The sequence below is a fragment of the Zea mays genome, chromosome 4, assembly GCF_902167145.1.
Source record: "Zea mays cultivar B73 chromosome 4, Zm-B73-REFERENCE-NAM-5.0, whole genome shotgun sequence".
Classification (NCBI taxonomy): domain Eukaryota; kingdom Viridiplantae; phylum Streptophyta; class Magnoliopsida; order Poales; family Poaceae; genus Zea; species Zea mays.
In genome coordinates this window covers 233,035,795-233,107,883 of record NC_050099.1, presented here as the reverse complement: position 1 = coordinate 233,107,883, position 72,089 = coordinate 233,035,795, and positions in this window count along the sequence as shown.

The window sequence follows — 72,089 nt, the reverse complement described above, 5'->3', positions numbered from 1 at the left end:
TTTGTGTGGTGTTTTACTTGAGTGGACATAAACACCATCTAAGGATGCCATGAATAGACGGGATTATTGGAAACCAAGTATCACAAAAGGTCATTAGCTAGCCCAATAACGTCTTTGTTGGGGACTTGTTCTCAAATACTATGAATTAAGAACAAGGCAACATAAAATGTTAAATGCTAACATCCTTCGTCCATGAAACAATATTCCCATGAGGATAATGAACCATGGACGAAGGTTGATGAGAACATAATTACGAAGGTTAAGTCTTCGTAATTAAATTCTAATAGATGATATAAGATAACATAAAATAAATGGTATTAAAAGATAAATGAATCATAAACGGGTTAAATTATATTTATTGAATTATTGAATACAATTATACCTCTGCCTTGGCAAAGATGGATTCCCGAAAGATATGATTACAAATTGCCAGAATTCGTGAACAGTAAAGGAATACTGTTCACTATTTATAGGCACAGGACACAGCCTGCGAGGAATTACAATTATGCCCCTTATAAAAGTTTACAACATTGATTCAGACCTTTATGGACTAAAAGGTCATTCTATCTTTATGTCGGTTTGTGATACCGAAGCTTTATGAAGAGGAACCTTTGGCCATCTCATACAAACAGCTTCAGCCGAAAGCCGCTTCTTCCTAGAAGACCTTCGGCGACGAAGCATAGACCCAACAGTAGCCCCTTTCGCGGTGCTAGATCGTTTTTCGTAACGAGCTTGATCCGTGAAAAGAGTCTCTTAAGCTTCGGGGAGCCGAAGGTCCGAAAAACACCTTCCCTGAGCTCGTTGTCGAGAAACGATTCAGTTTCCCAGCGCGTAATGGTCCCACCTTGCAGAGTTACTGTTTGTCCCTGCGGTCCACCGCGCAGCGAGTGCAAGCGGGTGTCCGCCTGGTGTAAAAATCCTGGCGCTTCGCCTTCTTACCTGCAGTACTATATAAACAGACGAGTAGGTGTGAAGTTACCACAGCATTCATTGCTATTTGCATTGTTCTGCTGCCAAAATTTTTAACCATCGCCGAAGCTTGACTCTCGGAAGCGAACGAAGCTCCAACTTGAAGCCTGCTTCGTCAAAAGAAAAAACTTCGGGAGAAAAAAGTACTTAATTTCCACAAACTCAGATTTAAATGGCCAGAGTACGTTCTACCGCTAGGGTTGAGCATGAGGGGGGCGAAGCTGAAGGTTCGGAGACTGTTCCCATCTCCGAAGCGATGCAGAGATCCGGACTGGTAACTTCGGAAAAGATCCCTAGTGATGATGCGGAACAAGCAGAACAAGCAATTGCCGAAGCAGAAGAAGAAGATATTGAGGAAACTGATCCCGAAGATGATTATCGCATTGCCATGCCAAGCAAGCCCAGCCACTTGGACTTCGGAAAGTCTACTGTTTCGAAGGCTGATCTCTCCAAGATGGTAAAGTCGGGCTTTTTTAATGAAAATCAGAAGAAGCTATTACACTTCGGGGGAGAAGAGACTACCCCAAAGCCGGAGAAGGATGAAATTATTATTTTCAAAAGCTTTCTAAAGGCTGGATTAAGGTTCCCCCTACATGGGATTATTGCAGAGGTACTGAAGAGGTTCGGTATCTTTTTTCACCAGCTGACTCCTAACGCTATCGTTAGGCTTAGTGTTTATATCTGGGCACTCCGAAGCCAAGCAGTGGAGCCATTTGCAGACAGCTTTTGCCGAGTTCACGAACTGCACTATCAGACGAAGGCTAGAAAAGATGGATTGCATGACAATTTTGGTTGCTATAATTTCGCCTATCGGAAAACCACAAAGTTTCCCGTAATCAGCTACCGGAGCAAATGGGCAGCAGGCTGGAAGTCGGAGTGGTTCTATGTCAAGGTTGATGACGACAAGGAGAAGCTTGTGCAAAGTCCACTCGAACTAATCTTCGGAGAAACCGACCTCGCTGCAACATGACACCCGAAGGTCCAACACAACAAGCAATGAATGAATTCAGAATTATTGCAGAGCATATCAGTACAAGGGACCTGGTTCAGGAGTTTTTGGCTTTCAAAGTTTTTCCCAGTTTGAAAGAATGGGAAATGTCGAAGCTAAAGGGGGAGAAGAAAGAAGGTGAACTTGTACGTTTACCTTACTATTTCAAGTTTAAGAAATACTTTAAAACGCCTTGCCAAGAGTGGCTAGACACAATTGAAGTAATGTGCAATGAAATACTTGGCAATTATTCCAAAAAAGAAGATCAATTGATGACTGCAGCCTTCGGCACCCGTCCGAAGCGAAGACTGAACCGAGTGCTGGACGCCTTGGGTTTTGAATACCCTGACTATGAAAATCTGAACAAAGGTGCCGGAGGCCAAAAAAGGAAAAGGATAACCGAAGCCTCAAATGAAGATGAAAAAGAGACACCAAAGAAGAAAATTCCAAAGAAGAGGAAAGCGTCTTCTCCGAAACGAAAAATATCCGACGAAGAAGAATCCCCCGCGTCACCCTCTGCTACTGAAGTGGAGGCAATTTTGAAGGTAATGACTGAATCCCTGCCTGCGAAGCTAAGTCCATTGAGGCCCCAACTGACAAAGTTTTTTCAGAAGGAACAGGAGCCCGAAAAAATGAAGAAAACGACTAAAGTAAAGAGACAGAGGATCATCGGTGTGACAGAGGTAATTGACAAGACACCGCCAAGAGCTTCAGCTCAGAAGACACCAGCGGCTGAGGAAGGGACAGATATTGAAATCATACCTTCGGAGGTCGCGGCTGCCGAAGCTGCCTCAGCTGAAGATTTGAACCTGGAGAGCACAATCGAACACATTGACAAAATACTACTAGACATGGCTGCAGAAGAAGCTACCACCGCCGCCGAAGAGGCCGCGACCGCAGCGTCGGGGAAAAGGAAGGAAATTGCTGATGAAGCTTCAGAAAACGAAGCCTTCATGTTCCAGAATTTAGTTAGAGAAAAACTGTCAAAAGCTAAAATAGAAGAGCTTAGAGAGTATGCCAAATTCTGCGGATACAAACCTGGAGCACTCCTCTTCGGAGGCATTGATGATGAAAAATTAGATTGTATTCGAGATCAAACTGGAGCCAAAGTTATCGGTACTCTGTCAAAGAGTATCGGTTTTCCGAAGCTAGAAACAGACATCAGCCGCTACCGACGACAACATATCGTTGGTAGTTTATTTTATTCCAATTTCAAGGTGAACTACTTTTCCCTTAACTTTTATTGTTCTTAAAAATGAAAACATGTCTGACGAAGGATGTTTTCGTGCAGAGTATGATGTTGAGCAAAGCCTTGAAAATGCAGCAAGATTTTGAAGACAAGAAGCACGAAGTTATAATTGAAAATTTGGAAAGCAGAATAAAGGAGCAATCAGATGCTATCGAGAAAAAGAACTTTGAGCTCCAGGCAACCGAAGGTTTATTGGCGGAAGCCGAAGCAAAAATAACAGAACTGAACACGAAGCTTCTCCGCCAATCTGAGCAGTTCGAACGAGAAAAGCAAGATCTTAATGCAAAACTTGAAGCCGAAGCTCAACAAAATTCAGATTTGAGAAAACTATTGACAAGCCTTCAAGAAAAATGTTTGGAATTTAGCAACAAATGCATTCAACGATTAAGAAAAATTTTCCACTCAGTTGGAGCCAGCAGTGAGAAATTCACCCCCTCAGCTGAAGATCTACCGAAGACCTTCGAACATATTGAGGGTGAGATTGACGAGCTCGACGAAGTCATAGCTGGGCACGGTGACTTCTATGCCTGGGTAGCTTCTCGGGGCACTGCTGCAGCTTTCCTAAAAGCTGGCTGCGATCATGGAAAGATTGTCAATAGGCCAAATTTCACTTTATCACCATCAATCCTAGATGACATTCCTGATCTCGCCTGAAGTATCTCTAATAGATTTGTAAAAATGATATGGACAAAAGGTGGGCGAGAAAAGGCTGGAGACGAAGCTCGGAGTCATCTTGAACCAGTAAGAAATCATACCTTGTGCTTACCTCTTCCTTCAAGCTCGATTTTGACTTACAACAACCTTATTCATGTAGGATGACGAAGCCGAAGCCGATGATTAAAAAATGATGCCGAAGCTGAAGCTCCTTGGAGATTAAATAGTAGACTGTAGACAGTACTTGAGAAACTTTTTAGATAACTTTTGTAAATGTAACTAAAACTTGTCTTTAATGAATTCTGTTCATACCTTGTAATATATTCTTATCCTTCCATTGATGTATGAGAAGTGCTTTGATGTGGACGAAATTTTCTTTTTTGAGCCGAAGGCGAAAAAACACCTTCCCTTCTTTTCGTACGCAGCGAAGCATAGAAAACAACATTTCCCTTCTTTCCGAAGCTCTCCTTTTGGTACACGAAGCTCTTTCTTTCTTTTTTTTTCTTTTTGCCGAAGCAACCACTTATGCCATGATGATGATTATCCTACATATGCCTGGATGAATGTTTATGAATGCAAATGCTATGATGTAATGTGATGTGCAAATAAATGCCCAAACGCGTATCTGAAGCCATACTCATAGCCATTATTTCCTTAAAAACAATCACACCTCAGCTCTGCATTCCCTTAGGAACGACTTTGGAGCTTCTTCGCCTTTACTTTTGGCGGAATCAGCGTTGACTTTTCGCTGTAAGCTCTGCATTCCTTTAGGAACGACTTTGGAGCTTCTTCGCCTTTACGTTTGGCGGAATCAGCGTTGACTTTTCGCTGTAAGCTCTGCATTCCCTTAGGAACGACTTTGGAGCTTCTTCGCCTTTACTTTTTGGCACTCGATGGTGCGTTCTCAGCTTTTACATTTACAACCTTGGGGGATTTTGCTCTTATAGAACTAAAAAAGGAAATTACATGTGATGGCCCCATTAAAAACCTTTCTCCCCCTTCAGAAAGGAAAAGGGTGCCATGAAAGAAAAATAAAAAATAAAAAAATATGAAAAATTTCATCGAGTTATACATAATATCGCCGAAGCTCATCCGCATTCCAAGATCTAGGAATGTCGTTGCCGTCCATATCCTTCAATCTGTATGAACCGGGTCTTGACGAAGATGCTACTAAGAAAGGTCCATCCCATTTCAACTGCAACTTGCCCACTGTTTCTGGGTTGGCCACTCTCCGAAGCACCAAGTGTCCTGGCTCAATATTCTTTAGCCGAACCTTTCTATCTCGCCATTTGATTGTTTCGGCTTGATATTTATTGATGTTCTCCACGGCTTGCAGTCTGATCCCTTCTAAAGCATCTTTTTCCACAGAATAAGCAGCTTCGGAACCTGATTCTGCCGAAGCCACTACTCTTAGTGATCCGGTTTTAGCTTCCTCCGGAGTTATTGCTTCGTCACCGAATAATAACTTGAATGGAGTAAAGCCTATAGACCTTGATGTTGTTGTATTGTGGCTCCACACCACTTTGGTTAACTGATCTGGCCACTTTCCCCTGGGTTGATTGAAGGTTAACTTCATTATTCCTGTCATTATAATGCCATTGGCTCTTTCAACGAGTCCGTTTGACTCCGGATGCCTGACTGATGCAAAATGGATCTTCGTACCAATTTGATCACAGAAATCCCTGAAAGCTTCGGAGTCAAACTGTGTTCCATTATCCACAGTGATAGCCTTTGGTACCCCGAAACGACAAACAATATTCTGCCAGAAAAACTTTTGGACGGTGGCCGAAGTTATTGTGGCTAAAGGCTTTGCCTCAATCCATTTAGAAAAATATTCCACCGCCACTACAACATATCTTAGGTTCCCTTGGGCCGGTGGTAACGGACCTAACAAGTCAAGGCCCCACCTTTGCAATGGCCAGATGGGTTGTATGAGCTGTGTTAAGGACGAAGGTTGTTTTTGATCTCTTGCACATTTCTGACAACCTTCGCACTTTTGAACTAATTCCGCCGCATCCGAAGCTGCCTTCGGCCAATAAAACCCCTGACGGAAAACTTTTCCAAGTAACGACCTAGACCCAATGTGAGATCCACACAGGCCCGCATGTATTTCTTTCATCAATTCTACGCCTTCGGTTCTAGATAGACACTTAAGTAGCGGAGCACAAACTCCATGCTTGTACAACTCCCCTTCTATCATGACATATGGACGAGCTCTTGCCTCTATCCTCCTGTTATAAGCTTCGTCATCTGAAAGGAATTTACCCTGTAGGTAAGAGATGATCTCAGTTCTCCAATCTTCGCTATAAACAGGAGATATATTGAGGACTGCTCTTTCAAGAAGTTCCACCGAAGGTGCTTTTATTGTTTCGAAGAACACATCCGAAGGTAAGGGCAGCCCCTGTGCTGCTGACTTAGCTAACAAATCAGCATGCTCATTTTGTCCTCGAGGGATACTTTTGACAGAAAATCCTTCGAAGGAAGCTTCAACTCTTCGAACCATATCCAGATATTTTTCAAGCTTCGGATCTTTAGCCTTGCAACTCTTGTCAATATGACCCGAAACAACCTGGGAATCAGTTTTAAGTATGGCCCTTCTGATCCCCATTGCTTTTAGCTTCCGAAGACCCAGAAGCAGGGCTTCGTACTCGGCAATGTTATTTGTGCAACTAAAATCAAGTTTTGCCGCATAGCAAGTTTTAACTTTGGAAGGTGAAACCAACACAGCAGCTGCTCCCGCTCCGAAGGTTCCCCAAGACCCATCGCAAAACACTATCCATGCTTCGGCGTCTTTATTTGTTTCTTCCTCCTGAGCCCCTGGCGTCCAATCAGCAATGAAGTCTGCTAAGGCCTGGGACTGAATCGAAGATCTATGAACATATTCAATACAAAATTCGTTGAGCTCTGCAGCCCATTTTCCAATCCTTCCAGTAGCTTCTCTATTTCTCATAATATCCTTCAACGGCTGTGAAGAAGGAACAACAATATTGTATGCTTGAAAGTAATGCCGAAGCTTCCTGGATGCCATCAAAACAGCATATAACACCTTCTCTAATTCTGTATAGTTTTTCTTTGATATACTAAGAACTTCAGATACAAAATACACTGGGACCTGCTTCTTGACTTGGCCATCAAGCTTCTCCTGGACAAGTGCTGCACTCACCGCTGAGTGCGAAGCTGCCACATATAATAACAAAGGAGCCCCTGGCGTTGGTGGAGTTAATGTTGTTAAATCTATCAGATATTGCTTCAACTCCTCGAAGGCTTTTTGTTGGCTTGGTCCCCATTGAAAGACTTCGGCTGATTTCAGCACTTCGAAGAATGGTAGATTCCTTTCTGCTGATCTGGATATAAATCTATTAAGAGATGCCAACCTCCCTGTTAATCTTTGGGCCCCCTTTTTTGTGGATGGTGGCTCCATTCGAAGTATAGCTTCAATTTTACTTGGATTAGCTTCAATTCCCTTTGTTGAAACCAAGCATCCAAGAAATTTCCCCTTCTTTACTCCGAAGACACATTTTTCTGGATTCAACTTTAAGCCAGCTTGTCTGAAACTGGCGAAGGTCTCCTGCAAATCAGCAATATGATTTTCCTGTTTCGTGCTTTTTACAATGATGTCATCAACATAAGTTAGCACATTTCTGCCTATCTGAGACTGGAGAACCTTCGCAGTCATTCTGCTGAAACTTCCTCCGGCGTTTTTGAGCCCCTCAGGCATCCGAAGATAGCAATATGTGCCACTTGGGGTTATGAAGCTAGTCTTCGGCTCATCTTCCTTCTTCATCCAGATTTGGTGATAGCCTGAGTAACAGTCTAACAGACTCATGAGCTCTGAAGAAGCTGCTGCATCAACTAAAGAGTCTATTCTTGGCAATGGGAATTCGTCCTTCGGACAAGCCTTGTTGAGATCTGTAAAATCGATACACATTCGCCACTTGCCATTGGCCTTTTTTACCATGACAGTGTTAGCTAGCCATTCTGGGTATTTTACTTCTCTGATAACTCCTGCACTGAGGAGTCTTTTGACTTCGTTACGAGCACCTTCGGCCTTATCATCTGACATTTTCCGAAGCCTCTGCTTTCTGGGTCTGAAGGATGGATCAACATTGAGCGAGTGCTCAATAACATCCCTATTAACTCCGCAGAGATCATTGGCTGACCATGCAAAAACATCTTTGTTGTTGAACAAAAACCTTACCAAGGTTTTCTCTTGTTCTTCGGATAATTGAGAGCCCAACAGCACCTTCTGCTCTGCTATGTCTTCACATAAGAGCATGGGCTTCGGCTGATCTACTGAAGCTGCTTTCTCCCTTCTGAATTTGTATTGTTCACAAGCTTCAGCTCCATCTATGTTATGGATTGCTTTTGAGTCAGTCCAGTTTCCTTCGGCCCTTCTGGCAGCTTCCTGACTTCCATGAATAGCGATGGGTCCTTGATCCGAAGGTATCTTCATGCAGAGATAAGCAGGATGAAGAATTGCTTCAAAAGCATTGAGGGTGCCACGACCAATAATTGCATTGTAAGGGTATTCCATGTCAACAATGTCAAACACAACTTGCTCAGTTCTGGTGTTGTTGATGAACCCGAAGGTCACTGACATGGTGACCTTGCCCAGTGCTATAATCTGTCTTCCTCCGAAGCCACAGAGAGGATGTGTAGCATCATGAATCTTGACTTCTGGCTCTTGCATTTGTCTGAAGGCCTTAGCAAATATGATATCAGCTGCACTACCTGTGTCAACCAAGACATTGTGGACCAGAAATCCTTTGATAACACAAGAGATAACCATGGCATCGTTCTGTGGGTAATCCTTGAGCTGAAGGTCCTCTTGGGAGAAGGTAATAGGAATGTGAGACCATCTTGACTTGATGAAGGGTCCTTGCACCCCAACATGTTGTACCCTTCTCTGTGCTTCTTTCTTCTGTTTCTTGTTGGCTGGCTCTGAGGACGAACCACCTGTAATCGGGAGCACCAGCTTCGGGTCCGAAGCAGCTCCAGCTTGATCATTGAACGAAGCCATTAGCTCAAAAAGTGGAAGTGAGTTCACCGGAGGTGGGCGCCAATGTTGGGGACTTGTTCTCAAATACTATGAATTAAGAACAAGGCAACATAAAATGTTAAATGCTAACATCCTTCGTCCATGAAACAATATTCCCATGAGGATAATGAACCATGGACGAAGGTTGATGAGAACATAATTACGAAGGTTAAGTCTTCGTAATTAAATTCTAATAGATGATATAAGATAACATAAAATAAATGGTATTAAAAGATAAATGAATCATAAACGGGTTAAATTATATTTATTGAATTATTGAATACAATTATACCTCTGCCTTAGCAAAGATGGATTCCCGAAAGATATGATTACAAATTGCCAGAATTCGTGAACAGTAAAGGAATACTGTTCACTATTTATAGGCACAGGACACAGCCTGCGAGGAATTACAATTATGCCCCTTATAAAAGTTTACAACATTGACTCAGACCTTTATGGACTAAAAGGTCATTCTATCTTTATGTCGGTTTGTGATACCGAAGCTTTATGAAGAGGAACCTTCGGCCATCTCATACAAACAGCTTCAGCCGAAAGCCGCTTCTTCCTAGAAGACCTTCGGCGACGAAGCATAGACCCAACAGTCTTCATCCACTAGTTGTACTCTAATACCCTCTAGTGTGAATACAGTGCCCACAATATCATAGAAACGTCATTTGAGGTTTAAAAGGTGATCTATTGTTTTGAATTCTTTATATTCCAACTTTTTAGAAACTGTATGGTGGAAAAAGGTGTCTTACAACCTTAACCTATGTTTGGACAGTTCTCTCGTGCAATTTGGCTAAATTTCCCATGGTCTTTATTTTATTTTGAGAAACGATGTGGTATAATGATGTGCGATGTTTTACTTGAGTAGACATAAACACCATTTAGGTATGCCTTGAATAGAGGGGATTATTGGAAACCAGGTATCACAAAAGGTCATTAGCTAGCCCAATAACGTCTTCATCCACTAGTTATACTCTAATACCCTCTAGTGTGAATTCAATGCCCACAATATCATAGAAACGTCATTTGAGGTTTAAAAGGTGATCTATTGTTTTGAATTCTTTATATTCCAACTTTTTAGCAACTGTATGGTGGAAAAAGGTGTCTTACAACCATAACCTATGTTTGGACAGTTCTCTCGTGCAATTTGGCTAAATTTCCCATGGTCTTTATTTTATTTTGAGAAACGATGTGGTATAATGATGTGCGATGTTTTACCTGAGTGGACATAAACACCATTTAGGTATGCCTTGAATAGAGGGGATTATTGGAAACCTGGTATCACAAAAGGTCATTAGCTAGCCCAATAACGTCTTCATCCACTAGTTGTACTCTAATACCCTCTAGTGTGAATACAATGCCCACAATATCATAGAAACGTCATTTGAGGTTTAAAAGGTGATCTATTGTTTTGAATTCTTTATATTCCAACTTTTTATCAACTGTATGGTGGAAAAAGGTGCCTTACAACCTTAACCTATGTTTGGACAGTTCACTCACGCAATTTGGCTAAATTTTCCATAGTCTTTATTTTATTTTGTGAAATGATGTGGCAAATTGATGTGTGGTGTTTTACTTGAGTGGACATAAACACCGTCTAAGGATGCCATGAATAGACGGGATTATTGGAAACCAGGTATCACAAAAGGTCATTAGCTAGCCCTATAATGTCTTCATCCACTAGTTGTACTCTAATACCCTCTAGTGTGAATACAATGCCCACAATATCATAGAAACGTTATTTGAGGTTTAAAAGGTGATCTATTGTTTTGAATTCGTTATATTCCAACTTTTTAGCAACTGTATGGTGGAAAAAAGTTGTCTTACAACCTTAACCTATGTTTGGACATTTCACTCACGCAATTTGGCTAAATTTTCCATAGTCTTTATTTTATTTTGAGAAACGATGTGGTATATTGATGTGTGGTGTTTTACTTGAGTGGACATAAACACAGTCTAAGGATGACATGAATAGACGGGATTATAGTTAACATATTATCACAAAAGGTCATTAGCTAGCCCACTAATGTCTTCATCCACTAGTTGTACTCTAATACCCTCTCGTGCGAATACAATGCCCTCAATATCATAGAAACACTATTTTTGTGTGGTGTTTTACTTGAGTGGACATAAACACCATCTAAGGATGCCATCAATAGACGGGATTATTGGAAACCAGGTATCACAAAAGGTCATTAGCTAGCCCAATAACATCTTCATCCACTAGTTGTACTCTAATACCCTCTAGTGTGAATACAATGCCCACAATATCATAGAAACGTCATTTGAGGTTTAAAAGGTGATCTATTGTTTTGAATTCTTTATATTCCAACTTTTTAGCAAATGTATGGTGGAAAAAGGTGTCTTACAACCTTAACCTATGTTTGGACAGTTCTCTCGTGCAATTTGGCTAAATTTCCCATGGTCTTTATTTTATTTTGAGAAACGATGTGGTATAATGATGTGCGATGTTTTACTTGAGTGGACATAAACACCATTTAGGTATGCCTTGAATAGAGGGGATTATTGGAAACCAGGTATCACAAAAGGTCATTAGCTAGCCCAATAACGTCTTCATCCACTAGTTATACTCTAATACCCTCTAGTGTGAATTCAATGCCCACAATATCATAGAAACGTCATTTGAGGTTTAAAAGGTGATCTATTGTTTTGAATTCTTTATATTCCAACTTTTTAGCAACTGTATGGTGGAAAAAGGTGTCTTACAACCTTAACCTATGTTTGGACAGTTCTCTCGTGCAATTTGGCTAAATTTCCCATGGTCTTTATTTTATTTTGAGAAACGATGTGGTATAATGATGTGCGATGTTTTACTTGAGTGGACATAAACACCATTTAGGTATGCCTTGAATAGAGGGGATTATTGGAAACCTGGTATCACAAAAGGTCATTAGCTAGCCCAATAACGTCTTCATCCACTAGTTGTACTCTAATACCCTCTAGTGTGAATACAATGCCCACAATATCATAGAAACGTCATTTGAGGTTTAAAAGGTGATCTATTGTTTTGAATTCTTTATATTCCAACTTTTTATCAACTGTATGGTGGAAAAAGGTGCCTTACAACCTTAACCTATATTTGGACAGTTCACTCACGCAATTTGGCTAAATTTTCCATAGTCTTTATTTTATTTTGAGAAATGATGTGGCAAATTGATGTGTGGTGTTTTACTTGAGTGGACATAAACACCGTCTAAGGATGCCATGAATAGACGGGATTATTGGAAACCAGGTATCACAAAAGGTCATTAGCTAGCCCTATAACGTCTTCATCCACTAGTTGTACTCTAATACCCTCTAGTGTGAATACAATGCCCACAATATCATAAAAACGTCATTTGAGGTTTAAAAGGTGATCTATTGTTTTGAATTCTTTATATTCCAACTTTTTAGCAACTGTATGGTGGAAAAAAGTTGTCTTACAACCTTAACCTATGTTTGGACAGTTCACTCACGCAATTTGGCTAAATTTTCCATAGTCTTTATTTTATTTTGAGAAACGATGTGGTATATTGATGTGTGGTGTTTTACTTGAGTACACATAAACACAATCTAACGATGCCATGAATAGACGGGATTATAGTTAACATATTATCACAAAAGGTCATTAGCTACCCCACTAATGTCTTCATCCACTAGTTGTACTCTAATACCCTCTCATGCGAATACAATGCCCTCAATATCATAGAAACACTATTTTTGTGTGGTGTTTTACTTGAGTGGACATAAACACCATCTAAGGATGCCATGAATAGACGGGATTATTGGAAACCAGGTATCACAAAAGGTCATTAGCTAGCCCAATAACGTCTTCATCCACTAGTTGTACTCTAATACCCTCTAGTGTGAATACAATGCCCACAATATCATAGAAACGTCATTTGAGGTTTAAAAGGTGATCTATTGTTTTGAATTCTTTATATTCCAACTTTTTAGCAACTGTATGGTGGAAAAAGGTGTCTTACAACCTTAACCTATGTTTGGACAGTTCTCTCGTGCAATTTGGCTAAATTTCCCATGGTCTTTATTTTATTTTGAGAAACGATGTGGTATAATGATGTGCGATGTTTTACTTGAGTGGACATAAACACCATTTAGGTATGCCTTGAATAGAGGGGATTATTGGAAACCTGGTATCACAAAAGGTCATTAGCTAGCCCAATAACGTCTTCATCCACTAGTTATACTCTAATACCCTCAAGTGTGAATACAATGCCCACAATATCATAGAAACGTCATTTGAGGTTTAAAAGGTGATCTATTGTTTTGAATTCTTTATATTCCAACTTTTTAGCAACTGTATGGTGGAAACCTGTTATCACAAAAGGTCATTAGCTAGCCCAATAACGTCTTCATCCACTAGTTGTACTCTAATACCCTCTCGTGCGAATACAATGCCCTCAATATCATAGAAACACTATTTTTGTGTGGTGTTTTACTTGAGTGGACATAAACACCATCTAAGGATGCCATGAATAGACGGGATTATTGGAAACCAGGTATCACAAAAGGTCATTAGCTAGCCCAATAACGTCTTCATCCACTAGTTGTACTCTAATACCCTCTAGTGTGAATACAATGCCCACAATATCATAGAAACGTCATTTGAGGTTTAAAAGGTGATCTATTGTTTTGAATTCTTTATATTCCAACTTTTTAGCAACTGTATGGTGGAAAAAAGTTGTCTTACAACCTTAACCTATGTTTGGACAGTTCTCTCGTGCAATTTGGCTAAATTTCCCATGGTCTTTATTTTATTTTGAGAAACGATGTGGTATAATGATGTGCGATGTTTTACTTGAGTGGACATAAACACCATTTAGGTATGCCTTGAATAGAGGGGATTATTGGAAACCTGGTATCACAAAAGGTCATTAGCTAGCCCAATAACGTCTTCATCCACTAGTTATACTCTAATACCCTCAAGTGTGAATACAATGCCCACAATATCATAGAAACGTCATTTGAGGTTTAAAAGGTGATCTATTGTTTTGAATTCTTTATATTCCAACTTTTTAGCAACTGTATGGTGGAAACCTGTTATCACAAAAGGTCATTAGCTAGCCCAATAACGTCTTCATCCACTAGTTGTACTCTAATACCCTCTCGTGCGAATACAATGCCCTCAATATCATAGAAACACTATTTTTGTGTGGTGTTTTACTTGAGTGGACATAAACACCATCTAAGGATGCCATGAATAGACGGGATTATTGGAAACCAGGTATCACAAAAGGTCATTAGCTAGCCCAATAACGTCTTCATCCACTAGTTGTACTCTAATACCCTCTAGTGTGAATACAATGCCCACAATATCATAGAAACGTCATTTGAGGTTTAAAAGGTGATCTATTGTTTTGAATTCTTTATATTCCAACTTTTTAGCAACTGTATGGTGGAAAAAAGTTGTCTTACAACCTTAACCTATGTTTGGACAGTTCACTCACGCAATTTGGCGAAATTTTTCATAGTCTTTATTTTATTTTGAGAAACGATGTGGTATATTGATGTGTGGTGTTTTACTTGAGTGAACATAAACACAATCTAAGGATGCCATGAATAGACGGGATTATAGTTAACATATTATCACAAAAGGTCATTAGCTAGCCCACTAATGTCTTCATCCACTAGTTGTACTCTAATACCCTCTCGTGCGAATACAATGCCCTCAATATCATAGAAACACTATTTTGTGTGGTGTTTTACTTGAGTGGACATAAACACCATCTAAGGATGCCATGAATAGACGGGATTATTGGAAACCAGGTATCACAAAAGGTCATTAGCTAGCCCAATAACGTCTTCATCCACTAGTTGTACTCTAATACCCTCTAGTGTGAATACAATGCCCACAATATCATAGAAACGTCATTTGAGGTTTAAAAGGTGATCTATTGTTTTGAATTCTTTATATTCCAACTTTTTAGCAACTGTATGGTGGAAAAAGGTGTCTTACAACCTTAACCTATGTTTGGACAGTTCTCTCGTGCAATTTGGCTAAATTTCCCTAAGACAACTTTTTTCCACCATACAGTTGCTAAAAAGTTGGAATATAAAGAATTCAAAACAATAGATCACCTTTTAAACCTCAAATGACGTTTCTATGATATTGAGGGCATTGTATTCACACTAGAGGGTATTAGAGTACAACTAGTGGATGAAGACGTTATTGGGCTAGCTAATGACCTTTTGTGATACCTGGTTTCCAATAATCCCGTCTATTCATGGCATCCATAGATGGTGTTTATGTCCACTCAAGTAAAACACCACACAAAAATAGTGTTTCTATGATATTGAGGGCATTGTATTCGCACGAGAGGTTATTAGAGTACAACTAGTGGATGAAGACATTAGTGGGCTAGCTAATGACCTTTTGTGATAATATGTTAACTATAATCCCGTCTATTCATGGCATCCTTAGATTGTGTTTATGTCCACTCAAGTAAAACACCACACATCAATATACCACATCGTTTCTCAAAATAAAATAAAGACTATGGAAAATTTAGCCAAATTGCGTGAGTGAACTGTCCAAACATAGGTTAAGGTTGTAAGACAACTTTTTTCCACCATACAGTTGCTAAAAAGTTGGAATATAAAGAATTCAAAACAATAGATCACCTTTTAAACCTCAAATGACGTTTCTATGATATTGTGGGCATTGTATTCGCACTAGAGGGTATTAGAGTACAACTAGAGGATGAAGACGTTATTGGGCTAGCTAATGACCTTTTGTGATACCTGGTTTCCAATAATCCCGTCTATTCATGGCATCCTTAGATGGTGTTTATGTCCACTCAAGTAAAACACCACACAAAAATAGTGTTTCTATGATATTGAGGGCATTGTATTTGTTGGGGACTTGTTCTTAAATACTATAAGTTAAGAACAAGGCAACACAAAAAATGTTAAACGTTAAAGTCCTTCTTCGTTCAAAGCATTATTTCCCTTGGGATATAATGATTTTCAGACGAAGGTTATGAAGGGTATACCTTCATAAATACAACATACCATAATGAAGAAAGAATCATATGTAATATAAAGGATAACATAAACAATTATGTATAATTATCAACTCATTTCTATCTTATTATTATAGAAAAATAGAAATGATATCAAATTACAAATGTACCTTCTGCTCGAAAGAAGGTAAAAGTACAAGCGTAACGCAAAAGTAAATGCCAAGTCAGCGTGAACAGTACGGGGGCACTGTTCACCTATTTATAGGCACGGGACACAGCCCATGTAAAATTACACCTATGCCCTTTACATTTGGTAGTAATTCTATAGTAATCCACCGAGGTCTGAATAGCCTTTTCATCTTTAAGTCAGTTTCCTTTTCTGCTATCACACCGAAGCTTTCCTGCTCACAGCTTCGGCGCTGTGTCAACCTTCGTATTCTTTGAGCTTCTCCTACTATGGTACCGATTCGAGTCCGAAGATATCTGTTCACACATTATACTCCAGAAACATTGTTAAATCATGTTTTTGAGGACCTTCGGAAGCCGAAGGCCCCCAACAGTAGCCCCTCGCAATATTAATTTGCTAGAGTGATAAATTTAGATTGCGACATGGACGAAGGCCTTAAGCCGAAGGTCCAAAAAAACACCTTCCCTTTGCTAGAATACCAACATTCACTGACAAGCGGGGTCTTCCAATTTTCAATGCACTGGGCGTATAAATAAGAGCATACCACGAGCTCAGTTGGTACGCTTTCTTGCCATCTGCTCTTGCTTACTCGATTTTTAGCTCTTGCGCACCAACACTTGCTTAGCTTTTTAAGTTTTTAAGCTTCGGCTTTGAAAACAGTTTTTTAGCATTTTCGAAGATGTCTGAAGATAAAAAGGCTGCTATCGAGATGAAGCTGAGTCTCTCTGAAGAGAAAAACCTGGGGTTTCTTGAAGCAATGTCGAAAACCAATACAGAAAAGATCACCAAAGAGATTTTAGAAGGTTTATCTGAAGATACTGATGACAGCGATAGTTATGATGCGGATAGTGGTGGTGAAGACTCCGAAGATCGCCCATGGCGACCAAGCCATGCGGTTTTCGGCAAATCAAGTATCAAAGAAAATCATCTTGTCAACATGAGGGGAAGATATTTCCAGGACTTGTCCGTTGTGAGGGCCGACGAAGGAGAGAAGACTTGTCCGACCCCTGAGGAAAATGAAGTTGTAGTATTCCGAAGCTTTTTGAAAGCTGGACTACGATTTCCCCTGAGCAGCTTTGTCGTAGAGGTGCTGAAAATATTTCAAATCTATCTTCACCAACTTACCCCCGAAGCAATCATAAGGATTTCATATCTTCGTGTGGGCCGTGAGAAGCCAAGGTCTGGAACCCGATGCGAAAAGTTTCTGCAACATACATGAATTGTTATATGAGACAAAACCCTGGGGTAAGGAGCAGTATCATAATAATTTTGGCTGCTACAGTTTCGTCTCTCGGTCTGGGTCAAGCTGTCCCGTGCCAACCTTTCGGAAGAGATGGCCCGGGGACTGGATGACAGAATGGTTTTATGTGAAGAATGACCTGAAAACACGGGAGGATATTAAAGGTATAATTATGCGCCCTATTTGGCAACGCTTCGGCCTACAGAGGCCGAAGGTTGAAATGAATGAAGCTGCCGAAGAATGCCAGAGAGCCTTCGGAGTTATTTGCTCTTTTATTGGAACGAGGGATTTGGTCCAAGAGCACATTGCCTTCAGGGTATGGCCGCTCGCGGAAAAATGGGAAATGCCGCAAGAGAGCATAAAGGAGACTGACGAAGGTGGACTTATTAGGCTGAAGTATGCTTTCAAGTTCGGAGATAGATTCGTTGAGCCAGATGATGACTGGCTAAAAAGCATTGAAAATTTAAGTGATGAACTACTTGGGGTTTATTCAAAGGCCGAAGATACTGCATTGTCAGCAGCCTTCGGAGGCCGGAAAAAGAAAAGACTGAACCGAGTGTTTGACGCAATTGGGTTCGTGTACCCCGACTACCACTATCCAGCGCGGGGCCAAAAAAGAAGAAGCGCAACTTCTGCACAGAAAGCTGCTTCAGCCGCTCCCGGCGAGCCAGCGCCGAAGAGACAAAGGGTAAAGGTTCTCACACACCGGCCACGCTACATTGAACCGGCTACAGTGCCTAAGTTTGCCGGTGAAACCTCTTCGGCCATCGAAATTAAAGAACCAACTTTAGTGCCGAATATCGAAGAAAAAACTGAAGCACTCTCAGGAGAGAAAGCAGAAAAACCGAGAACTGAAGGAACAAAAATATTGGAAATTTTAAGTCCTTCAGCAAGTGTTGAGACAATAAAAAACCAAAAGGGCCCGGCAATGACCCCGAAGAGAAAAAGAATGGTCAATGTGCTAGATGTACTGGAGACAATTATGTCCTCAAGCACGACTCCGAAGAAGACTGTTGAAACTTCCGAAGCGGAAACTGAAATTGTTGATACTAAAGCTCCAAAGCAACAAACTGAGACTGAAGCTGGGCCCTCAGAGCTCGCGAAGGTAAAATCCTTGGAAACCGAGGAGGAAAAAATGACGGAGCCAATTCTTGTTGAAGAAATCAGTACTGTTGCCCCCGAAGCATCCCCCAAAGTCCTTGATTATATTGTTCGACATGCTTCGGGGAAAAAGTTATCAGAAGAAGAAGTTTTTGAAGCTAATCATTATGCTAAAGAATTGAAATATCCGAAGGGGGCACTAGTGTTCAATGGTACAAATGAAGAAGATTTCCTATACTGCCTTCCGGATAACAAGAAATTAATCGTCTGCCGGGAAATGGCCCGAAGCATGGGGTTTCCGAAGCTGGAGGCTGGCCTCTGCGCGATGTCAAAGGACGATCTTGCGGACAGCCTTGCGTATAATAGCCTGAAGGTACGAGATCTGCACATTTGGAAACTTTATGATTTGAAATCTTATTCTTTTATTCTTATACTAACTGTTTTACATATAGGGTTTAATACTAAGCAACGCACTGAGAGCGCAAAAGAATGCCGAAGACGAGAGCTATGAAATTGCTTTCAACAACCTTCGAACAGAGGTTATCAAACTAAGAAACGAAGCCTTGAAAAAGGACAAAATTCTAGTTACATTGGTGGATAAAATAAAGGAGGACGAAGCTGCCTCTAAAGCACAAGCTGCAGCTCAAAAGCACGAGATTGACGATCTTCGGAAGCAGTTAGCCCAAGCTAAAGAAGAACGCATACTTGAAGAAACGAAGCGAGAACTTAGCGACCAATGGGCAAATCATTTAGAAGGAACTGTCGAAGAGCTTCGTTCGTCCAAGAAAAGATGCTATGACAAATCTATGGAGTGTGTTAAGAAAATGAAAGCTAGCTTCGCCAGCGTTGGCGCATTCTCGAGCGAAGAAAACTTTACAAGAGGCAACCCCGAAGGTGCCATCGAATGGATTAATCACGAAGCTGAGGCTTTCGAAGAGATTTTAAATAGCCGCGGAGACATATGCGCTTTTTGGGTGCCAGGGGGATTGCCACCATTTTGGAGAGAAAGGGCTGCGAACATATAAAGATTTTAGCGCAATCCGAAGCTACCTTGTCCTTCGAAGATGCAAAAGATCCTTCAGCCGAAGCTAGTATGGCTGGTGGAAAATTTTTCACCGATATCTGGGACAATGGTGGTCGAGAAATGGCCCGAGAAATTATCCAAAAAAGCGAAAAAGGCATCCATGACGCTAGAAAAGTAGCAGAGGCTTTTGAAAAAAGCGCAGAGCCCGAAGGGCAAATAGGTATTAACTAATGGTTTTTATTGTATTGTAATTTTTGATTTTAAACTTCGTTCGCAATTTGTAATAGCAGTGTAGCCGTTTCCTGTCCTCCCTCAGATCCTACTAAAGCGTCTCCGGGCCCTCACCCGAAAGGAGACGATGAGATTAAAAAGATGGCTGAAGCTATCATGGATCAAGTTGTCAATCAACTCCTGAACGAAGCTGCGGAAGTAGTACTTAGGGAAGACTAGGTGCTTATTGTAAAAACATCTGAAATGTAATATGTGTAATATCTTGTAACTCTATATGTAATATACTTGTTTTTTATGGTTTAATTCTTTATGATGCATGAAATTTTACATATGTACCGTTTTTGAGTCTTTGACGAAAAAAACACCTTCCCTTCTTTTCATGCTTCGTGAAGAAGAATTTTCATTTATCACAACGATATCCATAGTGGTCTGATGAAGAATATCCAAGCTTCGTGAATATATTTTCCGAAGCTACACTCCGAAGATCAATATTATATATCTTTGTGACTTAGCACGATTTTCCCTTTTTCAAAGCATTCTTCCGAAGATCGATATTGTGTCCCCTTCTTGTGCCATATGCAGCATGATGTATGATGCTTATGCCATGCGAAATGATGTGATGATGTTATGCTATGTAAAATGGTATTTATTCTGAAGATACACGCACATCCCCGCAATAAAACACATAATCTATTTAGATCAGCGTTGACTTTTCGCTGTAAGCCTCCCTTAGGAGCTTCTTCGCCTTTTACTTCAGCGGAATCAGCGTTTATTTTTCGCTGTAAGCCTCCCTTAAGAGCTTCTTCGCCTTTTACTTTCTGCGGTATTCGCGTTGACTTTTCGCGCTTCGCCTTTTACTTAGGCGGTATCATCGTTTATTTTTCGCTGTAAGCTCTGCATTCCCTTTGGAACGACTTTTGAGCAGAAAACTTACACTGCGCTCTCTTTGGAACGGCTTTTTGTAACTTCAGCAAACTTACTCTGCGTTCCTTGGAACGACTTTTTGTTGATTCGAAGAATTCATGCCATGCCTTTTTAAAATATATTTTTAATAATTCGAAGGTCCTTCTTGCTATCACAAATCTTTAAGCTTCAACATGTTAAGCCTGTAGAGAAGATATATTTTCCTTGCGGCAGACAACGAAACTATTACATGAGATTTAAAAAATGTCCTTTATTACACAGAAAATAAAACTGAATGGAAAAGATTACTATTAAGGTAGGATATTTGTCAATAAATGTGCTTCGACTCTGGCACAGTGCTATTGACTGTGCGAGCTTCGGACTGTTCTCTGAAGTCCCTTTGGTGTTGAGCATATTGGCCCCCTTCTGGCTGCTGGCCTTGTTGCAGCGTTGGTGGAGGCGGAAGCTGTTGCCAGGAAGCTTGAGGTTGACTCGCCGAAGCAACAGAAACTGCAGGGTGGTTGCCTACATATTCTGGGATATAAGGCGAATGATACGAAGCAATGTGCATGATCTGCTTTAGCTGACCCTGTTGTGCTGCAGCTTCGGCTATCTCCTTTTGCTTCTGGATGGTAACATGGCACATCCTGGTGGTATGGCCCTTGTTTTCACCACAGAACAAGCAAAATGTTCTCCTTGGTTGATCTCCAAATCTTCCGCCGAAGCCCCTGGCGCCTCTGCCTCTTAGAGCTGGCGGCCGGAAGGAGCTTTGCTGTTGCCCCGAGGCCTGTGAGGAGCACTGTGGCCTTTGCTGCTGACTCCCCTTATCATCATTTTGAGTAGAGTTGTGAATTGACCTGACATGCCTCGGATAAAATCTTCCTTCGAAGCCCCTGGTCATTTCGGAAAACCTGAAAGCCTCCTCCCTTCTTTGACGAAAATCATTGTCGGCCCGAATATACTCGTCCATCTTCTGGAGCAGCTTCTCCAAAGTTTGAGGAGGCTTCCTAGCAAAGTACTGAGCTGAAGGTCCTGGCCGAAGTCCCTTGATCATGGCCTCAATGACAATTTCGTTGGGCACTGTTGGCGCTTGCGCCCTCAAACGCAAGAACCTCCGGACATATGCCTGAAGGTATTCTTCATGATCCTGGGTGCACTGGAATAGAGCTTGAGCAGTGACCGGCTTCGTCTGAAACCCTTGGAAGCTGGTTAACAACATGTCCTTTAGCTTTTGCCATGAAGTGATCGTTCCTGGTCGAAGGGAGGAATACCAGGTTTGAGCAACACTCCTGACAGCCATAACAAAAGATTTTGCCATGACTGCAGTATTGCCACCATACGAAGATACTGTTGCTTCGTAGCTCATCAAAAACTGCTTCAGGTCTGAATGTCCGTCAAATATGGGAAGCTGGGGCGGCTTGTAGGACGGAGGCCAGGGTGTAGCCTGCAGCTCAGCGGACAAAGGAGAAGCATCATCAAAAGCAAAATTTCCATGGTGGAAATTCTCATACCAGTCGTCTTCGTTGAAGAAATCCTCCTGATGAAGGTCTTTGTGCTGAGGCCTTCGGTTCTGCTCATCCTGAGTAAGATGACGAACTTCTTCAGAGGCTTCGTCTATCTGCCTTTGCAGTTCAGCTAGCCTGGCCATCTTTTCCTTCTTCCTCTGCACCTATTGATGAAGCATCTCCATGTCTCTGATTTCTTGGTCTAGCTCATCCTCTTGCGGTGTCGGGCTGACAGCCTTCCTCTTCTGGCTCCTAGCTTCACGTAGTGTCTCCTGATTAGTGTCCAGTGGCTGCAATGCAGTCCCTGGCGCTGCTGTCTTCTTTGGCGGCATGACGAAGGTCGATGCTTGCCAAAGGTGGTCGAATGAGTTCACCGGCGGTGGGCGCCAATGCTGGGGACTTGTTCTTAAATACTATAAGTTAAGAACAAGGCAACACAAAAAATGTTAAACGTTAAAGTCCTTCGTCGTTCAAAGCATTATTTCCCTTGGGATATAATGATTTTCAGACGAAGGTTATGAAGGGTATACCTTCATAAATACAACATACCATAATGAAGAAAGAATCATATGTAATATAAAGGATAACATAAACAATTATGTATAATTATCAACTCATTTCTATCTTATTATTATAGAAAAATAGAAATGATATCAAATTACAAATGTACCTTCGGCTCGAAAGAAGGTAAAATTACAAGCGTAATGCAAAAGTAAATGCCAAGTCAGCGTGAACAGTACGGGGGCACTGTTCACCTATTTATAGGCACGGGACACAGCCCATGTAAAATTACACCTATGCCCTTTACATTTGGTAGTAATTCTATAGTAATCCACCGAGGTCTGAATAGCCTTTTCATCTTTAAGTCGGTTTCCTTTTCTGCTATCACACCGAAGCTTTCCTGCTCACAGCTTCGGCGCTGTGTCAACCTTCGTATTCTTTGAGCTTCTCCTACTATGGTACCGATTCGAGTCCGAAGATACCTGTTCACACATTATACTCCAGAAACATTGTTAAATCATGTTTTTGAGGACCTTCGGAAGCCGAAGGCCCCCAACAGTATTCGCATGAGAGGGTATTAGAGTACAACTAGTGGATGAAGACGTTATTGGGCTAGCTAATGACGTTTTGTGATAACAGGTTTCCACCATACAGTTGCTAAAAAGTTGGAATATAAAGAATTCAAAACAATAGATCACCTTTTAAACCTCAAATGACGTTTCTATGATATTGTGGGCATTGTATTCACACTAGAGGGTATTAGAGTATAACTAGTGGATGAAGACGTTATTGGGCTAGCTAATGACCTTTTGTGATACCAGGTTTCCAATAATCCCCTCTATTCAAGGCATACCTAAATGGTGTTTATGTCCACTCAAGTAAAACATCGCACATCATTATACCACATCGTTTCTCAAAATAAAATAAAGACCATGGGAAATTTAGCCAAATTGCACGAGAGAACTGTCCAAACATAGGTTAAGGTTGTAAGACACCTTTTTCCACCATACAGTTGCTAAAAAGTTGGAATATTAAGAATTCAAAATAATAGATCACCTTTTAAACCTCAAATGACATTTCTATGATATTGTGGGCATTGTATTCACACTAGAGGGTATTAGAGTACAACTAGTGGCTGAAGACATTATTGGGCTAGCTAATGACCTTTTGTGATACCTGGTTTCCAATAATCCTGTCTATTCATGGCATCCTTAGAAGGTGTTTATGTCCACTCCAGTAAAACACCACACAAAAATAGTGTTTCTATGATATTGAGGGCATTGTATTCGCACGAGAGGGTATTAGAGTACAACTAGTGGATGAAGACATTAGTGGGCTAGCTATTGACCTTTTGTGATAATATGTTAACTATAATCCCGTCTATTCATGGCATCCTTAGATTGTGTTTATGTCCACTCAAGTAAAACACTACACATCAATATACCACATCGTTTCTCAAAATAAAATAAAGACTATGGAAAATTTAGCCAAATTGCGTGAGTGAACTGTCCAAACATAGGTTAAGGTTGTAAGACAACTTTTTTCCACCATACAGTTGCTAAAAAGTTGGAATATAAAGAATTCAAAACAATAGATCACCTTTTAAACCTGAAATGACGTTTCTATGATATTGTGGGCATTGTATTCACACTAGAGGGTATTAGAGTACAACTAGTGGATGAAGACGTTATTGGGCTAGCTAATGACCTTTTGTGATACCTGGTTTCCAATAATCTAGTCTATTCATGGCATCCTTAGATGGTGTTTATGTCCACTCAAGTAAAACACCACACAAAAATAGTGTTTCTATGATATTGAGGGCATTGTATTCGCACGAGAGGGTATTAGAGTACAACTAGTGGATGAAGACGTTATTGGGCTAGCTAATGACCTTTTGTGATAACAGGTTTCCACCATACAGTTGCTAAAAAGTTGGAATATAAAGAATTCAAAACAATAGATCACCTTTTAAACCTCAAATGACGTTTCTATGATATTGTGGGCATTGTATTCACACTAGAGGGTATTAGAGTATAACTAGTGGATGAAGACGTTATTGGGCTAGCTAATGACCTTTTGTGATACCAGGTTTCCAATAATCCCCTCTATTCAAGGCATACCTAAATGGTGTTTATGTCCACTCAAGTAAAACATCGCACATCATTATACCACATCGTTTCTCAAAATAAAATAAAGACCATAGGAAATTTAGCCAAATTGCACGAGAGAACTGTCCAAACATAGGCTAAGGTTGTAAGACACCTTTTTCCACCATACAGTTGCTAAAAAGTTGGAATATAAAGAATTCAAAACAATAGATCACCTTTTAAACCTCAAATGACGTTTCTATGATATTGTGGGCATTGTATTCACACTAGAGGGTATTAGAGTACAACTAGTGGCTGAAGACGTTATTGGGCTAGCTAATGACCTTTTGTGATACCTGGTTTCCAATAATCCCGTCTATTCATGGCATCCTTAGAAGGTGTTTATGTTCACTCCAGTAAAACACCACACAAAAATAGTGTTTCTATGATATTGAGGGCATTGTATTCGCACGAGAGGGTATTAGAGTACAACTAGTGGATGAAGACATTTGTGGGCTAGCAAATGACCTTTTGTGATAATATGTTAACTATAATCCCGTCTATTCATGGCATCCTTAGATTGTGTTTATGTCCACTCAAGTAAAACACTACACATCAATATACCACATCGTTTCTCAAAATTAAATAAAAACTATAGAAAATTTAGCCAAATTGCGTGAGTGAACTGTCCAAACATAGGTTAAGGTTGTAAGACAACTTTTTTCCACCATACAGTTGCTAAAAAGTTGGAATATAAAGAATTCAAAACAATATATCACCTTTTAAACCTCAAATGACGTTTCTATGATATAGTGGGCATTGTATTCACACTAGAGGGTATTAGAGTACAACTAGTGGATGAAGACGTTATTGGGCTAGCTAATGACCTTTTGTGATACCTGGTTTCCAATAATCCCGTCTATTCATGGCATCCTAAGATGGTGTTTATGTCCACTCAAGTAAAACACCACACAAAAATAGTGTTTCTATGATATTGAGGGCATTGTATTCGCACGAGAGGGTATTAGAGTACAACTAGTGGATGAAACGTTATTGGGCTAGCTAATGTCCTTTTGTGATAACAGGTTTCCACCATACAGTTGCTAAAAAGTTGGAATATAAAGAATTCAAAACAATAGATCATCTTTTAAACCTCAAATGACGTTTCTATGATATTGTGGGTATTGTATTCACACTAGAGGGTATTAGAGTATAACAAGTGGATGAAGACGTTATTGGGCTAGCTAATGACGTTTTGTGATACCTGGTTTCCAATAATCCCCTCTATTCAAGGCATACCTAAATGGTGTTTATGTCCACTCAAGTAAAACATCGCACATCATTATACCACATCGTTTCTCAAAATAAAATAAAGACCATGGGAAATTTAGCCAAATTGCACGAGAGAACTGTCCAAACATAGGTTAAGGTTGTAAGACACCTTTTTCCACCATACAGTTGCTAAAAAGTTGGAATATAAAGAATTCAAAACAATAGATCACCTTTTAAACCTCAAATGACGTTTCTATGATATTGTGGGCATTGTATTCACACTAGAGGGTATTAGAGTACAACTAGTGGATGAAGACGTTATTGGGCTAGCTAATGACCTTTTGTGATACCTGGTTTCCAATAATCCCGTCTATTCATGGCATCCTTAGATGGTGTTTATGTCCACTCAAGTAAAACACCACACAAAAATAGTGTTTCTATGATATTGAGGGCATTGTATTCGCACGAGAGGGTATTAGAGTACAACTAGTGGATGAAGACATTAGTGGGCTAGCTAATGACCTTAATATGTTAACTTTAATCCCGTCTATTCATGGCATCCTTAGATTGTGTTTATGTCCACTCAAGTAAAACACCACACATCAATATACCACATCGTTTCTCAAAATAAAATAAAGACTGTGGAAAATTTAGCCAAATTGCGTTAGTGAACTGTCCAAACATAGGTTAAGGTTGTAAGACAACTTTTTTCCACCATACAGTAGCTAAAAAGTTGGAATATAAAGAATTCAAAACAATAGATCACCTTTTAAACCTCAAATGATGTTTCTATGATATTGTGGGCATTGTATTCACACTAGAGGGTATTAGAGTACAACTAGTGGATGAAGACGTTATTGGGCTAGCTAATGACCTTTTGTGATACCTGGTTTCCAATAATCCCGTCTATTCATGGCATCCTAAGATGGTGTTTATGTCCACTCAAGTAAAACACCACACAAAAATAGTGTTTCTATGATATTGAGGGCATTGTATTCGCACGAGAGGGTATTAGAGTACAACTAGTGGATGAAACGTTATTGGGCTAGCTAATGTCCTTTTGTGATAACAGGTTTCCACCATACAGTTGCTAAAAAGTTGGAATATAAAGAATTCAAAACAATAGATCACCTTTTAAACCTCAAATGACGTTTCTATGATATTGTGGGTATTGTATTCACACTAGAGGGTATTAGAGTATAACTAGTGGATGAAGACGTTATTGGGCTAGCTAATGACGTTTTGTGATACCTGGTTTCCAATAATCCCCTCTATTCAAGGCATACCTAAATGGTGTTTATGTCCACTCAAGTAAAACATCGCATATCATTATACCACATCGTTTCTCAAAATAAAATAAAGACCATGGGAAATTTAGCCAAATTGCACGAGAGAACTGTCCAAACATAGGTTAAGGTTGTAAGACACCTTTTTCCACCATACAGTTGCTAAAAAGTTGGAATATAAAGAATTCAAAACAATAGATCACCTTTTAAACCTCAAATGACGTTTCTATGATATTGTGGGCATTGTATTCACACTAGAGGGTATTAGAGTACAACTAGTGGATGAAGACGTTATTGGGCTAGCTAATGACCTTTTGTGATACCTGGTTTCCAATAATCCCGTCTATTCATGGCATCCTTAGATGGTGTTTATGTCCACTCAAGTAAAACACCACACAAAAATAGTGTTTCTATGATATTGAGGGCATTGTATTCGCACGAGAGGGTATTAGAGTACAACTAGTGGATGAAGACATTAGTGGGCTAGCTAATGACCTTAATATGTTAACTTTAATCCCGTCTATTCATGGCATCCTTAGATTGTGTTTATGTCCACTCAAGTAAAACACCACACATCAATATACCACATCGTTTCTCAAAATAAAATAAAGACTGTGGAAAATTTAGCCAAATTGCGTTAGTGAACTGTCCAAACATAGGTTAAGGTTGTAAGACAACTTTTTTCCACCATACAGTAGCTAAAAAGTTGGAATATAAAGAATTCAAAACAATAGATCACCTTTTAAACCTCAAATGATGTTTCTATGATATTGTGGGCATTGTATTCACACTAGTGGGTATTAGAGTACAACTAGTGGATGAAGACGTTATTGGGCTAGCTAATGACCTTTTGTGATACCTGGTTTCCAATAATCCCGTCTATTCATGGCATCCTTAGATGGTGTTTATGTCCACTCAAGTAAAACACCACACAAAAATAGTGTTTCTATGATATTGAGGGCATTGTATTCGCACGAGAGGGTATTAGAGTACAACTAGTGGATGAAGACATTAGTGGGCTAGCTAATGACCTTTTGTGATAACAGGTTTCCTATGATCCCGTCTATTCATGGCATCCTTAGACGGTGTTTATGTCCACTCAAGTAAAACACCACACATCAATTTGCCACATCGTTTCTCAAAATAAAATAAAGAACATTAAAAATTTAGCCAAATTGAGAGAGAAAACTATCCAAACATAGGTTAAGGTTGTAAGGCACCTTTTTCCACCATACAGTTGATAAAAAGTTGTAATATAAAGAATTCAAAACAATAGATCACCTTTTAAACCTCAAATGACGTTTCTATTATATTGTGGGCATTGTATTCACGCTAGAGGGTATTAGAGAGTAACTAGTGGATGAAGACGTTATTGGGCTAGCTAATGACCTTTTGTGATACCTGGTTTCCAATAATCCCCTCTATTCAAGGCATACCTAAATGGTGTTTATGTCCACTCAAGTAAAACATCGCACATCATTATACCACATTGTTTCTCAAAATAAAATAAAGACCATGGGAAATTTAGCCAAATTGCACGAGAGAACTGTCCAAACATAGGTTAAGGTTGTAAGACACCTTTTTCCACCATACAGTTGCTAAAAAGTTGGAATATAAAGAATTCAAAACAATAGATCACCTTTTAAACCTCAAATGACGTTTCTATGATATTGTGGGCATTGTATTCACACTAGAGGGTATTAGAGTACAACTAGTGGATGAAGACGTTATTGGGCTAGCTAATGACCTTTTGTGATACCTGGTTTCCAATAATCCCGTCTATTCATGGCATCCTTAGATGGTGTTTATGTCCAATAATCCCGTCTATTCATGGCATCCTTAGATGGTGTTTATGTCCACTCAAGTAAAACACCACACAAAAATAGTGTTTCTATTGAGGGCATTGTATTCGCACGAGAGGGTATTAGAGTACAACTAGTGGATGAAGACGTTATTGGGCTAGCTAATGACCTTTTGTGATAACAGGTTTCCACCATGGGAAATTTAGCCAAATTGCACGAGAGAACTGTCCAAACATAGGTTAAGGTTGTAAGACACCTTTTTCCACCATACAGTTGCTAAAAAGTTCAAATATAAAGAATTCAAAACAATAGATCACCTTTTAAACCTCAAATGACGTTTCTATGATATTGTGGGCATTGTATCCAATAATCCCGTCTATTCATGGCATCCTTAGATGGTGTTTATGTCCACTCAAGTAAAACATCACACAAAAATAGTGTTTCTATGATATTGAGGGCATTGTATTCGCACGAGAGGGTATTAGAGTACAACTAGTGGATGAAGACGTTATTGGGCTAGCTAATGACCTTTTGTGATAACAGGTTTCCACCATACAGTTGCTAAAAAGTTGGAATATAAAGAATTCAAAACAATAGATCACCTTTTAAACCTCAAATGACGTTTCTATGATATTGTGGGCATTGTATTCACACTAGAGGGTATTAGAGTACAACTAGTGGATGAAGACGTTATTGGGCTAGCTAATGACCTTTTGTGATACCTGGTTTCCAATAATCCTGTCTATTCATGGCATCCTTAGATGGTGTTTATGTCCACTCAAGTAAAACACCACACAAAAATAGTGTTTCTATGATATTGAGGGCATTGTATTCGCACGAGAGGGTATTAGAGTACAACTAGTGGATGAAGACATTAGTGGGCTAGCTAATGACCTTTTGAGATAATATGTTAACTATAATCCTGTCTATTCATGGCATCCTTAGATTGTGTTTATGTCCACTCAAGTAAAACACCACACATCAATATAGCACATCGTTTCTCAAAATAAAATAAAGACTATGGAAAATTTAGCCAAATTGCGTGAGTGAACTGTCCAAACATAGGTTAAGGTTGTAAGACAACTTTTTTCCACCATACAGTTGCTAAAAAGTTGGAATATAAAGAATTCAAAACAATAGATCACCTTTTAAACCTCAAATGACGTTTCTATGATATTGAGGGCATTGTATTCGCACGAGAGGATATTAGAGTACAACTAGTGGATGAAGACGTTATTGGGCTAGCTAATGACCTTTTGTCATACCTGGTTTCCAATAATCCCGTCCACCCGCTGGTGCTGCAGGTCGAGCCAGCAGCCCGGCGCCTCCTGGCCATCGTGTTGTCGCGCCTCCCCACGCCGTTGGGCGTCCAGACCCGCCGGATCCGCCCCGCCGAAACCCTCTCCAGGCCGCCGCCGCGGTGGCGGGACTCCAGGTCAAGGTCGCGGCGGCGGCACCCTAGCCTTGCTCTGCCCTCGCCTTCTCCCTTGGGCGGAAGGCCGCACCAGCTCCTCTCCGTCACGCGGCACCAGCAGCTGTCTTCCACCTCCAGTTCTCCCCTTGGCCAGAGCTCGCCAGTGCGGCAGCTCATCCGACCTCCCCCTCCGACCTCGCAGCTTGCAGAGCGCTCGTCCATCCAGTGCTCCAAGCGGTCGGCGCTGGCGCTGCCTGTGTGCCTTCACCCCCTAGGCACGCCGCAGGCCCGCATCGGCCACCGCTGCACCAGCCCCTCGCAGGCTTCGCAGCCTCGTTCTAGCCTTTGCTGCTCGTGCTGCTGCTCCAGCCAACCACGCCCAGCCGCCGCGCCCCTGCCCCGTGTAGCCCTCGCCCCGTGCAATACCGCCGGCAGGTGGCCCTCTCCCCACCCTGTGCAGCTCCGCCGGCGCCGCCCGTCGCCGGAGCAGCTGCAGCCCCCAGCCTCCTCGCTGGTGGTCTTTGCCTCGCTGCTCTCTCCCTGCTCGGTCATCGTCCCTAGGCCTGCGACCTCGCTGATTGCGCCTCACTCGTTAGCTAGCCCAATAACGTCTTCGTCCACTAGTTGTACTCTAATACCCTCTCGTGCGAATACAATGCCCTCAATATCATAGAAACACTAATTTTGTGTGGTGTTTTACTTGAGTGGACATAAACACCATCTAAGGATGCCATGAATAGACGGGATTAATGGAAACCAGGTATCACAAAAGGTCATTAGCTAGCCCAATAACGTCTTCATCCACTAGTTGTACTCTAATACCCTCTCGTGCGAATACAATGCCCTCAATATCATAAAAACACTATTTTTGTGTGGTGTTTTACTTGAGTGGACATAAACACCATCTAAGGATGCCATGAATAGACGGGATTATTGGAAACCAGGTATCACAAAAGGTCATTAGCTAGCCCAATAACGTCTTCATCCACTAGGTGTACTCTAATACCCTCTAGTGTGAATACAATGCCCACAATATCATCGAAACGTCATTTGACGTTTAAAAGGTGATCTATTGTTTTGAATTCTTTATATTCCAACTTTTTAGCAACTGTATGGTGGAAAAAGGTGTCTTACAACCTTAACCTATGTTTGGAAAGTTCTCTCATGCAATTTGGCTAAATTTCCCATGGTCTTTATTTTATTTTGAGAAACGATGTGGTATAATGATGTGCGATGTTTTACTTGAGTGGACATAAACACCATTTAGGTATGCCTTGAATAGAGGGGATTATTGGAAACCTGCTATCACAAAAGGTCATTAGCTAGCCCAATAACGTCTTCATCCACTAGTTGTACTCTAATACCCTCTCGTGCGAATACAATGCCCTCAATATCATAGAAACACTATTTTTGTGTGGTGTTTTACTTGAGTGGACATTATCACAAAAGGTCATTAGCTAGCCCACTAATGTCTTCATCCACTAGTTGTACTCTAATACCCTCTCGTGCGAATACAATGCCCTCAATATCATAGAAACACAATTTTTGTGTGGTGTTTTACTTGAGTGGACATAAACACCATCTAAGGATGCCATGAATAGACGGGATTATTGGAAACTAGGTATCACAAAAGGTCATTAGCTAGCCCAATAACGTCTTCATCCACTAGTTGTACTCTAATACCCTCTAGTGTGAATACAATGCCCACAATATCATAGAAACGTCATTTGAGGTTTAAAAGGTGATCTATTGTTTTGAATTCTTTATATTCCAACTTTTTAGCAACTATATGGTGGAAAAAAGTTGTCTTACAACCTTAACCTATGTTTGGACAGTTCACTCACGCAATTTGGCTAAATTTTCCATAGTCTTTATTTTATTTTGAGAAATGATGTGTCATATTGATGTGTGGTGTTTTACTTGAGTGGACATAAACACAATCTAGGTATCCCTTGAATAGAGCGGATTATTGGAAACCAGGTATCACAAAAGGTCATTAGCTAGCCCAGGTATCACAAAAGGTCATTAGCTAGCCCAGTGGAAAAAGGTGCCTTACAACCTTAACATATGTTTGGATAGTTCTCTCTCTCAATTTGGCTAAATTTTCCATAGTCTTTATTTTATTTTGAGAAATGATGTGTCATATTGATGTGTGGTGTTTTACTTGAGTGGACATAAACACAATTTAGGTATGCCTTTGAAACTAAAAATAGTGTTTCTATGATATTGAGTGCATTGTATTCACACTAGAGGGTATTACCTCAATATCATAGAAACACTATTTTTGTGTGGTGTTTTACTTGAGTGGACATAAACACCATCTAAGGATGCCATGAATAGACGGGATTATTGGAAACCAGGTATCACAAAAGGTCATTAGCTAGCCCAATAACGTCTTCATCCACTAGTTGTACTCTAATACCCTCTAGTGTGAATACAATGCCCACAATATCATAGAAACGTCATTTGAGGTTTAAAAGGTGATCTATTGTTTTGAATTCTTTATATTCCAACTTTTTAGCAACTGTATGGTGGAAAAAGGTGTCTTACAACCTTAACCTATGTTTGGACAGTTCTCTCGTGCAATTTGGCTAAATTTCCCATGGTCTTTATTTTATTTTGAGAAACGATGTGGTATAATGATGTGTGATGTTTTACTTGAGTGGACATAAACACCATTTAGGTATGCCTTGAATAGAGGGGATTATTGGAAACCTGGTATCACAAAAGGTCATTAGCTAGCCCAATAACGTCTTCATCCACTAGTTATACTCTAATACCCTCTAGTGTGAATACAATGCCCACAATATCATAGAAACGTCATTTGAGGTTTAAAAGGTGATCTATTGTTTTGAATTCTTTATATTCCAACTTTTTAGCAACTGTATGGTGGAAAAAGGTGTCTTACAACCTTAACCTATGTTTGGACAGTTCTCTCGTGCAATTTGGCTAAATTTCCCATGGTCTTTATTTTATTTTGAGAAACGATGTGGTATAATGATGTGCGATGTTTTACTTGAGTGGACATAAACACCATTTAGGTATGCCTTGAATAGAGGGGATTATTGGAAACCTGGTATCACAAAAGGTCATTAGCTAGCCCAATAACGTCTTCATCCACTAGTTATACTCTAATACCCTCTAGTGTGAATACAATGCCCACAATATCATAGAAACGTCATTTGAGGTTTAAAAGGTGATCTATTGTTTTGAATTCTTTATATTCCAAGTTTTTAGCAACTGTATGGTGGAAACCTGTTATCACAAAAGGTCATTAGCTAGCCCAATAACGTCTTCATCCACTAGTTGTACTCTAATACCCTCTCGTGCAAATACAATGCCCTCAATATCATAGAAACACTATTTTTGTGTGGTGTTTTACTTGAGTGGACATAAACACCATCTAAGGATGCCATGAATAGACGGGATTATTGGAAACCAGGTATCACAAAAGGTCATTAGCTAGCCCAATAACGTCTTCATCCACTAGTTGTACTCTAATACCCTCTAGTGTGAATACAATGCCCACAATATCATAGAAACGTCATTTGAGGCTTAAAAGGTGATCTATTGTTTTGAATTCTTTATATTCCAACTTTTTAGCAAATGTATGGTGGAAAAAAGTTGTCTTACAACCTTAACCTATGTTTGGACAGTTCACTCACGCAATTTGGCTAAATTTTCCATAGTCTTTATTTTATTTTGAGAAACGATGTGGTATATTGATGTGTGGTGTTTTACTTGAGTGGACATAAACACAATCTAAGGATGCCATGAATAGACAGGATTATAGTTAACATATTATCACAAAAGGTCATTAGCTAGCCCACTAATGTCTTCATCCACTAATTGTACTCTAATACCCTCTCGTGCGAATACAATGCCCTCAATATCATAGAAACACTATTTTTGTGTGGTGTTTTACTTGAGTGGACATAAACACCATCTAAGGATGCCATGAATAGACGGGATTATTGGAAACCAGGTATCACAAAAGGTCATTAGCTAGCCCAATAACGTCTTCATCCACTAGTTGTACTCTAATACCCTCTAGTGTGAATACAATGCCCACAATATCATAGAAACGTCATTTGAGGTTTAAAAGGTGGTCTATTGTTTTGAATTCTTTATATTCCAACTTTTTAGCAACTGTATGGTGGAAAAAAGTTGTCTTACAATCTTAACCTATGTTTGGACAGTTCACTCACGCAATTTGGCTAAATTTTCCATAGTCTTTATTTTATTTTGAGAAACGATGTGGTATATTGATGTGTGGTGTTTTACTTGAGTGGACATAAACACAATCTAAGGATGCCATGAATAGACGGGATTATAGTTAACATATTATCACAAAAGGTCATTAGCTAGCCCAATAACGTCTTCATCCACTAGTTGTACTCTAATACCCTCTCGTGCGAATACAATGCCCTCAATATCATAGAAACACTATTTTTGTGTGGTGTTTTACTTGAGTGGACATAAACACCATCTAAGGATGCCATGAATAGACGGGATTATTGGAAACCAGGTATCACAAAAGGTCATTAGCTAGCCCAATAACGTCTTCATCCACTAGTTGTACTCTAATACCCTCTAGTGTGAATACAATGCCCACAATATCATAGAAACGTCATTTGAGGTTTAAAAGGTGATCTATTGTTTTGAATTCTTTATATTCCAACTTTTTATCAACTGTATGGTGGAAAAAAGTTGCCTTACAACCTTAACCTATGTTTGGACAGTTCTCTCGTGCAATTTGGCTAAATTTCCCATGGTCTTTATTTTATTTTGAGAAACGATGTGGTATAATGATGTGCGATGTTTTACTTGAGTGGACATAAACACCATTTAGGTATGCCTTGAATAGAGGGGATTATTGGAAACCTGGTATCACAAAAGGTCATTAGCTAGCCCAATAACGTCTTCATCCACTAGTTATACTCTAATACCCTCTAGTGTGAATACAATGCCCACAATATCATAGAAACGTCATTTGAGGTTTAAAAGGTGATCTATTGTTTTGAATTCTTTATATTCCAACTTTTTAGCAAACTACAGGTGGAAACCTATTATCACAAAAGGTCATTAGCTAGCCCAATAACGTCTTCATCCACTAGTTGTACTCTAATACCCTCTCGTGCGAATACAATGCCCTCAATATCATAGAAACATTATTTTTGTGTGGTGTTTTACTTGAGTGGACATAAACACCATCTAAGGATGCCATGAATAGACGGGATTATTGGAAACCAGGTATCACAAAAGGTCATTAGCTAGCCCAATAATGTCTTCATCCACTAGTTGTACCCTAATACCCTCTAGTGTGAATACAATGCCCACAATTTCATAGAAACGTCATTTGAGGTTTAAAAGGTGATCTATTGTTTTGAATTCTTTATATTCCAACTTTTTATCAACTGAATGGTGGAAAAAAGTTGCCTTACAACCTTAACCTATGTTTGGATAGTTCTCTCGTGCAATTTGGCTAAATTTCCCATGGTCTTTATTTTATTTTGAGAAACGATGTGGTATAATGATGTGCGATGTTTTACTTGAGTGGACATAAACACCATTTAGGTATGCCTTGAATAGAGGGGATTATTGGAAACTTGGTATCACAAAAGGTCATTAGCTAGCCCAATAACGTCTTCATCCACTAGTTATACTCTAATACCCTCTAGTGTGAATACAATGCCCACAATATCATAGAAACGTCATTTGAGGTTTAAAAGGTGATCTATTGTTTTGAATTCTTTATATTCCAACTTTTTAGCAACTACAGGTGGAAACCTGTTATCACAAAAGGTCATTAGCTAGCCCAATAACGTCTTCATCCACTAGTTGCACTCTAATACCCTCTCGTGCGAATACAATGCCCTCAATATCATAGAAACACTATTTTTGTGTGGTGTTTTACTTGAGTGGACATAAACACCATCTAAGGATGCCATGAATAGACGGGATTATTGGAAACCAGGTATCACAAAAGGTCATTAGCTAGCCCAATAACGTCTTCATCCACTAGTTGTACTCTAATACCCTCTAGTGTGAATACAATGCCCACAATATCATAGAAACGTCATTTGAGGTTTAAAAGGTGATCTATTGTTTTGAATTCTTTATATTCCAACTTTTTAGCAAATGTATGGTGGAAAAAAGTTGTCTTACAACCTTAACCTATGTTTGGACAGTTCACTCACGCAATTTGGCTAAATTTTCCATAGTCTTTATTTTATTTTGAGAAACGATGTGGTATATTGATGTGTGGTGTTTTACTTGAGTGGACATAAACACAATCTAAGGATGCCATGAATAGACGGGATTATAGTTAACATATTATCACAAAAGGTCATTAGCTAGCCCACTAATGTCTTCATCCACTAGTTGTACTCTAATACCCTCTCGTGCGAATACAATGCCCTCAATATCATAGAAACACTATTTTTGTGTGGTGTTTTACTTGAGTGGACATAAACACCATCTAAGGATGCCATGAATAGACTGGATTATTGGAAACCAGGTATCACAAAAGGTCATTAGCTAGCCCAATAACGTCTTCATCCACTAGTTGTACTCTAATACCCTCTAGTGTGAATACAATGCCCACAATATCATAGAAACGTCATTTGAGGTTTAAAAGGTGATCTATTGTTTTGAATTCTTTATATTCCAACTTTTTATCAACTGTATGGTGGAAAAAAGTTGCCTTACAACCTTAACCTATGTTTGGACAGTTCTCTCGTGCAATTTGGCTAAATTTCCCATGGTCTTTATTTTATTTTGAGAAACGATGTGGTATAATGATGTGCGATGTTTTACTTGAGTGGACATAAACACCATTTAGGTATGCCTTGAATAGAGGGGATTATTGGAAACCTGGTATCACAAAAGGTCATTAGCTAGCCCAATAACGTCTTCATCCACTAGTTATACTCTAATACCCTCTAGTGTGAATACAATGCCCACAATATCATAGAAACGTCATTTGAGGTTTAAAAGGTGATCTATTGTTTTGAATTCTTTATATTCCAACTTTTTAGCAACTACAGGTGGAAACCTATTATCACAAAAGGTCATTAGCTAGCCCAATAACGTCTTCATCCACTAGTTGTACTCTAATACCCTCTCGTGCGAATACAATGCCCTCAATATCATAGAAACACTATTTATGTGTGGTGTTTTACTTGAGTGGACATAAACACCATCTAACGATGCCATGAATAGACGGGATTATTGGAAACCAGGTATCACAAAAGGTCATTAGCTAGCCCAATAACATCTTCATCCACTAGCTAGCCCAGGTATCACAAAAGGTCATTAGCTAGCCCAATAACGTCTTCATCCACTAGTTGTACTCTAATACCCTCTAGTGTGAATACAATGCCCACAATATCATAGAAACATCATTTGAGGTTTAAAAGGTGATCTATTGTTTTGAATTCTTTATATTCCAACTTTTTAGCAACTGTATGGTGGAAAAAGGTGTCTTACAACCTTAACCTATGTTTGGACAGTTCTCTCGTGCAATTTGGCTAAATTTCCCATGGTCTTTATTTTATTTTGAGAAACGATGTGGTATAATGATGTGCGATGTTTTACTTGAGTGGACATAAACACCATTTAGGTATGCCTTGAATAGAGGGGATTATTGGAAACCAGGTATCACAAAAGGTCATTAGCTAGCCCAATAACGTCTTCATCCACTAGTTGTACTCTAATACCCTCTAGTGTGAATACAATGCCCACAATATCATAGAAACGTCATTTGAGGTTTAAAAGGTGATCTATTGTTTTGAATTCTTTATATTCCAACTTTTTAGCAACTGTATGGTGGAAACCTGTTATCACAAAAGGTCATTAGCTAGCCCAATAACGTCTTCATCCACTAGTTGTACTCTAATACCCTCTCGTGCGAATACAATGCCCTCAATATCATAGAAACACTATTTTTTGTGGTGTTTTACTTGAGTGGACATAAACACCATCTAAGGATGCCATGAATAGACGGGATTATTGGAAACCAGGTATCACAAAAGGTCATTAGCTAGCCCAATAACGTCTTCATCCACTAGTTGTACTCTAATACCCTCTAGTGTGAGGACAGTTCTCTCGTGCAATTTGGCTAAATTTCCCATGGTCTTTATTTTATTTTGAGAAACGATGTGGCAAATTGATGTGTGGTGCATCCACTAGTTGTACTCTAAAAACCTTAACCTATGTTTGGACAGTTCTCTCGTGCAATTTGGCTAAATTTCCCATGGTCTTTATTTTATTTTGAGAAACGATGTGGTATAATGATGTGCGATGTTTTACTTGAGTGGACATAAACACCATTTAGGTATGCCTTGAATAGAGGGGATTATTGGAAACCTGGTATCACAAAAGGTCATTAGCTAGCCCAATAACGTCTTCATCCACTAGTTATACTCTAATACCCTCTAGTGTGAATACAATGCCCACAATATCATAGAAACGTCATTTGAGGTTTAAAAGGTGATCTATTGTTTTGAATTCTTTATATTCCATCTTTTTAGCAACTGTATGGTGGAAACCTGTTATCACAAAAGGTCATTAGCTAGCCCAATAACGTCTTCATCCACTAGTTGTACTCTAATACCCTCTCGTGCGAATACAATGCCCTCAATATCATAGAAACACTATTTTTGCGTGGTGTTTTACTTGAGTGGACATAAACACCATCTAAGGATGCCATGAATAGACAGGATTATTGGAAACCAGGTATCACAAAAGGTCATTAGCTAGCCCAATAACGTCTTCATCCACTAGTTGTACTCTAATACCCTCTAGTGTGAATACAATGCCCACAATATCATAGAAACATCATTTGAGGTTTAAAAGGTGATCTATTGTTTTGAATTCTTTATATTCCAACTTTTTAGCAACTGTATGGTGGAAAAAGGTGTCTTACAACCTTAACCTATGTTTGGACAGTTCTCTCGTGCAATTTGGCTAAATTTCCCATGGTCTTTATTTTATTTTGAGAAACGATGTGGTATAATGATGTGCGATGTTTTACTTGAGTGGACATAAACACCATTTAGGTATGCCTTGAATAGAGGGGATTATTGGAAACCAGGTATCACAAAAGGTCATTAGCTAGCCCAATAACGTCTTCATCCACTAGTTGTACTCTAATACCCTCTAGTGTGAATACAATGCCCACAATATCATAGAAACGTCATTTGAGGTTTAAAAGGTGATCTATTGTTTTGAATTCTTTATATTCCAACTTTTTAGCAACTGTATGGTGGAAAAAGGTGTCTTACAACCTTAACCTATGTTTGGACAGTTCTCTCGTGCAAGTTGGCTAAATTTCCCAAGGTCTTTATTTTATTTTGAGAAACGATATGGTATAATGATGTGCGATGTTTTACTTGAGTGGACATAAACACCATTTACGTACGCCTTGAATAGAGGGGATTATTGGAAACCTGGTATCACAAAAGGTCATTAGCTAGCCCAATAACGTCTTCATCCACTAGTTATACTCTAATACCCTCCAGTGTGAATACAATGCCCACAATATCATAGAAACACTATTTTTGTGTGGTGTTTTACTTGAGTGGACATAAACACCATCTAAGGATGCCATGAATAGACGGGATTATTGGAAACCAGGTATGACAAAAGGTCATTAGCTAGCCCAATAACGTCTTCATCCACTAGTTGTACTCTAATACCCTCTAGTGTGAATACAATGCCCACAATATCATAAAAACGTCATTTGAGGTTTAAAAGGTGATCTATTGTTTTGAATTCTTTATATTCCAACTTTTTAGCAACTGTATGGTGGAAAAAAGTTGTCTTACAACCTTAACCTATGTTTGGACAGTTCACTCACGCAATTTGGCTAAATTTTCCATAGTCTTTATTTTATTTTGAGAAACGATGTGGTATATTGATGTGTGGTGTTTTACTTGAGTGGACATAAACACAATCTAAGGATGCCATGAATAGACGGGATTATAGTTAACATATTATCACAAAAGGTCATTAGCTAGCCCACTAATGTCTTCATCCACTAGATGTACTCTAATACCCTCTCGTGCGAATACAATGCCCTCAATATCCTAGAAACACTATTTTTGTGTGGTGTTTTACTTGAGTGGACATAAACACCATCTAAGGATGCCATGAATAGACGGGATTATTGGAAACCAGGTATCACAAAAGGTTATTAGCTAGCCCAATAACGTCTTCATCCACTAGTTGTACTCTAATACCCTCTAGTGTGAATACAATGCCCACAATATCATAGAAACGTCATTTGAGGTTTAAAAGGTGATCTATTGTTTTGAATTCTTTATATTCCAACTTTTTAGCAACTGTATGGTGGAAAAAATTTGTCTTACAACCTTAGCCTATGTTTGGACAGTTCACTCACGCAATTTGGCTAAATGTTCCATAGTCTTTATTTTATTTTGAGAAACGATGTGGTATATTGTTGTGTGGTGTTTTACTTGAGTGGACATAAACACAATCTAAGGATGCCATGAATAGACAGGATTATAGTTAACATATTATCACAAAAGGTCATTAGCTAGCCCACTAATGTCTTCATCCACTAGTTGTACTCTAATACCCTCTCGTGCGAATACAATGCCCTCAATATCATAGAAACACTATTTTTGTGTGGTGTTTTACTTGAGTGGACATAAACACCATCTAAGGATGCCATGAATAGATAGGATTATTGGAAACCAGGTATCACAAAAGGTCATTAGCTAGCCCAATAACGTCTTCATCCACTAGTTGTACTCTAATACCCTCTAGTGTGAATACAATGCCCACAATATCATAGAAACGTCATTTGAGGTTTAAAAGGTGATCTATTGTTTTGAATTCTTTATATTCCAACTTTTTAGCAACTGTATGGTGGAAAAAAGTTGTCTTACAACCTTAACCTATGTTTGGACAGTTCACTCACGCAATTTGGCTAAATTTTCCATAGTCTTTATTTTATTTTGAGAAACGATGTGGTATATTGATGTCTGGTGTTTTACTTGAGTGGACATAAACACAATCTAAGGATGCCATGAATAGACGGGATTATAGTTAACATATTATCACAAAAGGTCATTAGCTAGCCCACTAATGTCTTCATCCACTAGTTGTACTCTAATACCCTCTCGTGCGAATACAATGCCCTCAATATCATAGAAACACTATTTATGTGTGGTGTTTTACTTGAGTGGACATAAACACCATCTAAGGATGCCATGAATAGACGGGATTATTGGAAACCAGGTATCACAAAAGGTCATTAGCTAGCCCAATAACGTCTTCATCCACTAGTTGTACTCTAATACCCTCTAGTGTGAATACAATGCCCACAATATCATAGAAACGTCATTTGAGGTTTAAAAGGTGATCTATTGTTTTGAATTCTTTATATTCCAACTTTTTAGCAACTGTATTGTGGAAAAAGGTGTCTTACAACCTTAACCTATGTTTGGACAGTTCTCTCGTGCAATTTGGCTAAATTTCCCATGGTCTTTATTTTATTTTGACAAACGATGTGGTATAATGATGTGCGATGTTTTACTTGAGTGGACATAAACACCATTTAGGTATGCCTTGAATAGAGGGGATTATTGGAAACCTGGTATCACAAAAGGTCATTAGCTAGCCCAATAACGTCTTCATCCACTAGTTATACTCTAATACCCTCTAGTGTGAATACAATGCCCACAATATCATAGAAACGTCATTTGAGGTTTAAAAGGTGATCTATTGTTTTGAATTCTTTATATTCCAACTTTTTAGCAACTGTATGGTGGAAAACTGTTATCACAAAAGGTCATTAGCTAGCCCAATAACGTGTTCATCCACTAGTTGTACTCTAATACCCTCTCGTGCGAATACAATGCCCTCAATATCATAGAAACACTATTTTTGTGTGGTGTTTTACTTGAGTGGACATAAACACCATCTAAGGATGCCATGAATAGACGGGATTATTGGAAACCAGGTATCACAAAAGGTCATTAGCTAGCCCAATAACGTCTTCATCCACTAGTTGTACTCTAATACCCTCTAGTGTGAGTACAATGCCCACAATATCATAGAAACGTCATTTGAGGTTTAAAAGGTGATCTATTGTTTTGAATTCTTTATATTCCAATTTTTTAGCAACTATATGGTGGAAAAAAGTTGTCTTACAACCTTAACCTATGTTTGGACAGTTCACTCACGCAATTTGGCTAAATTTTCCATAGTCTTTATTTTATTTTGAGAAACGATGTGGTATATTGATGTGTGGTGTTTTACTTGAGTGGACATAAACACAATCTAAGGATGCCATGAATGGACGGGATTATAGTTAACATATTATCACAAAAGGTCATTAGCTAGCCCACTAATGTCTTCATCCACTAGATGTACTCTAATACCCTCTCGTGCGAATACAATGCCCTCAATATCCTAGAAACACTATTTTTGTGTGGTGTTTTACTTGAGTGGACATAAACACCATCTAAGGATGCCATGAATAGACGGGATTATTGGAAACCAGGTATCACAAAAGGTTATTAGCTAGCCCAATAACGTCTTCATCCACTAGTTGTACTCTAATACCCTCTAGTGTGAATACAATGCCCACAATATCATAGAAACGTCATTTGAGGTTTAAAAGGTGATCTATTGTTTTGAATTCTTTATATTCCAACTTTTTAGCAACTGTATGGTGGAAAAAATTTGTTTTACAACCTTAGCCTATGTTTGGACAGTTCACTCACGCAATTTGGCTAAATGTTCCATAGTCTTTATTTTATTTTGAGAAACGATGTGGTATATTGTTGTGTGGTGTTTTACTTGAGTGGACATAAACACAATCTAAGGATGCCATGAATAGACGGGATTATAGTTAACATATTATCACAAAAGGTCATTAGCTAGCCCACTAATGTCTTCATCCACTAGTTGTACTCTAATACCCTCTCGTGTGAATACAATGCCCTCAATATCATAGAAACACTATTTTTGTGTGGTGTTTTACTTGAGTGGACATAAACACCATCTAAGGATGCCATGAATAGATAGGATTATTGGAAACCAGGTATCACAAAAGGTCATTAGCTAGCCCAATAACGTCTTCATCCACTAGTTGTACTCTAATACCCTCTAGTGTGAATACAATGCCCACAATATCATAGAAACGTCATTTGAGGTTTAAAAGGTGATCTATTGTTTTGAATTCTTTATATTCCAACTTTTTAGCAACTGTATGGTGGAAAAAAGTTGTCTTACAACCTTAACCTATGTTTGGACAGTTCACTCACGCAATTTGGCTAAATTTTCCATAGTCTTTATTTTATTTTGAGAAACAATGTGGTATATTGATGTCTGGTGTTTTACTTGAGTGGACATAAACACAATCTAAGGATGCCATGAATAGATGGGATTATAGTTAACATATTATCACAAAAGGTCATTAGCTAGCCCACTAATGTCTTCATCCACTAGTTGTACTCTAATACCCTCTCGTGCGAATACAATGCCCTCAATATCATAGAAACACTATTTTTGTGTGGTGTTTTACTTGAGTGGACATAAACACCATCTAAGGATGCCATGAATAGACGGGATTATTGGAAACCAGGTATCACAAAAGGTCATTAGCTAGCCCAATAACGTCTTCATCCACTAGTTGTACTCTAATACCCTCTAGTGTGAATACAATGCCCACAATATCATAGAAACGTCATTTGAGGTTTAAAAGGTGATCTATTGTTTTGAATTCTTTATATTCCAACTTTTTAGCAACTGTATGGTGGAAAAAGGTGTCTTACAACCTTAACCTATGTTTGGACAGTTCTCTCGTGCAATTTGGCTAAATTTCCCATGGTCTTTATTTTATTTTGAGAAACGATGTGGTATAATGATGTGCGATGTTTTACTTGAGTGGACATAAACACCATTTAGGTATGCCTTGAATAGAGGGGATTATTGGAAACCTGGTATCACAAAAGGTCATTAGCTAGCCCAATAACGTCTTCATCCACTAGTTATACTCTAATACCCTCTAGTGTGAATACAATGCCCACAATATCATAGAAACGTCATTTGAGGTTTAAAAGGTGATCTATTGTTTTGAATTCTTTATATTCCAACTTTTTAGCAAATGTATGGTGGAAACCTGTTATCACAAAAGGTCATTAGCTAGCCCAATAACGTGTTCATCCACTAGTTGTACTCTAATACCCTCTCGTGCGAATACAATGCCCTCAATATCATAGAAACACTATTTTTGTGTGGTGTTTTACTTGAGTGGACATAAACACCATCTAAGGATGCCATGAATAGACGGGATTATTGGAAACCAGGTATCACAAAAGGTCATTAGCTAGCCCAATAACGTCTTCATCCACTAGTTGTACTCTAATACCCTCTAGTGTGAATACAATGCCCACAATATCATAGAAACGTCATTTGAGGTTTAAAAGGTGATCTATTGTTTTGAATTCTTTATATTCCAACTTTTTAGCAACTGTATGGTGGAAAAAAGTTGTCTTACAACCTTAACTTATGTTTGGACATTTCACTCACGCAATTTGGCTAAATTTTCCGTAGTCTTTATTTTATTTTGAGAAACGATGTGGTATATTGATGTGTGGTGTTTTACTTGAGTGGACATAAACACAATCTAAGGATGCCATGTATAGACGGGATTATAGTTAACATATTATCACAAAAGGTCATTAGCTAGCCCACTAATGTCTTCATCCACTAGTTGTACTCTAATACCCTCTCGTGCGAATACAATGCCCTCAATATCATAGAAACACTATTTTTGTGTGGTGTTTTACTTGAGTGGACATAAACACCATCTAAGGATGCCATGAATAGACGTGCGAATACAATGCCCTCAATATCATAGAAACACTATTTTTGTGTGGTGTTTTACTTGAGTGGACATAAACACCATCTAAGGATGCCATGAATAGACGGGATTATTGGAAAACCATGTATCACAAAAGGTCATTAGCTAGCCCAATAACGTCTTCATCCACTAGTTGTACTCTAATACCCTCTAGTGTGAATACAATGCCCACAATATCATAGAAACGTCATTTGAGGTTTAAAAGGTGATCTATTGTTTTGAATTCTTTATATTCCAACTTTTTAGCAACTGTATGGTGGAAAAAAGTTGTCTTACAACCTTAACCTATGTTTGAACAGTTCACTCACGCAATTTGGCTAAATTTTCCATAGTCTTTATTTTATTTTGAGAAACGATGTGGTATATTGATGTCTGTTGTTTTACTTGAGTGGACATAAACACAATCTAAGGATGCCATGAATAGACGGGATTATAGTTAACATATTATCACAAAAGGTCATTAGCTAGCCCACTAATGTCTTCATCCACTAGTTGTACTCTAATACCATCTCGTGCGAATACAATGCCCTCAATATCATAGAAACACTATTTTTGTGTGGTGTTTTACTTGAGTGGACATAAACACCATCTAAGGATGCCATGAATAGACGGGATTATTGGAAACCAGGTATCACAAAAGGTCATTAGCTAGCTCAAAAACGTCTTCATCCACTAGTTGTACTCTAATACCCTCTAGTGTGAATACAATGCCCACAATATCATAGAAACGTCATTTGAGGTTTAAAAGGTGATCTATTGTTTTGAATTCTTTATATTCCAACTTTTTAGCAACTGTATGGTGGAAAAAAAGTGTCTTACAACCTTAACCTATGTTTGGACAGTTCTCTCGTGCAATTTGGCTAAATTTCCCATGGTCTTTATTTTATTTTGAGAAACGATATGGTATAATGATGTGCGATGTTTTACTTGAGTGGACATAAACACCATTTAGGTATGCCTTGAATAGAGGGGATTATTGGAAACCTGGTATCACAAAAGGTCATTAGCTAGCCCAATAACGTCTTCATCCACTAGTTATACTCTAATACCCTCTAGTGTGAATACAATGCCCACAATATCATAGAAACGTCATTTGAGGTTTAAAAGGTGATCTATTGTTTTGAATTCTTTATATTCCAACTTTTTAGCAACTGTATGGTGGAAACCTGTTATCACAAAAGGTCATTAGCTAGCCCAATAACGTGTTCATCCACTAGTTGTACTCTAATACCCTCTCGTGCGAATACAATGCCCTCAATATCATAGAAACACTATTTTTGTGTGGTGTTGTACTTGAGTGGACATAAACACCATCTAAGGATGCCATGAATAGACGGGATTATTGGAAACCAGGTATCACAAAAGGTCATTAGCTAGCCCAATAAAGTCTTCATCCACTAGTTGTACTCTAATACCCTCTAGTGTGAATACAATGCCCACAATATCATAGAAACGTCATTTGAGGTTTAAAAGGTGATCTATTGTTTTGAATTCTTTATATTCCAACTTTTTAGCAACTGTATGGTGGAAAAAGTTGTCTTACAACCTTAACCTATGTTTGGACAGTTCACTCACGCAATTTGGCTAAATTTTCCATAGTCTTTATTTTATTTTGAGAAACGATGTGGTATATTGATGTGTGGTGTTTTACTTGAGTGGACATAAACACAATCTAAGGATGTCATGTATAGACGGGATTATAGTTAACATATTATCACAAAAGGTCATTAGCTAGCCCACTAATGTCTTCATCCACTAGTTGTACTCTAATACCCTCTCGTGCGAATACAATGCCCTCAATATCATAGAAACACTATTTTTGTGTGGTGTTTTACTTGAGTGGACATAAACACCATCTAAGGATGCCATGAATAGACGGGATTGTTGGAAACCAGGTATCACAAAAGGTCATTAGCTAGCCCAATAACGTCTTCATCCACTAGTTGTACTCTAATACCCTCTAGTGTGAATACAATGCCCACAATATCATAGAAACGTCATTTGAGGTTTAAAAGGTGATCTATTGTTTTGAATTCTTTATATTCCAACTTTTTAGCAACTGTATGGTGGAAACCTGTTATCACAAAAGGTCATTAGCTAGCCCAATAACGTCTTCATCCACTAGTTGTACTCTAATACCCTCTCGTGCGAATACAATGCCCTTAATATCATAGAAACACTATTTTTGTGTGGTGTTTTACTTGAGTGGACATAAACACCATCTAAGGATGCCATGAATAGACGGGATTATTGGAAACCAGGTATCACAAAAGGTCATTAGCTAGCCCAATAACGTCTTCATCCACTAGTTGTACTCTAATACCCTCTAGTGTGAATACAATGCCCACAATATCATAGAAACGTCATTTGAGGTTTAAAAGGTGATCTATTGTTTTCAATTCTTTATATTCCAACTTTTTAGCAACTGTATGGTGGAAAAAAGTTGTCTTACAACCTTAACCTATGTTTGGACAGTTCACTCACGCAATTTGGCTAAATTTTCGATAGTCTTTATTTTATTTTGAGAAACGATGTGGTATATTGATGTGTGGTGTTTTACTTGAGTGGACATAAACACAATCTAAGGATGCCATGAATAGACGGGATTATAGTTAACATATTATCACGAAAGGTCATTAGCTAGCCCACTAATGTCTTCATCCACTAGTTGTACTCTAATACCCTCTCGTGCGAATACAATGCCCTCAATATCATAGAAACACTATTTTTGTGTGGTGTTTTACTTGAGTGGACATAAACACCATCTAAGGATGCCATGAATAGACGGGATTATTGGAAACCAGGTATCACAAAAGGTCATTAGCTAGCCCAATAACGTCTTCATCCACTAGTTGTACTCTAATACCCTCTAGTGTGAATACAATGCCCACAATATCATAGAAACGTCATTTGAGGTTTAAAAGGTGATCTATTGTTTTGAATTCTTTATATTCCAACTTTTTAGCAACTTAATGGTGGAAAAAGGTGTCTTACAACCTTAACCTATGTTTGGACAGTTCACTCACGCAATTTGGCTAAATTTTCCATAGTCTTTATTTTATTTTGAGAAACGATGTGGTATAATGATGTGCGATGTTTTACTTGAGTGGACATAAACACCATTTAGGCATGCCTTGAATAGAGGGGATTATTGGAAACCTGGTATCAAAAAAGGTCATTAGCTAGCCCAATAACGTCTTCATCCACTAGTTATACTTTAATACCCTCTAGTGTGAATACAATACCCACAATATCATAGAAACGTCATTTGAGGTTTAAAAGGTGATCTATTGTTTTGAATTCTTTATATTCCAACTTTTTAGCAACTGTATGGTGGAAACCTGTTATCACAAAAGGTCATTAGCTAGCCCAATAACGTCTTCATCCACTAGTTGTACTCTAATACCCTCTCGTGCGAATACAATGCCCTCAATATCATAGAAACACTATTTTTGTGTGGTGTTTTACTTCAGTGGACATAAACACCATCTAAGGATGCCATGAATAGACGGGATTATTTGAAACCAGGTATCACAAAAGGTCATTAGCTAGCCCAATAACGTCTTCATCCACTAGTTGTACTCTAATACCCTCTAGTGTGAATACAATGCCCACAATATCATAGAAACGTCATTTGAGGTTTAAAAGGTGATCTATTGTTTTGAATTCTTTATATTCCAACTTTTTAGCAACTGTATGGTGGAAAAAAGTTGTCTTACAACCTTAACCTATGTTTGGACAGTTCACTCACGCAATTTGGCTAAATTTTCCATAGTCTTTATTTTATTTTGAGAAACGATGTGGTATATTGATGTGTGGTGTTTTACTTGAGTGGACATAAACACAATCTAAGGATGCCATGAATAGACGGGATTATAGTTAACATATTATCACGAAAGGTCATTAGCTAGCCCACTAATGTCTTCATCCACTAGTTGTACTCTAATACCCTCTCGTGCGAATACAATGCCCTCAATATCATAGAAACACTATTTTTGTGTGGTGTTTTACTTGAGTGGACATAAACACCATCTAAGGATGCCATGAATAGACGGGATTATTGGAAACCAGGTATCACAAAAGGTCATTAGCTAGCCCAATAACGTCTTCATCCACTAGTTGTACTCTAATACCCTCTAGTGTGAATACAATGCCCACAATATCATAGAAACGTCATTTGAGGTTTAAAAGGTGATCTATTGTTTTGAATTCTTTATATTCCAACTTTTTAGCAACTTAATGGTGGAAAAAGGTGTCTTACAACCTTAACCTATGTTTGGACAGTTCACTCACGCAATTTGGCTAAATTTTCCATAGTCTTTATTTTATTTTGAGAAACGATGTGGTATAATGATGTGCGATGTTTTACTTGAGTGGACATAAACACCATTTAGGCATGCCTTGAATAGAGGGGATTATTGGAAACCTGGTATCAAAAAAGGTCATTAGCTAGCCCAATAACGTCTTCATCCACTAGTTATACTTTAATACCCTCTAGTGTGAATACAATACCCACAATATCATAGAAACGTCATTTGAGGTTTAAAAGGTGATCTATTGTTTTGAATTCTTTATATTCCAACTTTTTAGCAACTGTATGGTGGAAACCTGTTATCACAAAAGGTCATTAGCTAGCCCAATAACGTCTTCATCCACTAGTTGTACTCTAATACCCTCTCGTGCGAATACAATGCCCTCAATATCATAGAAACACTATTTTTGTGTGGTGTTTTACTTCAGTGGACATAAACACCATCTAAGGATGCCATGAATAGACGGGATTATTTGAAACCAGGTATCACAAAAGGTCATTAGCTAGCCCAATAACGTCTTCATCCACTAGTTGTACTCTAATACCCTCTAGTGTGAATACAATGCCCACAATATCATAGAAACGTCATTTGAGGTTTAAAAGGTGATCTATTGTTTTGAATTCTTTATATTCCAACTTTTTAGCAACTGTATGGTGGAAAAAAGTTGTCTTACAACCTTAACCTATGTTTGGACAGTTCACTCACGCAATTTGGCTAAATTTTCCATAGTCTTTATTTTATTTTGAGAAACGATGTGGTATATTGATGTGTGGTGTTTTACTTGAGTGGACATAAACACAATCTAAGGATGCCATGAATAGACGGGATTATAGTTAACATATTATCACAAAAGGTCATTAGCTAGCCCACTAATGTCTTCATCCACTAGTTGTACTCTAATACCCTCTTGTGCGAATACAATGCCCTCAATATCATAGAAACACTATTTTTGTGTGGTGTTTTACTTGAGTGGACATAAACACCATCTAAGGATGCCATGAATAGACGGGATTATTGGAAACCAGGTATCACAAAAGGTCATTAGCTAGCCCAATAACGTCTTCATCCACTAGTTGTACTCTAATACCCTCTAGTGTGAATACAATGCCCACAATATCATAGAAACGTCATTTGAGGTTTAAAAGGTGATCTATTGTTTTCAATTCTTTATATTCCAACTTTTTAGCAACTGTATGGTGGAAAAAAGTTGTCTTACAACCTTAACCTATGTTTGGATAGTTCACTCACGCAATTTGGCTAAATTTTCCATAGTCTTTATTTTATTTTGAGAAACGATGTGGTATATTGATGTGTGGTGTTTTACTTGAGTGGACATAAACACAATCTAAGGATGCCATGTGTTGGAGACTTGTTCTCAAATGCTATAAGTTAAGAACAAGGCAACACAAAAAATGTTAAACGTTAAAGTCCTTCGTCCTTCGGAACATTATTTCCCCTTGGGATATAATGATTTTCGGACGAAGGTTATGAAAGATATACCTTCATCAACACAACATAAAATAATGAAGAAGGAATCATATTGAATATAACATAAACAATTATGTATAATTATCAACTCATTTCTATATTATTATTATGGAAAAATAGAAATGATATTGAATTACAAATGTACCTTCGACTTGAAAGAAGGTAAAAATACAAGCGTGACGCAAAAGTAAATGCCAAGTCAGCGTGAACAGTACGGGGGCACTGTTCACATATTTATAGGCACGAGACATAGCTCATGTAAAATTACATCCATGACCTTTACATTTGGTAGTAATTCTATAGTAATCCACCGAGGTCTGAATAGCCTTTTCATCTTTAAGTCGGTTTCCTTTTCTGCTATCACGCCGAAGCTTTCCTGCTCACAGCTTCGGCGTTGTGTCAACCTTCGTATTCTTTGGGCTTCTCCCACTGTGATACCGATTTGAGTCCGAAGATACCTGTTCACACATTATACTCCAGAAACATTGTTAAATCATGTTTTTGAGGACCTTCGGAAGCCGAAGGCCCCCAACAGTAGCCCCTCGCAATATTAATTTGTTAGAATAATAAATTTAGATTGCGACATGGACGAAGGCCTTAAGCCGAAGGTCCGAAAAAACACCTTTCCTTTGCTAGAATAGCAACATTCACTGACAAGCGGGGTTTTCCAATTTTCAATGCACTGGGCGTATAAATAAGAGCATACCACGAGCTCACTTGGTACGCTTTCTTGCCATCTGCTCTTGCTTACTCAATTTTTAGCTTTTGCTTACCAACACTTGCTTGGCTTTTTAAGTTTTTAAGCTTCGGCTTTGAAAACAGTTTTTTAGCATTTTCGAAGATGTCTGAAGACAAAAAGGCTGCTATCAAGATGAAGCTGAGTCTCTCTGAAGAGAAAAACCTGGGGTTTCTTGAAGCAATGTCGAAAACCAATACAGAAAAGATCACCAAAGAGATTTTAGAAGGTTTATCTGAAGATACTGATGACAGCGACAGTTATGATGCGGATAGCGGTGATGAAGACTCCGAAGATCGCCCTTGGCGACCAAGCCATGCGGTTTTCGGCAAATCAAGTATCAAAGAAAATCATCTTGTCAACATGAGGGGAAGATATTTCTGGGACTTGTCCGTTGTGAGGGCCGACGAAGGAGAGAAGACTTGTCCGACCCCTGAGGAAAATGAAGTCGTAGTGTTCCGAAGCTTTTTGAAAGCTGGATTACGATTTCCCCTGAGCAGCTTTGTCGTAGAGGTGCTGAAAATATTTGAAATCCATCTTCACCAACTTACCCCCGAAGCAATCATAAGGATGAATATCTTCGTGTGGGCTGTGAGAAGCCAAGGTCTGGAACCTGATGCGAAAAGTTTCTACAACATACACGAATTGTTATACGAGACAAAACCCTGGGGTAAGGAGCAATATCACAATAATTTCGGCTGCTACAGTTTCGTCTCTCGGTCTGGGTCAAGCTGTCCTGTGCCAACCTTTCGGAAGAGATGGCCCGGCGACTGGATGACAGAATGGTTTTATGTGAAGAATGACCTGAAAACACGGGAAGATATTAATGGTATAATTATGCGCCCTATTTGGCAACGCTTCGGCCTACGGAGGCCGAAGGTTGAAATGAATGAAGCTGCCAAAGAATGCCAGAGAGCCTTCAGAGTTATTTGCTCTTTCATTGGAACGAGGGATCTGGTCCAAGAGCATATTGCCTTCAGAGTATGGCCGCTCGCGGAAAAATGGGAAATGCCGCAAGAGACCATAAAGGAGGCTGACGAAGGTGGACTTATCAGGCTGAAGTATGCTTTCAAGTTCGGAGATAAATTCGTTGAGCCAGATGATGACTGGCTAAAAAGCATTGAAAATTTAAGTGATGAACTACTTGGGGTTTATTCAAAGGCCGAAGATACTGCATTGTCAGCAGCCTTCGGAGGCCGGAAAAAGAAAAGACTGAACCGAGTGTTTGACGCAATTGGGTTTGTGTACCCCGACTACCACTATCCAGCGCGGGGCCAAAAAAGAAAAAGCGCAACTTCTGCACAGGAAACTGCTTCAGCCGCTCCCAGCGAGCCAGCGCCGAAGAGACACAGGGTAAAGGTTCTCACACATCGGCCACGCTACATTGAACCAGCTACAGTGCCTGAGTTCGCCGGTGAAACCTCTTCGGCCACCGATATTAAAGAACCAACTTCATTGTCGAAGATCAAAGAAAAAGCTGAAGCACCCTCAGCAGAGAAAGCAGAAAAACCGAGAACTGAAGGAACGAAAATATTGGAAATTTTAAGTCCTTCAGCAAGTGTTGAGACAATAAAAAACCAAAAGGGCCCAGCAGTGACCCCGAAAAGAAAAAGAATGGTCAATGTGCTATATGTACTGGAGACAATTAAGTCCTCAAGCACGACTACGAAGAAGACTGTTGAAACTTCCGAAGCGGAAACTGAAATCTTTGATACTAAAGCTTCAAAGCAACAAACTGAGACTGAAGCTGGGCCTTCAGAGCCCACGAAGGTAAAATCCTTGGAAACCGAGGAAGAAAAAATGACGAAGCCAATTCTTGTTGAAGAAATCAGTGCTGTTGCCCCCGAAGCATCCCCCAAAGTCCTTGATTATATTGTTCGACATGCTTCGGGGAAAAAGTTATCAGAAGAAGTTTTTGAAGCTAATCACTATTGCAAAGAATTGAAATATCCGAAGGGGGCACTAGTGTTCAATGGTACAAATGAAGAAGATTTCCTATACTTCCTCCCGGATAACAAAGAATTACTCGTCTACCAGGAAATGGCCCGAAGCATGGGGTTTCCGAAACTGGAGGCTGGCCTCTGCGCGATGACAAAGGACGATCTTGCGGACAGCCTTGCGTATAATAGCCTGAAGGTACGAGATCTGCGCATTTGGAAACTTTATGATTTGAAATCTATTCTTTTATTCTTATACTAACTCTTTTATATATAGGGTTTAATACTAAGCAACGCGCTGAGAGCGCAAAAGAATGCCGAAGACGAGAGCTATGAAATTGCTTTCAACAACCTTCGAATAGAGGTTATCAAACTAAGAAACGAAGCCTTGGAAAAGGACAAAATTCTAGTTACATTGGTGGATAAAATAAAGGAGGACGAAGCTGCCTCTAAAGCACAAGCTGCAGCTCAAAAGCACGAGATTGACGAACTTCGGAAGCAATTAGCCCGAGCTAAAGAAGAACACATTCTTGAAGAAACGAAGCGAGAACTTAGCGACCAATGGGCAAATCATTTAGAAGGAACTGTTGAAGAGCTTCGTTCGTCCAAGAAAAGATGCTATGACAAATCTATGGAGTGTGTTAAGAAAATGAAAGCTAGCTTCGCCAGCGTTGGTGCATTCTCGAGCGAAGAAAACTTTACAAGAGGCAACCCCGAAGGTCCTATCGAATGGATTAATCACGAAGCCGAGGCCTTTGAGGAAATTCTAAATAGCCGCGGAGACATATGCGCTTTTTCGGGTGCCAGGAGGATTGCCACCATTTTGGAGAGAAAGGGCTGTGAGCATATAAAGATTTTAGCACAATCCGAAGCTACCTTGTCCTTCGAAGATGCAAAAGATCCTTCAGCCGAAGCTAGCATGGTTGGTGGAAAATTTTTTACTGATATCTGGGACAATGGTGGTCGAGAAATGGCCCGAGAAATTATCCAAAAAAGCGAAAAAGGCATCCGTGACGCTAGAAAAGTAGCAGAGGCTGTTGAGAAAAGCGCAGAGCCCGAAGGGCAAATAGGTATTAACTAATGGTTTTTATTGTGTTATAATTTTTGATTTTAAACTTCGTTCGCAATTTGTAATAGCAATGCAGCCGTATCCTGTCCTCCCTCAGATCCTACTAAAGCACCTCCGGGCCCTCACCCGAAAGATGACGATGAAATTAAAAAGATGGCTGAAGCTATCATGGATCAAGTTGTCAATCAACTCCTGAACGAAACTGCGGAAGTAGTACTTAGGGAAGACTAGGTGCTATTGTAAAAACATCTGAAATGTAATATGTGTAATATCTTGTAACCCTGAATGTAATATACTTGTTTTTTTTTATGGTTCAATTCTTTACGATGCATGAAATTTACATAAGTACCGTTTTTGAGTCTTTGACGAAAAAAAACCTTCCCTTCTTTTCATGCTTCGTGAAGAAGAATTTTCATCTATCACAACGATATCCATAGTGTTCTGATGAAGAATATCCAAGCTTCGTGAAAATATTTTTCGAAGCTACACTCCGAAGATCAATATTGTATCTCCTTGTGACTTAGCATGATTTTCCCTTTTTCAAAGCATTCTTCCGAAGATCAATATTGTGTCCCCTTCTTGTGCCATATGCAGTATGATGTATGATGCTTATGCTATGCGAAATGATGTGATGATGTTATGCTATGTAAAATGGTATTTATTCCGTAGATACACGCACATCCCTGCAATAAAACACATAATTTTTTAAATCAGCGTTGACTCTTCGCTGTAAGCCTCCCTTAGGAGCTTCTTCGCCTTTTACTTCAGCGGAATCAGCGTTTATTTTTCGCTGTAAGCCTCCCTTAGGAGCTTCTTCGCCTTTTACTTTCGGCAGTATTCGCGTTGACTTTTCGCGCTTCGCCTTTTACTTAGGCGGTATCAGCGTTTATTTTTCGCTGTAAGCTCTGCATTCCCTTTGGAACGACTTTTGAGCAGAAAACTTACACTGCGCTCCCTTTGGAACGGCTTTTTGTAACTTCAGCAAACTTACTTTGCGTTCCTTGGAATGACTTTTTGTTGCTTCGAAGAATTCATGCCATGCCTTTTAAAATAAACTCTTGATAATTCGAAGGTCCTTCTTGCTATCGCAAATCTTTAAGCTTCAACAACTTAAGCCTGTAGAGGAAATATATTTTCCTTGTGGCAAACAACGAAACCATTACGTGAGATTTGAAAAGTGTCCTTTATTACACAGAAAATAAAACTGAATGGAAAAGACTACTATCAAGGTAGGATATTTGTCAATAAATGTGCTTCGACTCTGGCACAGTGCTATTGACTGTGCGAGCTTCGGACTGTTCTCTGAAGTCCCTTTGGTGTTGAGCATATTGGCCCCCTTCTGGCTGCTGGCCTTGTTGCAGCGGTGGTGGAGGCGGAGGCTGTTGCCAGGAAGCTTGAGGTTGACTCGCCGAAGCTACAAAAACTGCAGGATGGTTGCCTACATATTCTGGGATATAGGGCGAATGATACGAAGCAGTGTGCATGATCTGCTTCGGCTGACCCTGTTGTGCTGCAGCTTCGGCTATCTCCTTTTGCTTCTGGATGGTAACATGGCACATCCTGGTGGTATGGCCCTTGTTTTCACCACAGAACAAGCAAAATGTTCTCCTTGGTTGATCTTCAAATCTTCCGCCGAAGCCCCTGGCGCCTCTGCCTCTTGGAGCTGGCGGCCGGAAGGAGCTTTGCTGTTGCCCCGAAGCCTGTGAAGAGCAATGTGGCCTTTGCTGGTGACTCCCCTTATCATCATTTTGAGTAGAGTTGTGAATTGACCTGACGTGCCACGGATAAAATCTTCCTCCAAAGCCCCTGGTCATTTCGGAAAACCTGAAAGCCTCCTCCCTTCTTTGACGAAAATCATTGTCGGCCCGAATATACTCGTCCATCTTCTGGAGCAGCTTCTCCAAAGTTTGAGGAGGCTTCCTAGCAAAGTACTGAGCTGAAGGTCCTGGCCGAAGTCCCTTGATCATGGCCTCAATGACAATTTCGTTGGGCACTGTTGGCGCCTGTGCCCTCAAACGCAAGAACCTCCGGACATACGCCTGTAGGTATTCTTCGTGATCCGGGGTGCACTGGAATAGAGCTTGAGCAGTGACCGGCTTCGTCTCAAACCCTTGGAAGCTGGTTAACAACATGTCCTTCAGCTTTTGCCATGAAGTGATTGTTCCTGGTCGAAGGGAGGAATACCAGGTTTGAGCAACACTCCTGACAGCCATAACAAAAGATTTTGCCATGACTGCAGTATTGCCACCATACGAAGATACTGTTGCTTCGTAGCACATCAAAAACTGCTTCGGGTCTGAATGGCCGTCAAATATAGGAAGCTGGGGCGGCTTGTAGGACGGAGGCCAAGGTGTAGCCTGCAACTCAGCGGACAGAGGAGAAGCATCATCAAAAGCAAAATTTCCATGGTGGAAATTCTCATACCAGTCATCTTCGTTGAAGAAATCCTCCTGATGAAGGTCTTTGTGCTGAGGTCTTCGATTCTGCTCATCCTGAGTAAGATGACGAACTTCTTCAGAGGCTTCGTCTATATGCCTTTGCAGTTCAGCTAGCCTGGCCATCTTTTCCTTCTTCCTCTGCACCTGTTGATGAAGCATCTCCATGTCTCTGATTTCTTGGTCTAGCTCATCCTCTTGCAGTGTCGGGCTGACAGCCTTCCTCTTCTGGCTTCGGGCCTCCCGAAGGGAGAGAGTCTCCTGATTGGGGTCCAGTAGTTGCAGAGCTGCAGCCCCAGTTGCCGAAGCTTTCTTCGGCGCCATAGCGAAGGTTTATGATTGCCAAAGGTGTTCAAAACTCAAAGAGTGGAAGTGAGTTCACCGGAGGTGGGCGCCAATGTTGGAGACTTGTTCTCAAATGCTATAAGTTAAGAACAAGGCAACACAAAAAATGTTAAACGTTAAAGTCCTTCGTCCTTCGGAACATTATTTCCCCTTGGGATATAATGATTTTCGGACGAAGGTTATGAAAGATATACCTTCATCAACACAACATAAAATAATGAAGAAGGAATCATATGGAATATAACATAAACAATTATGTATAATTATCAACTCATTTCTATATTATTATTATGGAAAAATAGAAATGATATTGAATTACAAATGTACCTTCGACTTGAAAGAAGGTAAAAATACAAGTGTGACGCAAAAGTAAATGCCAAATCAGCGTGAACAGTACGGGGGCACTGTTCACATATTTATAGGCACGGAACATAGCTCATGTAAAATTACATCCATGCCCTTTACATTTGGTAGTAATTCTATAGTAATCCACCAAGGTCTGAATAGCCTTTTCATCTTTAAGTCGGTTTCCTTTTCTGCTATCACGCCGAAGCTTTCCTGCTCACAGCTTCGGCGCTGTGTCAACCTTCGTATTCTTTGGGCTTCTCCCACTGTGATACCGATTTGAGTCCGAAGATACCTGTTCACACATTATACTCCAGAAACATTGTTAAATCATGTTTTTGAGGACCTTCGGAAGCCGAAGGCCCCCAACACCATGAATAGACGGGATTATAGTTAACATATTATCACAAAAGGTCATTAGCTAGCCCACTAATGTCTTCATCCACTAGTTGTACTCTAATACCCTCTCGTGCGAATACAATGCCCTCAATATCATAGAAACACTATTTTTGTGTGGTGTTTTACTTGAGTGGACATAAACACCATCTAAGGATGCCATGAATAGACAGGATTATTGGAAACAAGGTATCACAAAAGGTCATTAGCTAGCCCAATAACGTCTTCATCCACTAGTTGTACTCTAATACCCTCTAGTGTAAATACAATACCCACAATATCATAGAAACATCATTTGAGGTTTAAAAGGTGATCTATTGTTTTGAATTCTTTATATTCCAACTTTTTAGCAACTGTATGGTGGAAAAAGGTGTCTTACAACCTTAACCTATGTTTGGACAGTTCTCTCGTGCAATTTGGCTAAATTTCCCATGGTCTTTATTTTATTTTGAGAAACGATGTGGTATAATGATGTGCGATGTTTTACTTGAGTAGACATAAACACCATTTAGGCATGCCTTGAATAGAGGGGATTATTGGAAACCTGGTATCACAAAAGGTCATTAGCTAGCCCAATAACGTCTTCATCCACTTGTTATACTCTAATACCCTCTAGTGTGAATACAATGCCCACAATATCATAGAAACGTCATTTGAGGTTTAAAAGGTGATCTATTGTTTTGAATTCTTTATATTCCAACTTTTTAGCAACTGTATGGTGGAAAAAGGTGTCTTACAACCTTAACCTATGTTTGGACAGTTCTCTCGTGCAATTTGGCTAAATTTCCCATGGTCTTTATTTTATTTTGAGAAACGATGTGGTATAATGATGTGCGATGTTTTACTTGAGTGGACATAAACACCATTTAGGTATGCCTTGAATAGAGGGGATTATTGGAAACCTGGTATCACAAAAGGTCATTAGCTAGCCCAATAACGTCTTCATCCACTAGTTATACTCTAATACCCTCTAGTGTGAATACAATGCCCACAATATCATACAAACGTCATTTGAGGTTTAAAAGGTGATCTATTGTTTTGAATTCTTTATATTCCAACTTTTTAGCAACTGTATGGTGGAAACCTGTTATCACAAAAGGTCATTAGCTAGCCCAATAACGTCTTCATCCACTAGTTGTACTCTAATACCCTCTCGTGCGAATACAATGCCCTCAATATCATAGAAACACTATTTTTGTGTGGTGTTTTACTTGAGTGGACATAAACACCATCTAAGGATGCCATGAATAGACGGGATTATTGGAAACCAGGTATCACAAAAGGTCATTAGCTAGCCCAATAACGTCTTCATCCACTAGTTGTACTCTAATACCCTCTAGTGTGAATACAATGCCCACAATATCATAGAAACGTCATTTGAGGTTTAAAAGGTGATCTATTGTTTTGAATTCTTTATATTCCAACTTTTTAGCAACTGTATGGTGGAAAAAAGTTGTCTTACAACCTTAACCTATGTTTGGACAGTTCACTCACGCAATTTGGCTAAATTTTCCATAGTCTTTATTTTATTTTGAGAAACGATGTGGTATATTGATGTGTGGTGTTTTACTTGAGTGGACATAAACACAATCTAAGGATGCCATGAATAGACGGGATTATAGTTAACATATTATCACAAAAGGTCATTAGCTAGCCCACTAATGTCTTCATCCACTAGTTGTACTCTAATACCCTCTCGTGCGAATACAATGCCCTCAATATCATAGAAACACTATTTTTGTGTGGTGTTTTACTTGAGTGGACATAAACACCATCTAAGGATGCCATGAATAGACGGGATTATTGGAAACCAGGTATCACAAAAGGTCATTAGCTAGCTGAATAACGTCTTCATCCACTAGTTGTACTCTAATACCCTCTAGTGTGAATACAATGCCCACAATATCATAGAAACGTCATTTGAGGTTTAAAAGGCGATCTATTATTTTCAATTCTTTATATTCGAACTTTTTAGCAACTGTATGGTGGAAAAAGTTGTCTTACAACCTTAACCTCTGTTTGGACAGTTCACTCACGCAATTTGGCTAAATTTTCCATAGTCTTTATTTTATTTTGAGAAACGATGTGGTATATTGATGTGTGGTGTTTTACTTGAGTGGACATAAACACAATCTAAGGATGCCATGAATAGATGGGATTATAGTTAACATATTATCACAAAAGGTCATTAGCTAGCCCACTAATGTCTTCATCCACTAGTTGTACTCTAATAACCTCTCGTGCGAATACAATGCCCTCAATATCATAGAAACACTATTTTTGTGTGGTGTTTTACTTGAGTGGACATAAACACCATCTAAGGATGCCATGAATAGACGGGATTATTGGAAACCAGGTATCACAAAAGGTCATTAGCTAGCCCAATAACGTCTTCATCCACTAGTTGTACTCTAATACCCTCTAGTGTGAATACAATGCCCACAATATCATAGAAACATCATTTGAGGTTTAAAAGGTGATCTATTGTTTTGAATTCTTTATATTCCAACTTTTTAGCAACTGTATGGTGGAAAAAGGTGTCTTACAACCTTAACCTATGTTTGGACAGTTCTCTCGTGCAATTTGGCAAAATTTCCCATGGTCTTTATTTTATTTTGAGAAACGATGTGGTATAATGATGTGTGATGTTTTACTTGAGTGGACATAAACACCATTTAGGTATGCCTTGAATAGAGGGGATTATTGGAAACCAGGTATCACAAAAGGTCATTAGCTAGCCCAATAACGTCTTCATCCACTAGTTGTACTCTAATACCCTCTAGTGTGAATACAATGCCCACAATATCATAGAAACGTCATTTGAGGTTTAAAAGGTGATCTATTGTTTTGAATTCTTTATATGCCAACTTTTTAGCAACTGTATGGTGAAAAACGGTGTCTTACAACCTTAACCTATGTTTGGACAGTTCTCTCGTGCAATTTGGCTAAATTTCCCATGGTCTTTATTTTATTTTGAGAAACGATGTGGTATAATGATGTGCGATGTTTTACTTGAGTGGACATAAACACCATTTAGGTATGCCTTGAATAGAGGGGATTATTGGAAACCTGGTATCACAAAAGGTCATTAGCTAGCCCAATAACGTCTTCATCCACTAGTTATACTCTAATACCCTCTAGTGTGAATACAATGCCCACAATATCATAGAAACGTCATTTGAGGTTTAAAAGGTGATCTATTGTTTTGAATTCTTTATATTCCAACTTTTTAGCAACTGTATGGTGGAAAAAAGTTGTCTTACAACCTTAACCTATGTTTGGACAGTTCACTCACGCAATTTGGCTAAATTTTCCATAGTCTTTATTTTATTTTGAGAAACGATGTGGTATATTGATGTGTGGTGTTTTACTTGAGTGGACATAAACACAATCTAAGGATGCCATGAATAGACGGGATTATAGTTAACATATTATCACAAATGGTCATTAGCTAGCCCACTAATGTCTTCATCCACTAGTTGTACTCTAATACCCTCTCGTGCGAATACAATGCCCTCAATATCATAGAAACACTATTTTTGTGTGGTGTTTTACTTGAGTGGACATAAACACCATTTAAGGATGCCATGAATAGACGGGATTATTGGAAACCAGGTATCACAAAAGGTCATTAGCTAGCCCAATAACGTCTTCATCTACTAGTTGTACTCTAATACCCTCTAGTGTGAATACAATGCCCACAATATCATAGAAACGTCTTTTGAGGTTTAAAAGGTGATCTATTGTTTTGAATTCTTTATATTCCAACTTTTTAGCAACTGTATGGTGGAAAAAGGTGTCTTACAACCTTAACCTATGTTTGGACAGTTCTCTCGTGCAATTTGGCTAAATTTCCCATGGTCTTTATTTTATTTTGAGAAACGATGTGGTATAATGATGTGCGATGTTTTACTTGAGTGGACATAAACACCATTTAGGTATGCCTTGAATAGAGGGGATTATTGGAAACCTGGTATCACAAAAGGTCATTAGCTAGCCCAATAACGTCTTCATCCACTAGTTATACTCTAATACCCTCTAGTGTGAATACAATGCCCACAATATCATAGAAACGTCATTTGAGGTTTAAAAGGTGATCTATTGTTTTGAATTCTTTATATTCCAACTTTTTAGCAACTTTATGGTGGAAACCTGTTATCACAAAAGGTCATTAGCTAGCCCAATAACGTCTTCATCCACTAGTTGTACTCTAATACCCTCTCGTGCGAATACAATGCCCTCAATATCATAGAAACACTATTTTTGTGTGGTGTTTTACTTGAGTGGACATAAACACCATCTAAGGATGCCATGAATAGACGGGATTATTGGAAACCAGGTATCACAAAAGGTCATTAGCTAGCCCAATAACGTCTTCATCCACTAGTTGTACTCTAATACCCTCTAGTGTGAATACAATGCCCACAATATCATAGAAACGTCATTTGAGGTTTAAAAGGTGATCTATTGTTTTGAATTCTTTATATTCCAACTTTTTAGCAACTGTATGGTGGAAAAAAGTTGTCTTACAACCTTAACCTATGTTTGGACAGTTCACTCACGCAATTTGGCTAAATTTTCCATAGTCTTTATTTTATTTTGAGAAACGATGTGGTATATTGGTGTGTGGTGTTTTACTTGAGTGGACATAAACACAATCTAAGGATGCCATGAATAGACGGGATTATAGTTAACATATTATCACAAATGGTCATTAGCTAGCCCACTAATGTCTTCATCCAGTAGTTGTACTCTAATACCCTCTCGTGCGAATACAATGCCCTCAATATCAAAGAAACACTATTTTGTGTGGTGTTTTACTTGAGTGGACATAAACACCATCTAAGGATGCCATGAATAGACGGGATTATTGGAAACCAGGTATCACAAAAGGTCATTAGCTAGCCCAATAACGTCTTCATCTACTAGTTGTACTCTAATACCCTCTAGTGTGAATACAATGCCCACAATATCATAGAAACGTCTTTTGAGGTTTAAAAGGTGATCTATTGTTTTGAATTCTTTATATTCCAACTTTTTAGCAACTGTATGGTGGAAAAAGGTGTCTTACAACCTTAACCTATGTTTGGACAGTTCTCTCGTGCAATTTGGCTAAATTTCCCATGGTCTTTATTTTATTTTGAGAAACGATGTGGTATAATGATGTGCGATGTTTTACTTGAGTGGACATAAACACCATTTAGGTATGCCTTGAATAGAGGGGATTATTGGAAACCTGGTATCACAAAAGGTCATTAGCTAGCCCAATAACGTCTTCATCCACTAGTTATACTCTAATACCCTCTAGTGTGAATACAATGCCCACAATATCATAGAAATGTCATTTGAGGTTTAAAAGGTGATCTATTGTTTTGAATTCTTTATATTCCAACTTTTTAGCAACTATATGGTGGAAACCTGTTATCACAAAAGGTCATTAGCTAGCCCAATAACGTCTTCATCCACTAGTTGTACTCTAATACCCTCTCGTGCGAATACAATGCCCTCAATATCATAGAAACACTATTTTTGTGTGGTGTTTTACTTGAGTGGACATAAACACCATCTATGGATGCGATGAATAGACGGGATTATTGGAAACCAGGTATCACAAAAGGTCATTAGCTAGCTCAATAACGTCTTCATCCACTAGTTGTACTCTAATACCCTCTAGTGTGAATACAATGCCCACAATATCATAGAAACGTCATTTGAGGTTTAAAAGGTGATCTATTGTTTTGAATTCTTTATATTCCAACTTTTTAGCAACTGTATGGTGGAAAAAGGTGTCTTACAACCTTAACCTATGTTTGGACAGTTCTCTCGTGCAATTTGGCTAAATTTCCCATGGTCTTTATTTTATTTTGAGAAACGATGTGGTATATTGATGTGCGATGTTTTACTTGAGTGGACATAAACACAATCTAAGGATGCCATGAATAGACGGGATTATAGTTAACATATTATCACAAAAGGTCATTAGCTAGCCCACTAATGTCTTCATCCACTAGTTGTACTCTAATACCCTCTCGTGCGAATACAATGCCCTCAATATCATAGAAACACTATTTTTGTGTGGTGTTTTACTTGAGTGGACATAAACACCATCTAAGGATGCCATGAATAGACGGGATTATTGGAAACCAGGTATCACAAAAGGTCATTAGCTAGCCCACTAATGTCTTCATCCACTAGTTGTACTCTAATACCCTCTCGTGCGAATACAATGCCCTCAATATCATAGAAACACTATTTTTGTGTGGTGTTTTACTTGAGTGGACATAAACACAATCTAAGGATGCCATGAATAGACGGGATTATTGGAAACCAGGTATCACAAAAGGTCATTAGCTAGCCCAATAACGTCTTCATCCACTAGTTGTACTCTAATACCTCTAGTGTGAATACAATGCCCACAATATCATAGAAACGTCATTTGAGGTTTAAAAGGTGATCTATTGTTTTGAATTGTTTATATTCCAACTTTTTAGCAACTGTATGGTGGAAAAAAGTTGTCTTACAACCTTAACCTATGTTTGGACAGTTCACTCATGCAATTTGGCTAAATTTTCCATAGTCTTTATTTTATTTTGAGAAACGATGTGGTATATTGATGTGTGGTGTTTTACTTGAGTGGATATAAACACAATCTAAGGATGCCATGAATAGACGGGATTATAGTTAACATATTATCACAAAAGGTCATTAGCTAGCCCACTAATGTCTTCATCCACTAGTTGTACTCTAATACCCTCTCGTGCGAATACAATGCCCTCAATATCATAGAAACACTATTTTTGTGTGGTGTTTTAGTTGAGTGGACATAAACACCATCTAAGGATGCCATGAATAGACGGGATTATTGGAAACCAGGTATCACAAAAGGTCATTAGCTAGCCCAATAACGTCTTCATCCACTAGTTGTACTCTAATACCCTCTAGTGTGAATACAATGCCCACAATATCATAGAAACGTCATTTGAGGTTTAAAAGGTGATCTATTGTTTTGAATTCTTTATATTCCAACTTTTTAGCAACTGTATGGTGGAAAAAGGTGTCTTACAACCTTAACCTATGTTTGGACAGTTCTCTCGTGCAATTTGGCTAAATTTCCCATGGTCTTTATTTTATTTTGAGAAACGATGTGGTATATTGATGTGCGATGTTTTACTTGAGTGGACATAAACACAATCTAAGGATGCCATGAATAGACGGGATTATAGTTAACATATTATCACAAAAGGTCATTAGCTAGCCCACTAATGTCTTCATCCACTAGTTGTACTCTAATACCCTCTCGTGCGAATACAATGCCCTCAATATCATAGAAACACTATTTTTGTGTGGTGTTTTACTTGAGTGGACATAAACACCATCTAAGTATGCCATGAATAGACGGGATTATTGGAAACCAGGTATCACAAAAGGTCATTAGCTAGCCCACTAATGTCTTCATCCACTAGTTGTACTCTAATACCCTCTCGTGCGAATACAATGCCCTCAATATCATAGAAACACTATTTTTGTGTGGTGTTTTACTTGAGTGGACATAAACACAATCTAAGGATGCCATGAATAGACGGGATTATTGGAAACCAGGTATCACAAAAGGTCATTAGCAAGCCCAATAACGTCTTCATCCACTAGTTGTACTCTAATACCCTCTAGTGTGAATACAATGCCCACAATATCATAGAAACGTCATTTGAGGTTTAAAAGGTGATCTATTGTTTTGAATTGTTTATATTCCAACTTTTTAGCAACTGTATGGTGGAAAAAAGTTGTCTTACAACCTTAACCTATGTTTGGACAGTTCACTCACGCAATTTGGCTAAATTTTCCATAGTCTTTATTTTATTTTGAGAAACGATGTGGTATATTGATGTGTGGTGTTTTACTTGAGTGGATATAAACACAATCTAAGGATGCCATGAATAGACGGGATTATAGTTAACATATTATCACAAAAGGTCATTAGCTAGCCCACTAATGTCTTCATCCACTAGTTGTACTCTAATACCCTCTCGTGCGAATACAATGCCCTCAATATCATAGAAACACTATTTTTGTGTGGTGTTTTACTTGAGTGGACATAAACACCATCTAAGGATGCCATGAATAGACGGGATTATTGGAAACCAGGTATCACAAAAGGTCATTAGCTTGCCCAATAACGTCTTCATCCACTAGTTGTACTCTAATACCCTCTAGTGTGAATATAATGCCCTCAATATCATAGAAACGTCATTTGAGGTTTAAAAGGTGATCTATTGTTTTGAATTCTTTATATTCCAAATTTTTAGCAACTGTATGGTGGAAAAAAGTTGTCTTACAACCTTAACCTATGTTTGGACTGTTCACTCACGCAATTTGGCTAAATTTTCCATAGTCTTTATTTTATTTTGAGAAACGATGTGGTATATTGATGTGTGGTGTTTTACTTGAGTGGACATAAACACAATCTAAGGATGCCATGAATAGACGGGATTATAGTTAACATATTATCACAAAAGGTCATTAGCTAGCCCACTAATGTCTTCATCCACTAGTTGTACTCTAATACCCTCTCGTGCGAATACAATGCCCTCAATATCATAGAAACACTATTTTTGTGTGGTGTTTTACTTGAGTGGACATAAACACCATCTAAGGATGCCATGAATAGACGGGATTATTGGAAACCAGGTATCACAAAAGGTCATTAGCTAGCCCAATAACGTCTTCATCCACTAGTTGTACGCTAATACCCTCTAGTGTGAATACAATGCCCACAATATCATAGAAACGTCATTTGAGGTTTAAAAGGTGATCTATTGTTTTGAATTCTTTATATTCCAACTTTTTAGCAACTGTATGGTGGAAAAAAGTTGTCTTACAACCTTCACCTATGTTTGGACAGTTCACTCACGCAATTTGGCTAAATTTTCCATAGTCTTTATTTTATTTTGAGAAACTATGTGGTATAATGATGTGCGATGTTTTACTTGAGTGGACATAAACACAATCTAAGGATGCCATGAATAGACGGGATTATTGGAAACCAGGTATCACAAAAGGTCATTAGCTAGCCCAATAACGTCTTCATCCACTAGTTATACTCTAATACCCTCTAGTGTGAATACAATGCCCACAATATCATAGAAACGTCATTTGAGGTTTAAAAGGTGATCTATTGTTTTGAATTCTTTATATTCCAACTTTTTAGCAACTGTGTGGTGGAAACCTGTTATCACAAAAGGTCATTAGCTAGCCCACTAATGTCTTCATCCACTAATTGTACTCTAATACCCTCTCGTGCGAATACAATGCCCTCAATATCATAGAAACACTATTTTTGTGTGGTGTTTTACTTGAGTGGACATAAACACCATCTAAGGATGCCATGAATAGACGGGATTATTGGAAACCAGGTATCACAAAAGGTCATTAGCTAGCCCACTAATGTCTTCATCCACTAGTTGTACTCTAATACCCTCTCGTGCGAATACAATGCCCTCAATATCATAGAAACACTATTTTTGTGTGGTGTTTTACTTGAGTGGACATAAACACAATCTAAGGATGCCATGAATAGACAGGATTATTGGAAACCAGGTATCACAATAGGTCATTAGCTAGCCCAATAACGTCTTCATCCACTAGTTGTACTCTAATACCCTCTAGTGTGAATACAATGCCCACAATATCATAGAAACGTCATTTGAGGTTTAAAAGGTGATCTATTGTTTTGAATTCTTTATATTCCAACTTTTTAGCAACTGTATGGTGGAAAAAAGTTGTCTTACAACCTTAACCTATGTTTGGACAGCTCACTCACGCAATTTGGCTAAATTTTCCATAGTCTTTATTTTATTTTGAGAAACGATGTGGTATATTGATGTGTGGTGTTTTACTTGAGTGGACATAAACACAATCTAAGGATGCCATGAATAGACGGAAAAGTTGGAATATAAAGAATTCAAAACAATAGATCACCTTTTAAACCTCAAATGACGTTTCTATGATATTGTGGGTATTGTATTCACACTAGTGGGTATTAGAGTACAACTAGTGGATGAAGACGTTATTGGGCTAGCTAATGACCTTTTGTGATACCTGGTTTCCAATAATCCCGTCTATTCATGGCATCCTTAGATGGTGTTTATGTCCACTCAACTAAAACACCACACAAAAATAGTGTTTCTATGATATTGAGGGCATTGTATTCGCACGAGAGGGTATTAGAGTACAACTAGTGGATGAAGACATTAGTGGGCTAGCTAATGACCTTTTGTGATAATATGTTAACTATAATCCCGTCTATTCATGGCATCCTTAGATTGTGTTTATGTCCACTCAAGTAAAACACCACACATCAATATACAACATCGTTTCTCAAAATAAAATAAAGACTATGGAAAATTTAGCCAAATTGCGTGAGTGAACAATCCAAACATAGGTTAAGGTTGTAAGACAACTTTTTTCCACCATACAGTTGCTAAAAATTTGGAATATAAAGAATTCAAAACAATAGATCACCTTTTAAACCTCAAATGACGTTTCTATGATATTGAGGACATTGTATTCACACTAGAGGGTATTAGAGTACAACTAGTGGATGAAGACGTTATTGGGCTAGCTAATGACCTTTTGTGATACCTGGTTTCCAATAATCCCGTCTATTCATGGCATCCTTAGATGGTGTTTATGTCCACTCAAGTAAAACACCACACAAAAATAGTGTTTCTATGATATTGAGGTCATTGTATTTGCACGAGAGGGTATTAGAGTACAACTAGTGGATGAAGACATTAGTGGGCTAGCTAATGACCTTTTGTGATAATATGTTAACTATAATCCCGTCTATTCATGGCATCCTTAGATTGTGTTTATGTCCACTCAAGTGAAACACCACACATCAATATACCACATCGTTTCTCAAAATAAAATAAAGACAATGGAAAATTTAGCCAAATTGCGTGATTGAACTGTCCAAACATAGGTTAAGGTTGTAAGACAACTTTTTTCCACCATACGGTTTATAAAAAGTTGGAATATAAAGAATTCAAAACAATAGATCACCTTTTAAACCTCAAATGACGTTTCTATGATATTGTGGGCATTGTATTCACACTAGAGGGTATAGAGTACAACTAGTGGATGAAGACGTTATTGGGCTAGCTAATGACCTTTTATGATACCTGGTTTCCAATAATCCCGTCTATTCATGGCATTCTTAGATGGTGTTTATGTCCACTCAAGTAAAACACCACACAAAAATAGTGTTTCTATGATATTGAGGGCATTGTATTCGCACGAGAGGGTATTAGAGTACAACTAGTGGATGAAGACATTAGTGGGCTAGCTAATGACCTTTTGTGATAATATGTTAACTATAATCCCGTCTATTCATGGAATCCTTAGATTGTGTTTATGTCCACTCAAGTAAAACACCACACATCAATATACCACATCGTTTCTCAAAATAAAATAAAGACTATGGAAAATTTAGCCAAATTGCGTGAGTGAACTGTCCAAACATAGGTTAAGGTTGTAAGACAACTTTTTTTCACCATACAGTTGTTAAAAAGTTGGAATTTAAAGAATTCAAAACTATAGATCACCTTTTAAACCTCAAATGACGTTTCTATGATATTGTGGGCACTGTATTCACACTAGAGGGTATTAGAGTACAACTAGTGGATGAAGACGTTATTGGGCTAGCTAATGACCTTTTGTGATAACAGGTTTCCACCATACAGTTGCTAAAAAGTTGGAATATAAATAATTCAAAACAATAGATCACCTTTTAAACCTCAAATGACGTTTCTATGATATTGATCACCTTTTAAACCTCAAATGATGTTTCTATGATATTGTGGGCATTGTATTCACACTAGAGGGTATTAGAGTACAACTAGTGGATGAAGACGTTATTGGGCTAGCTAATGACCTTTTGTGATACCTGGTTTCCAATAATCCCGTCTATTCATGGCATCCTTAGATGGTGTTTATGTCCACTCAAGTAAAACACCACACAAAAATAGTGTTTCTATGATATTGAGGGCATTGTATTCGCACGAGAGGGTATTAGAGTACAACTAGTGGATGAAGACATTAGTGGGCTAGCTAATGACCTTTTGTGATAATATGTTAACTATAATCCCGTCTATTCATGGCATCCTTAGATTGTGTTTATGTCCACTCAAGTAAAACACCACACATCAATATACCACATCGTTTCTCAAAATAAAATAAAGACTATAGAAAATTTAGCCAAATTGCGTGAGTGAACTGTCCAAACATAGGTTAAGGTTGTAAGACAACTTTTTTCCACCATACAGTTGCTAAAAAGTTGGAATATAAAGAATTCAAAACAATAGATCACCTTTTAAACCTGAAATGACGTTTCTATGATATTGTGGGCATTGTATTCACACTAGAGGGTATTAGAGTACAACTAGTGGATGAAGACGTTATTGGGCGAGCTAATGACCTTTTGTGATACCTGGTTTCCAATAATCCCGTCTATTCATGGCATCCTTAGATGGTGTTTATGTCCACTCAAGTAAAACACCACACAAAAATAGTGTTTCTATGATATTGAGGGCATTGTATTCGCACGAGAGGGTATTAGAGTACAACTAGTGCATGAAGACATTAGTGGGCTAGCTATAGACCTTTTGTGATAATATGTTAACTATAATCCCGTCTATGCATGGCATCCTTAGATTGTGTTTATGTCCACTCAAGTAAAACACCACACATCAATATACCACATCGTTTCTCAAAATAAAATAAAGACTATGGAAAATTTAGCCAAATTGCGTGAGTGAACTGTCCAAACACAGGTTAAGGTTGTAAGACAACTTTTTTCCACCATACAGTTGCTAAAAAGTTGGAATATAAAGAATTCAAAACAATAGATCACCTTTTAAACCTCAAATGACGTTTCTATGATATTGTGGGCATTGTATTCACACTAGAGGGTATTAGAGTACAACTAGTGGATGAAGACGTTATTGGGCTAGCTAATGACCTTTTGTGATACCTGATTTCCAATAATCTTGTCTATTCATGGCATCCTTAGATGGTGTTTATGTCCACTCAAGTAAAACACCACACAAAAATAGTGTTTCTATGATATTGAGGGCATTGTATTCGCACGAGAGGGTATTAGAGTACAACTAGTGGATGCTAGCTAATGACCTTTTGTGATAACAGGTTTCCACCATACAGTTGCTAAAAAGTTGGAATATAAAGAATTCAAAACAATATATCACCTTTTAAACCTCAAATGACGTTTCTATGATATTGTGGGCATTGTATTCACACTAGAGGGTATTAGAGTATAACTAGTGGATGAAGACGTTATTGGGCTAGCTAATGACCTTTTGTGATACCAGGTTTCCAATAATCCCCTCTATTCAAGGCATACCTAAATGGTGTTTATGTCCACTCAAGTAAAACATCGCACATCATTATACCACATCGTTTCTCAAAATAAAATAAAGACCATGGGAAATTTAGCCAAATTGCACGAGAGAACTGTCCAAACATAGGTTAAGGTTGTAAGACACCTTTTTCCACCATACAGTTGCTAAAAAGTTGGAATATAAAGAATTCAAAACAATAGATCACCTTTTAAACCTCAAATGACGTTTCTATGATATTGTGGGCATTGTATTCACACTAGAGGGTATT